This window comes from Sardina pilchardus, chromosome 4 (genome assembly GCF_963854185.1).
Source record: "Sardina pilchardus chromosome 4, fSarPil1.1, whole genome shotgun sequence".
NCBI classification, from domain to species: domain Eukaryota; kingdom Metazoa; phylum Chordata; class Actinopteri; order Clupeiformes; family Clupeidae; genus Sardina; species Sardina pilchardus.
The window spans coordinates 19,066,640-19,138,728 of NC_084997.1; the positions used below are offsets into that span (position 1 = coordinate 19,066,640).

At 44.3% G+C, this 72,089-nt stretch overlaps 2 protein-coding genes and 1 long non-coding RNA gene across 3 annotated transcripts in view; 1 reads left to right on the forward strand and 2 right to left on the reverse strand.

Moving 5' to 3' along the window:
- dnah7 (dynein, axonemal, heavy chain 7) overlaps window positions 1-2,015 on the forward strand; it is a 77,186-nt gene extending 75,171 nt beyond the window's left edge. The window contains exon 63 of the mRNA XM_062533660.1: window positions 1,543-2,015. Within this exon, the coding sequence (XP_062389644.1) occupies window positions 1,543-1,749 (207 nt within the window). The 3' untranslated portion in view covers window positions 1,750-2,015. The remainder of the gene's footprint in view (window positions 1-1,542) is intronic.
- Window positions 2,016-3,106: 1,091 nt separating this feature from the next.
- slc39a10 (solute carrier family 39 member 10) lies at window positions 3,107-25,307 on the reverse strand. Its single transcript, XM_062534440.1, has 12 exons — window positions 24,830-25,307; window positions 24,556-24,660; window positions 24,143-24,171; window positions 18,458-20,122; window positions 17,618-17,780; window positions 13,103-13,278; window positions 11,736-11,909; window positions 11,262-11,382; window positions 10,551-10,883; window positions 8,565-8,645; window positions 7,242-7,432; window positions 3,107-5,878 (listed from the first exon to the last, which is right to left on the reverse strand). Exons 3-12 carry the CDS (start codon window positions 24,143-24,145, stop codon window positions 5,726-5,728), a joined length of 3,060 nt encoding a protein of 1,019 aa, XP_062390424.1. The 5' UTR covers window positions 24,146-24,171; window positions 24,556-24,660; window positions 24,830-25,307; the 3' UTR covers window positions 3,107-5,725.
- A 9,398-nt stretch (window positions 25,308-34,705) lies between these two features.
- On the reverse strand, window positions 34,706-35,676 carry LOC134078479 (uncharacterized). Its single transcript, XR_009938837.1, has 3 exons — window positions 35,557-35,676; window positions 35,146-35,249; window positions 34,706-34,786 (listed from the first exon to the last, which is right to left on the reverse strand). It is a non-coding gene; the product is annotated as an uncharacterized LOC134078479 (long non-coding RNA).
- Between the last annotated feature and the right edge of the window lie 36,413 nt (window positions 35,677-72,089).

Consider the following 72,089-nt stretch of genomic DNA (forward strand, 5'->3'; position numbering starts at 1 on the left):
ACTGTGTGTTCACTGTGTGCTGTGTGTTCACTAATTCGGTTAAATTGGGTTAAATGCAGAGAACTGAATTTCCCTCACGGGATCAAAAAAGTATATATTCTATTCTATTCTATTCTAACTGCAACCCCAAATCAGAAGAAGTTGGGACGTACTTGGATGTAAAATACAAATAAAAACAGAATGTGATAATCAACAGAATGTGATAATCAAGCAAAACTTGTAAAGCCCTTGTTTAGTTGCAAAAAGCTTGAAAAGTTTGTGTGGTGATAAAGACAACAAAAGGAGGAATATTTCACAATTAATTAGGGTAACTTGCACCATGACAAAAAGAGCATCACAGAGAGGCAGTCTCAGCAGTAAAGATGTATTTATCACTCTGGGTAAAACTGTGTGGGCAAATGATGAAACAATATAAGAATATTGCTTCTTAACGTGAAATTGCAAAGAATGTGAGGAATATCAAATATTGAGATAATTCAGAGAAACATTTGCAAACAAGGGACAGAGCTGAAAAACAATGTTGGACGGACGTGGTCTTTTGGACCTCAGATGAGACTGCATTAGAACCAGACCTGTTTCTGTAAAGAAAATCATTGTATGGGCTCAGGAAAACTTTAGATAACCATGGTCTATGAGCACACAGTTTGATACTCAAAAGATAGTGTAAACTTTACCATTGGAAAGAAGAAATTGTATTTAGACATGATACAGACGCTACTGTAGTCTTATCTGGGCCTGAGCTCATTTAAAATAAATGGACTGAGGTAAGGTAGAAAACAACCCTGTTGTTAGACCGATTAAAAAGTGTCATTCTTTTTGGAAATCATGGATTGCTCTGGGCTATAGAGGAGAGGGACTATCCCACTATCCAGCTATAGTGCTCGAAACCCAGCATCTATGGTGGTGTGAAGATGCATTAGTGCCTACAGCATGGACGTCATGCCCATATGGCAAGGCACAATCAATTCTAAATGATGTACACAGTATGGCTCCATGAAGAAGAGTCCAGGTGCTAAAATGAATGAAAAACATGATTAAGAAAACACCAGATTGTTGAGCAGCTGAAATATGTCACATGTTATTCCCAAAACTCTAGCAACTGGTCTCCTCAACTGGTTCCCAAACATTTACAGAATGTTGTTAAATGAAGAGGTGAAGCAGCACAATGGGAAACATGCCAGTCCAAACTTTTTTTTGATACGTGTTGCTGGCATCAAATTCAAAATTAATATACATTTTCCAATTTGTATTTGTAATTGTCAACATTTCATACACTGTCTATTTCCTTTTTGCAGATAAGTATGGGTTTACGGAAATTTGTAGATGATCACATTTAGTTTTTATTTGTATTTTACACAATGTCCCAACTTTTACCGATTTGGTGTTGTATAACTTTATCTGTATTACACCAGTGAAATGGTTTCTAAAGAGGTTTCTAAAGGTTTCAGGTATAGAAATGTTGGAAGTGTGGCTGTGTATCTCCTCCTCTGCCAGTCCCCTGTAGTAACCCCTTTCCTCCCTTCTCCCGTCACACGCCCTCAGATCTGGCTCAAGCCCATAAAGAAGACGGACATCTCGGAGCGCATGAGCTACCTGGCGCCCGTCTACAAGACCAGCGAGCGGCGGGGCACGCTCTCCACCACCGGCCACTCCACCAACTACGTCATCTCCATGACGCTCAACACCAACGTGCCCCCCGAGCACTGGGTCTGCCGCGGGGTGGCGCTGCTGTGCCAGCTCAGCTCCTAGAGGGGGCGCCGCTGCACCCACGTGCGGCCACCCTCAAACCGCAGCCACTTTATTAAAATGCACCTATTTATGCCTGCTGCTGGAGGTCTGTTTACCAGAGGGCTGAGTAACTCTTAAGATGAAAGCTTACTTGAAAGCTTACAAATGGAAAAAATAAAAAATATTTATTAGATTACGTTTGTCTCTGAGTCAAGCAGTTGCGAGAAGCTGCAAAGCATTGCTGATGTTTAAGTTAAGAGAATACACATACTGGAGTAAGCAGTTTATTCCCTGTTATGCTAGTGAATCATTTGTTAAGTCTCGTGGTGGTAAGCGGAAAGGACAACACATGCTGCGGTTTAACTTGCATATTTGCACTTTCCATATACTGAAGATCCATGTTTCACCCGTGACTTACAGCCTGAGTCACAGTGTGTGGTGTGTTGTGTGTGGACCGGGACCCACACATGTTCTTCCAGGAACCCAGTTAGCCAAATATAAACAACAGTATTCATATATGCAAAAGACTGTCATTAAAAATAACTCAACTCCCTAACCGTTCCATTAAGAGTCGTGAATATGAATGAGAAGTAATATTGTTACGAAAGTACACAAATAAAAAACGTGTTGTGAAAGTTGAACATAACAACAAGACACGAGCTGCTTGTTGCAAATCTTTATTTGCTCTTCTTTATGGGGAGGTGCACAAACAATCAGCAAGTATGATGAATGCAGTGAATACATGTACACACCCAGGCTTGTAAACGCTTTACAAACGTAAAACGAGACCAGACAGTGAGGGACTTCTTTTATCTCTTTTTTTTGTTTTGTTTTGTTTTCCTTCGTCTGTAAAGGGGTGAGGTAGTCTTTGGGAACAAAGCAACGCAAATAGGTGTCCTGACAACGTCTTCTCAATTTAGAATTTATCCAACGATTTAAGCTATATCCACAGAGACTTTTTTTTTTTTTTTTTTTTTCAAATCCAATTGGTTGCTTTAGCGCATAAATGTGCAAGCAGTTGCACTGACTGGATTTACATGCTTTGGGAAACACAGGTATCACTAGGTGGGACTGACCTGTGCTTTTTGCACAAAGCGTAAATGCAGAAAAACAGGCATTATAAAGACAGGGGACTCTGAGAATATGGGTTTTCTTATCTTCACTGGCACCATCCATTTCATTGGTAGGATTTTCAGGGGTGGAGGTGCTTACATGACACATTTGAAGATAGTCAATGTCAGAGTTGATCAAGAACAAAACTCTCAACACCACTGGCCCCCAAAGTATACCTCAGAGACTTTACATCCATCTCAAATAAATTACAAATGACACACAAAAGAAATGTAATAGACAAAAAGTAATCCAAAGACACACAGTGTTTCTTTTCATTTCCTCTTCATTTAATAAACAGAAATAAAAAAGCACAGCCAAAAAAAAAAAAAAAAACATTTTGTTTGATCCATTTAAACTCATGCCTCACATGCATGATTTTGATCCAATCAAGTACATCAGCGAATGTGATCCACGATGATTCATAGCCAAGACTAGGAGACAATGGATGTCACACAGTGACAGGATCAATGGAAATCGCACACATATGGTACTCCTGCGTGCAACGCCCACGAAGCATATGAGCAGCGAAGACAGCCAATGGAATGTTTTGAAAGCAGCAACTTTTTTGAGCGCACAATTTCAACCCCCATGGCCTTTTTTTTTTTTCATTTGGCACAGTCAAGGTGGTGTCTGTCACAAATACCCATAGAAATCAGGAAAAAAACGACAACTAGAAAATGACAAATAGTTTCATGGTAACAAAAAAACGTTCATTGTCTAGAGAACATAATTTCAAACAGATACTCCATGGTTTGACAAATCAAACAAATCAAACAAATCAATGTGAATTAATCACTACAAGTGCAAATTAGGCTAGTAAAATCAAAAAACTACACAACATACAGTATACACAATGATAGGAGGGTCCAGCCACGCACAAAGGCTTGAGATTGTCAACATATAAATTTAGATAAATTTCACATTGAGACATGGTCTTGAATTTAGTAAGCTCTAGCACTGACTGCTGATTAACACAATGAACAAAAAGTAACATTTCAAGATGGCAGTTAGCATTAAAACTAAATTTGATTTCCGAAAACATTGTAAGTCCATAATTTATTGACTCTAACGTGGACAGTAACAAGGAGTCAGTGGATGCAGTCACGATTAAAAATCCAGTGTGCTACTAACTGTGGTCATGGACTAAGATCCGCATTTCAAGTCGCCAATTTTTTCTCTCTGAATGTGAAGAATATGCCTCACTGTGCTTTTACAAGTCAATGCAAAAAGCGAAAGGAACGGGAAATAACACACATCAATGTTATCCTTCATGTTCAATGGTCAAAACCTTGCCTTGAAACGATATCTTGCATCCTTCATAAACGCAGTGACTACTTGGCTCCCACAGCTAGAAGTAAAGACTATGTTTTCTTTTTTTAGATTATGCCTTTCAAAAGTAGCTCTGTGCATTACTGATATGATCAACTAAACTACTGTCTGCCGGTCTCTTGAGAGCCCTATCACAGTGCTATTCATCTACACGTTAACTCTTCCAGCAAGGCTCCTTGCTTAAACAGAGGGACCAAAAAAAAGCTATGTCATGTGGCGTCGATGTTGGCTTGTTTGTTTACTTGCTTGCAAGCCTTTGTTGCTGGTGGGGACTTATAAACAACCAAATAGACAATCAAAGCAGTTGATGGATAAGAGAAGAAAACACCTTTTCTTGTCATCACATTAATACTGAACATGTATGTTGAGATGCTATCCTCTTCTAAACATACTTTCACATTATGATCTAAAAAAAAAACCGTGTCTGTCGTGTGCCATCACTGACAGTACTTAAGACTTAGCTTCGCTGTGGAGACTGAAACCTGCTGCCATTTCCAAAAAAGCCTTGGTCACCAGTGGGGTTCTAACGCGCATTTTGGATTGCCTCGACTGGATGAGCTGCCCAGTAATCTGTGCTTGGCACAAGAATGGAAGGACAATAGAGAACATCGCACAATGAGACACACCATGGCTAATCACAAAAATGGCCTATGACGACGACGACGACGACAACAACAACGACGCTGCACTACACACACACACACACATACACGCACGCACGCGTAGACAGCTGACAATACAGATGGTCGCGGGTAGCTGCTGAGAGGACAAAGACTGCAGGTAATGAGGCTGGCAAAGGGCTCTCTGGCCATCATGAGCTGCCTCTGTGGGGGGAAATCATCCTCTGCCAGTCTGAGTGGCATTGCATCGTCACGTCCCTCTCGGCTTAGCAATGGGGTGGAAATTCAAGTCGTTCAGTGGTAGCAAAGGGTTGACTGAAATGAAAAGCACCTATGCCAATTCTAGCATTTTTTTGTTTTGTTTTGTTGTTGTTTTCTTGGATGCAGACGTTATTTAACGAGCAGAAGAACGTTTCCCCCCGCGGTCAGAGGAGCAGCTGCCATGGGCTAAAGTAACACTACTAGCAGTGTGGTGGGAGGCACTGGACAGTGCACGTAGGGGTGACCTTATGAAATCTGCCTCATGACCCGAGTCACAACGCATGCGCCAACTGTGTTTGTCAGGTAGGGTGGGTGGGCGGGGGAGGGGGGTGGGGGTCTGAGACAGACACAACGAGGTTGGGGGAGGGGAGGGGAGGGGGGGGGGGGATGTGAGCAAAATAAAAAGATAGGTAAACTGTAAACAAATGTCCTCATGGTCAGTTACTGCTAGTGCCTCCAGAGATGCAGTTAGCAACTGAGGCATGATGGGTGTGAATAAGAGCTGTTTGTACCATGCTTGCAGAACAGAAACTCCGCACTTTGAAGCCACTTGAAGGTGAAGCCCACGTACTTTAAGCTGTGTCCCCCCCCCCCCTCCCCCTCTCCTCAACCTGTCTCCCCTTGCTACCCAAACCCACCCCACCCACCCGCTATCTCTCTACTATCCCCGCTATCTAGAGGTCAAAATCGAACTTGATGCGATCCTCAAAGATAGCGATGAGCAGCATGAGGGCGAACCCGGTGAGCAGGCCCAGGTTCTGCAGCAGGAAGTGGCCCAGCTGGCAGCGCTTGTGCTCCTCGCTGTCTCCGTGGAGCATCTCCGGCAGCTGCAACACAAACCCACAGGGCAGGCCCCGTTTAGATGGGTCCACATCAACAACAACAACCTTCTGTCGTGATACAGAAAGTCTACATGGGCTACTGACAATCTGGACAACAAAAAAAGCATGTTTTTCAGCCACCTGAGGTAGCTATGCAAGACCACAGAGCAGGCCGGTTAACATCAGATAATTTATCAGCCATCACTTGTAAGTACTGTATGTAGGTTGTAAGTATGTAAGTATGGCAAAGCATTTGTGTGTTGATAGCAAAACCTTTAGGGCTCAGGCCAATTATGGGTTAACAACTCGTTTTTCAGCCACCTGAGGTAACTATGCAAGACCTCAGAGCAGGCCGGTTAACATCAATAGAATAGCTAATCAGATAATCTACCAACTTGTTATGGTGCCTTCATGTGCTATGGTAATAATGGTAAATACCAAAAGCCGAGGTCAAAAATGCACATGAACACCATCTCATGTGGTATTTTCCCCGGGGCAACTCGTAGAATATTTTGATGGACGAGTTGCCGAGATGAGATAACCTTTGACATTTTCAACATGGCGGAGAGCAACGGAAGAGTTGTGAATGATAGCATTGTTTACTACTAAAATATTTTTTGATACTGTTAGCAGATATTTTTTGTAGCCTATACAATGTTGTGTCATTGACAATTGTAATATAATGCTTTGACACTCAGGGTACATTTTTAAAAAGCTGTTATGGTTTGGTATGGTCTGCCCAGAGCGATATGCTAGCTAGTGATGAGTGACAGGTAATTTACTCATTTCCTAACAGTACGGCAACAAAGCACTTGAACACAACACACTGGTAACTACCAGTTCACAAATGGAAAATATCATCTTTTCCATAGCACGTGAATGCAGCATAAGTATTGTATGCAGGTTTTAAGTGTGTAAGTAGATATGTAAGTTTTCACATAATATAATATAGTTTGCAAGTATGGCAAAACATTTGTGTGTTGATAGCAAAACCTTTAGGGCTTTAGGCCAATTATGGGTTCAACACAAACAACTCATCAAATCTTCGTTCATGCTATAGAAATTCTACATTATAATTGACTTGCCGTGGGAAAAGACCCTGACAATGAGTAACTGACAATGAACAGAAGAGTTACTGTCAACATGTTTTTCAGCCACTTGAAACAGCTACCGTATGTAAATTATTATACAATTGTGTTTGCTCTAGTATGGCAGAAACATACAGTATGTGTGAGACAAAAAAAACCCTCCAGGAGGACTCAGAAGGGTTTCTTAAAATAACTCTAAATAACATCCATCCATACTGCCCTCAGCATAACAGGTGTAGCCTATGACTCATACGGAAACAACCTGCGGCCTCTAAACTCACCATGTCCACCAAAGCCACGTAGAGGAACATGCCAGCGGTGACCGCGAAGATCCAGCTGGTGACGTTGTGCGTGTACTGACCGACGGCCGTGCCGATCAGCATGCCCACGTAGGCCATGAGGGCCGAGAGGACGTTGTAGACCAGGGCCTGTTTCACGGACATGCCCGCTTTTAGCAGCACCGCAAAGTCGCCTGCAACAAACAAAAGCGGTAGCCAAACAGTTAGCCGACTGCCAATAACGAAAGACGAAAGACAAACGGACAAATTCAAAAGTTGTGCTTCAAGCACACACTGCAGGATGTCAAGCTCAGAGGACAACTTATGGGAATGTTTTTCACATGTCAGACGAGTAAAGAAAAAAAAAAAAAGCCTTCACTCTTCATCTCTTCCCCCGCCCCCGCCCCCGCCGTTAATGATGAGGGCACGTTGTCGGGCTGCCGGCTCATCCATCACTCGGAGGGTGCGGGCCAGACACCACCCTTTTAATTACACTCCGTCTCTCTCGCCACTCGCGCAGACCTCCCCTTCCCTAACCGAGTCCCCGCTTCCACTCAGTGTCGCGGAGCACAATTAACACACCCGTCAACGGCAATTAGCCGCGCCGCGGGGCGGTAAAGACCCTCCATCATGGCCGCCGCCCCGCAGGCTGCCGCTGTGCGGAGAGAGCTTTGTTGTCGCGGCGTTGAGAGATGCGTCTGTCAGGTGCCAGGGGCACACAGCTGCAAGGCTCCCCCGAGGGCCGAGCAAATTTAGCCACTACATCTTCGCTTCCTGGATGGCGCGCACAGGAGGACTAGGCACTGAGAAACTGTCTTGTTGTTGCGGCTGTTGCTGTTATTGTTGATGTTGTTTACGTCTGGTCCCACCCATTAAGTCATATCGTTGTGTCTGCTGCTTTTACTGTCTGGCTTTTGAGTACATTCTGTTTTTTTTTTTGTCCTCCCCCAACCAGGAATGTTTTACACCAGTAAATCTCAACTTGCTGAAAAGCTTCAGGAGGCACTGAAATGATAAATGGAAAGCTCTCTCCCCTGTGAAGTCCTGTCTGATGGGAGCCCGCTTGATCAATAAGTTATTTTGCCCTGCACCTGGAGAAGAAAAGCTGCTCCACTTACAGCTCAAAATAAACGAGGCAAAGTGTCTTGTAGCAGCACATCGAATAGCAGCGTCCTTCTCGTAGAACACCCAAGAGGCGCATTCTTAAAGTCGCTCTCTCCTTCATTCAAAAGCGTATTTATGAAAAGATGAATGCTTTGACGAACGGTTTGCTAAAATGCTGAGAAAGTCGCCCAAAAGTCACCCAAGCAGCAAGTTTTGACGTACCAAGTTCATGAGGCAGTTCATGGCAGAATACGGCAACGGAGGTACTGATGCCACCCGTGATGTTGGCACTGAAGGCGGCACCTGAGAAGGAAAGACAGAACTGTTAGCAACGTTAGCATTACAATTCGGCACTGCAAATGTTTGCCTGATTTACTCCGTATTAATTTAAAGACTTAAGTCTGACTTTGCTAGTCTAACCCAGTGGTTCCCATCCTGGGGTCTGGGGACCCCAATAGGGGTCGCCAGAGATTGCAGGGGGTCCGCACTGAGGGGTGCCAGGGCTGAGGTTGTGAGGTTGTGAGGTTAGCAAAATTATATTTGTGCATATTAAATGTATAAAATCCCAATAACACACCCAGTTTTATAGTTGAATAAAACAATGTATTGTTTGCTGTTAGGACTCTGGTAGGGATGCAACGGTACAGTTTTGCCACGGTTCGGTTTGTATCACGGTTTTTGGGCCACGGTAACGGTTCGGTTTCAATATATCAATATTATCTTGGCTCTAGCATACAGGAGGTTATATTTGCCTTTTCTATTTCAAATCAACAATGTGCTTCTACTTACACTTGCAGAGAAAATATTAAATGCATAGCCAGACACAGATGAAGCAGAATCACAAAAATGTATTATAAGAAAAGAACACCATCATTGCCTTCTGTCATAAACAGGCAATATTATCCATAGTGAAGTGCAGCATAAAGTAATGTGTAATTATTTATTTATTATACCACTGCTTGGTCAAATTTCCTATTGTGGTGCGCTATTTGAAACGTGCATTATTTTTCTATATACCGCACGGCTATGATGTATTTCCCTTCTTTTGGGCTTATTACACTTTCGCCAATGTGAATGTAACGGTAAAAACAGCAATGTTGCATCTAAGACAGCGGCAATATAAATGAAAATGATAGTAGCAGTGGTATAAGCGGGATAATCAACTCCGCGCCCTGTGCGTTTCTAGGAAAATAATGTAGCCTATTTATCGAAGTGTCCGCCTGCGGCGTCGGGTCCTTATTACCACTTCGAACGTGCATTATTTTCCTATAAACGCACCGCACGGCGCGTCGTTGATTATCCCTTACCTGTTGTCTTACAGAACATACAGCCCTTTTGTAATATTAAGTAGGTTGCATAAAATGTAAACTTTAAAAGTCACTTTTTCAACTTCTCTCTTACACATTTCGTACAGTTCAGGAATCTTACTGCTGAAATGCGTGCCGGAGGGGATATTGAAGCGATGATCGAGAACATTTATCATGTAGCGAAATCCCATACCCAAAACCACCGTATAGGCAGGGCATCATGTCTTTTCCTATGAACACGCCAATCGCATTCGTTATGTCTTTGTGTTTTTGGGAATTATAGGAATATTGTTGCCGAAAGGCTGCAGCAATGGATGGTTGGGTTTTCGGTGGCAAACTAGCTCTCCGTGCTGCTCCACTAAAGGTTACAGCCGGGTGATGATGGCGCAAATGGGCCGACATGTTGGGTGTGTTACCTTTATTAGGTGATCGTTGTGAAGCAGTGCTTGCACACTGTGCTTTGTTTACTGACGGTCTTTTTGACTTGTTCGTAGGCTACTTCGAATGTCGCCATGATCGTGCAGCCGCCGGTAAAGTTTGTTTCTTCTCACATGACTCCTTCATTTGCATTTCAACGTGCTTATTGGGTCTTGGGAAATTCAGTAAAATTCTGATTGGTTGTTGCAAGGTTGACGAGAGGCAAGCTGAACAGTCAGAGAAAACTCATCCCCCGGGTCCTAAGCACTCCTTGCTATCGCTCCCAGGCTACGCGCGTGCAATAACCTTGTATTAAATAAAAAGTTTAATGTCGCGTATACCGAAATATTGCGGTTTAAGTGAGTCTATTGAACCGAACAGGCCAAACCGAACGGTTCAATAAATTATTGAAAACCGTTGCATCCCTAGACTCTGGGTAGGGGGCTTGTCTTAAGGAAAAAAGGTTGGGCAACACTAGTCTAACCTATAGCAAGGCCATCACTGAAGTTGTGCATTCCATCTCCCATGATGACCATCCAGGCGATGCTGGCGACGCCCGCGTCCTTCATCTCCTGCTCGGAGTGGCAGTGCGCGTGCGAGTGGCCGTGGCCGTGCGAGTGCCCGTGCTTCTTGGCCTTGGCCTTCCGGCCGTTCTCCGTGGCCTGGTGCTCCTCGGCCTCCGGCGGCTGGCCGTCGTGGCCGTCGGTGAGGGCCAGCGGGGTGGTGGTGGTGGTGGGGGGCGTGTCCGGCGGCTGGAGCTCGGACAGCTGTGTGTCGTTGTGGCTCACTTCGCCCGGCAACGGCGTGCCCTCTGGACCTACAGGACACAGGGGGGAACGTGAGCATCGACAGACTGGCCGACAGTCAGATGTAAACTGGCGACATGTTCCTAAATACATCCCCCTTTCAATCCCTTTCATTGGTTTTCTTATGCCACATCATTTTAGGGGGAAATGGGAAAATGCCAACAAAACCAGAACCATTTTCAGAAGTCAAGTTTCAAGTGTTGCCAAATGGCCGATACTGTTCACATAAGGATAAATACAGACTGAAATAGTCTCAAATGTGCTTGTAAGGTGAAGCTAGCATGTAGTGTTTTCGTGTCAAGATCCACAAAATGTCTTTTCACTGCCGTGACAAGTAGGCAGGCGAGTGAGAGCGGTGCTATGGCACATGACAGGAACAGGTGCTTTACCCTCCGTAAGTGGCTTCAGGTGCAACCACTCAGCGTCGGAGCGACGGTTCAGCTTGTGGTCCGACAGCTTCCTGCCGATCTTCGCCTCCTCGCTCCTCTTCCTCCTCCGACACAGGGTGCCCTGGAAGCAGCAAGCGCAGGTGCGTGAGACAAGAGTGCTGGAGCCGCCGTGCCCCTTCACGCCTACACCTTAACTGTTGTCTTTAAATGACTCAGTGAGTGCAATAACTCAACATGTCAAGCCTGGACTAATTCAACCTACAGTGTATGTGTCCTCGTGGGTTCTTGTAGTTCATGCTTAAAACTTTGCAGTTCATGTTGAAGTATTTGTAGTACCTAATCTCCAGTTCTCTCTGATCTAGTTTTCGTGCTTTTACGCGCCCCTAACCCCCTCACCCACCCATCCATCACCCCCCCCCCCGCCGTTTGGCCTGTGCAAGGCTGTTAATCCCCCTTTCTTTTGTGGTGCCTTACCCCCTGGTCTTTGTAGTGCTTGAACATGCCGATGCAGTGCTCGATAACGAAGAGGAGGTAGATCCCGCCCAGCGCCATCAGGCCCTTCCACACGGCGTCAAACTCCTCCAGCAGGTCCCTGTTGTCGTCCACGGGCTTGTCATGGCCGTGGTCGTGGTCGTGGCCGCCTTGGGACTAAACGGTCACAAAAGAAATTAAGTTATTTACGACACATCTTATTGCTTGAGCTGGTAATGTCATGTGTGAATGACCGAGGAGAATTTTCTGTGGAAATATCATATCCTTTCATTAGCTTAGTAATCCTGTAGGCTATAGCTGGTAAGCAGCGTTGTTAGGGAGATTATTTTGTCAACAGGTAGAGTTCCATGACAATGACACGACATTCCATTCATTAATGTTGGGAGTGACCTAACTTAAACCAATAAAATCCACGAGTCGACGTCAGAATTAAAGTCAATAAAATGAATTTAAATGGCAATTGCTGAGGTGTCAAAGCAGTGTTTGTGTTGAGTGAGTGCCTGCGTTGTTGGAAGTTGTGTGTGTATGTGTTTAAGTTCAAGGTCAAGTTCACTTTATACGTTATATGTATGTGTGTGTGTGTGTGTGTGTGTGTGTGTGTGTGTGTGTTTAAGTTCAAGGTCAAGTTCACTTTATAAGCTATATGTGTGTGTGTGTGTGTGTGCTCACGTGTTAGTGTGACAGTGTGTTTGTGCGTGTGTGTGTGTGCGGTGTCAGTGTGTGTGTGTGTGTGTGTGTGTGTGCGGTGTCAGTGTGTGTGTGTGTGTGTGCGGTGTCAGTGTGTGTGTGTGTGTGGTGTCAGTGTGTGTGTGTGTGTGTGTGGTGTCAGTGTGTGTGTGTGTGTGTGTGTGTGTGTGTGTGGTGTCAGAGTGTCAGTGTGTGTGTGTGTGTGGTGTCAGTGTGTGTGTGTGTGTGTGTGGTGTCAGTGTGTGTGTGTGTGTGTGTGTGTGTGTGTGTGTGTGTGTGTGTGTGTGTGGTGTCAGAGTGTGTGTGTGTGTGTGTGTGCGGTGTCAGTGTGTGTGTGTGTGTGTGTGGTGTCAGTGTGTGTGTGTGTGTGTGCGGTGTCAGTGTGTGTGTGTGTGTGTGTGTGTGTGTGTGTGTGTGTGTGTGTGTGTGTGTGTGTGTGTGTGTGTGTGTGCGGTGTCAGTGTGTGTGTGTGTGTGTGTGTGTGTGTGCGGTGTCAGTGTGTGTGTGTGTGTGTGTGTGTGTGCGGTGTCAGTGTGTGTGTGTGTGTGTGTGTGTGTGTGCGGTGTCAGTGTGTGTGTGTGTGTGTGTGTGCGGTGTCAGTGTGTGTGTGCGGTGACAGTGTGTGTGTGTGTGTGTGTGTGTGTGTGTGCCACAGGACTCACGTGGGGCAGCAGGTGGAGCAGGGCGTCGCCGCTCAGCGTGCCCACGGCGAGCGCCACCAGGAAGGTGAGCAGGAACTTGAAGCAGGACTGGTTGAGGATGGGCACCAGCACCACGCCCAGCAGCGACAGCAAGCTGATGATGGTGATGGACACGAAGCCCCACAACCACACCATGGCTGCACAGAGAGAGAGAGAGAGAGAGAGAGAGAGAGAGAGAGAGAGAGAGAGAGAGAGAGAGAGAGAGAGAGAGAGAGAGAGAGAGAGAGAGAGAGAGAGAGAGAGAGAGAGAGAGAGGAACGAGAGCCATTACTCAGACGCCTCCATGACATCTAATGGATCTGGGGCCATGGACATGAGTGGAGATTCAACAGAAGTTAAATGGTTTAGCCAAAGATCGTATAGTTACTAAGATGAATCATAAAGGGGTTTTTCAATGGAATGAAATGGCACCCATTTCCGGCTCCTAAAGGGGCGTGATCAGTGACGAGATAATCGGTTTAGAACGGTGTAGAATCAGCAGAAGCAAATATTTATTGTTTGTCTACAGGGACTCCCCCTATGAACGTCTAGTCATCATCCAAAAATAGCCACTAGGTTGTTCTTACACCAGACATATCCTTTTTTAGACTTTGTACTTCAAATTAGGGCCCTATGACTTCACTTCTACAGGAAACCCTGTTCTTGGTACATACAGTTTGGCAATATACTTATATAAGCAAGCAAGTACCATCTGGATCCAACCCAGAATGGGTCTTTCCTGCAAAACAGGAAACCTCAAGCCTATTTGCAAAGAACCGTTGGAAACACATTTGTCAGACAAAGCAATCAGCCAGAAGTTTAGAGTTGTTTTGTCAGGATGTACTGGTAAAACAAGTTACCTATGATACTCATGAAGTTGTATTGAATTACATAAACTTACAAACTGAGGACAGAAGAACTTTAGAGACCATAATTAATTTAAACTAAGTGTTATTGTTGGTTGCGTACGAATCACATTGAACATCCTTTAAAGAGCACAATGACCAGCCAACAACAGACAGTGACAATGACGGTGTCAATCTTCAGTCACAGGCAATTCATTAAGGTAGAGAGGATTACCAGCCATAAATGGCGTGAAACTAAATGGAACTTTTTCCTGGCAATAGAATACTGCCTGTAATTATGAGCCTGGCATCACAAACTGGCAGCTCCTGTCAAATTACCGGGGATGCAGCCATTCCAAGTCGACTTCCTGACTAATGTGCATTCATGTGATAAAAAAAAAAAAAAAAAAAAAAACACTTTTAATTATGCTCTTTACTTTAGATTTTGTTTCCATAATTTGAGTCTATGAAACTCTTAAGTATATGCTTCCATCAAGAAAAAGAACGGAGCTTGGTCAAAGTGAGGTTATTACAAGTAGCATACTTCTAAAATTTGGGGGGAGGGGGGGGGGGGGGGGGGTAATAATCATCATCATGATGACTAAAAGACCGTTTTCTGGTTTCATGAACTGAAAATGATCATTGTATCTCAACGGTCCATCCGAAAACAGACCTTCACAGTTGGGATAAGAAGACTGAAGCCATTAAAAGCTAGTATGGCCATTTTCAACAGCCAAGCCAAGAGGCCCCTCCCAGTGGGGAAAATGCAATCTCAGAGGCCGAGATGGCCACAAAGCACTCATTAACAGGCTATTAGCCCCTGCAGACCTAGGACCTGCTGAGCAACGTGGGCAGAATCTTATCGTTCGTCCGCTCTCTTCAGCTACTGCACTCTGTCCAAATTACTCTTTGAATTACAACAGGAAGTTACTGTAGCTAATTGTTCAGACGGGGAGGTAAATGCTCTTAAACGTGACGGGGAAAGGTTAGCAATCCCTGCACACTTTTAACTGTGAAAGTCGGGAAATCCTGTTTGGTTCTCAGTCAAGAGCATTACATGCACCCTCTACCCTTTTGTAAGTAGCAGCTATGCTTAAGTGACTGACATTAAAGATAGTTGTTAAATATAAACTTTTGATCAAGTCCATTCAATACATTGCATGTGTAATGATGAAGATAAATGCTCTCAAGTTGCTGTTTTTTGTCAGTGGAGCATCCGGGGATATTGGTATGGGCCAGAAAAAAAGCAAAAAAAAAAAAAAAACTTTTTTCAAAAGTAATTTCATTTTATCTTTGCCCATAGATAAACTGCTCATCTGGAACAGCCACTGTTCATCTTGTGGCAGATCTAATACCAAAACAAATTGGTGCCTGCTTGGCCCTACACAGGACCCACACATAAACTCTATGGCCGTGAGGCCCTGTCCCCTTTGGTTTAACACCACTCAAAGTCTCAGGAGTTTACAATTTTATTACCACCGGTTATCACATTGATAACAGCAGTCAGTCAAGGAGGGTGTTCTGTGGATAACATGCCAACCAGGGTGGGAATTATACCGAGGCCATGCGCCGTTGCCCTACACTTTGGCCTAGATGCCCCGTGGAATATAAACCCCATCGTACGGCCACAGTGGCCTTTATGCCCCTGACTTAGGGTTGCCAACCATTCAGTATAATACGGAATCGTCTCGTATTTGACCTATAAAAGTCTTGTTCCGTATTGAACTGATACGGAACGCTCTTTGCTCTTTGAGTGAAATTCCGGTCCGTCACCTGATAATTTGCTGCGCAATTGATCACGCGATCGCGGAGCGACAGAAAAAGCAAGCAAACGTTACTGCAATCAGAAGGAAATGCTAGCTAATTCGATGTGATTAAACATAGAACCATACAATTAAGTGGTGGTATGAGCTTTCATTGAATGCATGCGTGGTGTGCGTGTTTGCGTGACAGAAACTGAAACTACACGATAACGTTAGTGTCAAAGCTTTGCTTCAACCTGTCGGATTAAGGCTATATAATTATTTACATTTAATAGAGCAACGTGGATTCCCGCAACTTCCATACAAACAGGGCAAACATTGTTTAGCATTGAGCATTGTTTACCGGTAGGCAATTTGAATATAACATGGTCAGAAGATTGTAGCCTGTCTTTCATTTAAAGATCTCCAGATTTACGCCTATCTGCACGGCCGTTTACCATTGACAAAAGTTGGTATTGTGTTTTCTTACATTCAGGCATTCAAATGAAATTTCATTATAAACCATCTCATTTTATTTCTCCATTTGCCTACCAGAGTGTAGACGTTTTCAGACAGCGGTGTATTTTCGCAATGTTCACAGACTTTTACTTTCAGCAAATAGCCTGTGTCATGTCTGAATGTCCGCTATCGTCAGAAATGTGGCAGGTAATTATCGCAGAATGTGCAGAAACCTGTCTGAAAATGGCTTATGATGCTTACATGAGGGAAACATCCCAAAACAATGGCACCCATATTTGCTGTTGTTTTCAGAAGTATCTCTCATGCAAACATGCAAAAGAATGAACTATTGTAATTATATAGCCTATCTTACATTAGTAAAGCAGACCACTGATGTCCATAGTTTTCACAAACTTTTTGTAAACAATTTTGGCACAAACATTGACTGCTTTGAAGTGAAAGTGCATGTCTAACAATATAGCATAATACTAATTGTGATATGATAATCATAATGATGATTTGATGGGGGGTGGGGTGAGGTAAGTGTATGTGGGCCCTATGACCCCAAAGTCTGCCATGATTGGGCCTCAACTTAAAGAAGTTTGACGCTGCGTTAGCGTTTCTCAAAGCCTACAGCGGCTAGCGAGTCTATGTATTTGTGTCGAGAAAACCCTGAAATGAAAAACCATCGAATTTTACTCAGTGGCCTTTGTGCCCTATCATGTGGCCTTGGTGCCCCTAAAAAGAAGGTGAAGGCCAAATGGCCTTGCCCCTAAAATGACGAAATTCCCACCCTGATGCCAACAGAAAAAAATGATCTTTTATGGAGGACCTTTAAGTATCGGCACCTACACGTGCAGTTAGTGACCATATTGTCTGGGAAAAGGGTGCAATATCCCAGAGGAATTTATGTTTGAATTAGCTTTGGCAGAACACCGTGACTATCCGTAGTAAATTGTTATCAAGGTTTTGATATGACAAATGGCACCATATCAATGTCAGGACCTCCCATGTCAAAGTAAGAGGCCATGTGCTATTCAATGAAATCACAGGTCTACTTCTCAGAAAAATAGAGTGACCACGTGGTTAATGAAGTTGTAAAATATCATAACTACAACCAATTTTGAGACATTGTGGTCTTTTCCAATGTTTTTTTTGCAGCTCTAGCTGTTTTTGTAAGTCCACAACTGTTCTATTTCACAACGCATTGACAGCACACATTTTCATGGGCCTGATTGAGATCAATGATCTACTGAACATAATTAAGCCCTCACAGCTGTGCTACACTGAGTAAAACCTTCAGCCGACACGGCATGCTTCATACGCTTTATAATTCCCCAGGAATATTAATATTGTGAAATAACTGAATCTGCTCCACGCTCTCCCCACCTCCAGCAACAGCATCAGCAGATCGTTACTCATCAAGATCAAAACACGGGTAGTTCTCCTACCGGTTTGTTCTTGTTGGACGTTCTCATACTCCGTGTGGCGTATGCACAGGCGCCTGTCGATCTGATAGAGCAGGGCAGGACAGATGTAGGTGAACTGGCGGGGGGTGATGGTGGACTGCGGACTCAGCCCGTAGTACTGCAGCAGCTGAGTCAGGTTCAAGCACTGGGGGGTTGAAGAAAGGAGAGGATATTAAAACAAAAACAAACAGCAAAAAAGAAATAGCGTGCCTACAAAACAGAGAAATACATCACTAAATATGTCATGACATGCAATGCTAGGAGCAATCTGCATGCACTATATGAGACTAATGATACGTTTATGATAAGAGGACATTCAAATATACGCTTGTGTTGTTTTTAACACATCTTTATGTCCAGACAGGAACAACACAGTTTTGTGTTGCTTCCAACAAACTCGTTTTAAGAGTATACCATGACATGAATTCAACAAAAACATACCCTTAGCGAAACAAAGTGTTCAGTTTTACTTACTTTAAACTAAACATACATAGCTTACTTTTTATGTACTGATGAGAATTACACTAAGTTGAATTATACTTGACTTGTAATGATAAGTATACACTATACTTATCCTGATGGAAAAGTCTAATATTTTCTTGTACTTGTCGCAAGAGGCTGATCTTTGAGATGCTGCATGAAAAATTCTCATCTCATCTCACTGTATTTTACCCTTCCAGCAAACTTATATTTTATCAAGGATATACTTTAACTATATCTATATATTTTTTTGGTAAGGGTAACTTTGGTAGAGGTATCACGATCAGTGTTTGGATCTCCATGTTAAGAAGCACCTTGAGTCGAGGAACTCAAAAGGCCTACCGTGTCATGTTGGTGGAAGTGGTTGTCAGAATGAGGCTGTGCAAGCGATCTCTTTTCCTTGTTTGGCACTTCTCGCTTCTTTTTCTGCGAGCGCCTATGTCTGTGGTCATGGTTGTGGTCGTGATGGTCATGGCTGTGGTCGTGGTGATCGTGACCGTGATCATGGTCGTGGTCGTGATCGTGATCGTGATCGTGATCGTGATCTTGAGCATGATCTTGAGCGTGTCCGTGCTCCTGTTCCGTCGCTGTGGGTGGCACAGCGGTGGTCGTCGTCCTGTTTCTGTTGCGCTGGCCGCCCCTCTGTCTCGGCGGCTTCCGGGCCCTCCTGGTCACTGGGGCCGGGGTCGGAGCTTGCGTCGGGCCGGCCTCCTGGAGGCTCGGGTCCGCCACGTTAGCGTCGGAGTCCAAAGTGGGCCTCTGCCGTGCCCGCGTGGGCTGGGCGGGGACCTGCGTGGGCCTCGGTGCCCGGGGAGCGGGCGTCCGACCGTCTGTGCTATTGCCCGGGGTGCGGTGCTCGTGGTTGTGGTTGTGGGGGTGTGGGTGCGGATGCTTGTGATGGTGGTCGTGGTGGTGGTGGGGGGGCGGCGACTGCTCGCTGTGGACGTGGTCGCCGCTCTCCTCCTGCGCCCGCGCGCGCACCTGGACGGACCCGTTGCTGTCGGCCGCGCGGTCCATGGCCGCGGCGGTGTGATTGCGATCGCCGTGCTCGTCGTGGCTGTGCTTGTGGTCATTGTCCTGGTCGTGATCGTGATCGTGATCGTGATCGTGACCCTGCGCCTTAACGCGCCCACTGTCCTGAGCGTGATCGTGATCATGGCCGTGATCGTGGCCGTGATCGTGGCCGTGATCGTGATCGTCCCGGTCCACGGGACCACTGTCCGCGGTCGGCCCCGAGCTGTTCCGACTACAGGGGAACGTGTCCTGCCCGGCGGTGGTGTGCCCCCCTCCTGCCTCTGCGTTGTTGTTGTCGGGGTGCTGCTGCGGGTGGTGGTGGTGCGAGTGTGAGGTGTGGCGCTCTCCGTGAGCGTTGTGGTCATGGCCGTGGTGGTGGTGGTCATGGTCGTGGTCATGGTCGTGGTGATGGTCGTGGTCGTGGTCGTGGTCGCGCGCGTGGTCGTGGTCGTGGTCGTGGTCGCGCGCGTGGTCCAGCAGGTCCAGGTGAGCCACGTGGTCGTGCTCGTCGTGCTTGACGTCGAGCACCTTGACCTCGCCCAGGCCCAGGTTCAGCAGGAGGTTCTGGAAGGCGTGGAAGCTGAGCTGGTCGCCCTGGCTGTAGCGGTGGAACAGCTTCTGGATGTAGTAGTGCTGCTCCTTCTCCGCCTCGCTGATGCCGCCGCCGCCGCCGTCGTCGCCCGCCTCGCCCGCCGGACGACCGGACGGCCCCACGTACGGCGCCTGGGATATCTGCAGGTCGTTGTGGACGTGGTCGTGGTCGTGGTCGTGATCGCGCTCGTGCTCGTGCTCGTGGTCGCTCTGCTCGTGCCCGTGCCCGTGGTCCAGGTCGCCGCCGCTGCCGCCGTGTCCGTGCCCGTGTCCATGCCCGTGTCCGTGTCCGTGCCCATCGCTGTGGCAATGGCTGCACTGGTTGAACAGGAAGGTGAGCACGCAGATGAAGCAGAACTTGGTGTGCGCGTGGACCCTCATCTTCTCCTCACTTCGAGACGCCTTCGTTTAGAAAAAAAAAAAGCAGGAAAGCAAGAAAGAATGAAGGAAAGAAAGAAAGAAAAATAGACATTTAGATTACACATCCGCTGCTACTTAAAAGTCACCAGCACAAACAAGAAAGAGAGCAAAAAAGAAAAGAAAAACCTCTTATCTAATAGTTAATCACACTAACAACAACAATGTGCCCTTACACTGCTTTCTCCTGCACATACTGCCAGCATTATACAGTGCGGGGTAGGCATATAAAAAAAAAGGTTTCTCATGTGGCTAGCCAGGAGCAAAAGTAATTCCAGTCAAGTGATCTCCATGCGACTGTGTGGAGAGGCCTACAGGCTTGGGGAGGTGCAGGGTGGTGAGGTGCAGGGTGGGGGGGGGGGGGGTCGGGGTCCCTGAGGGGGCACTGGGCAGGAGCGGACGAGAGGAGAGCACATGGCCCACACAGCTGGGATGAAACAGCCCCGGGGGCAGAAACGCCGCATGACACTACTCCCGAGCGCCAGGGCACTTGCAGCAGCTCAGCTCATCAACGGTGAATAGCCGAGGCGGAGCGAGTTGGCATTCCTGCACGTAAATGTGAGGCTTGCCAGGGGAGGGGGGGGGTTTAATGCCATACAATAAAGCGCCTTCAGATTAAGGACCAGAGTTCTGTAATATCCAAAAACCCATTCATAGACCTCACGAAACGTTTAGATGCCTAATAATGTCCATAATTCCGGTTCAGACACAGCACCTTCCATGAGGGCAGTCACATATTTCACCTTGAATGACCTCAGGTATGTGTGTGTGCAACACCCTTTGACACTGCAGACTTGCAGACTTGTTCAAATTTAACTGTTCAAAGAAAACATGTTCACCACGAACGTTCACCACTGTTTGCCAAATTTGAACGCACCTCAGTTGTCACTGAGCAGCTAGAGATGGCTGGGCGGAGACCACAGCATGTGAGGAGATCAGCCTATGGTCTGACCATGAGATACTGGCTATCTGCAATGAACCTGCCGATTTCCCACTGACTGGAGAATGTACAGATATGCATTACACATGTGCACACACATGCATAAAAACACCACACTGTGGCAGTGGCAGTGGTATCTATCTTGTATACATCGGAAAACAGCTGACTGTTGGGAAAAAAAAACATTCCTGAGCTCAGACTGGTTTTGGGTGGGTGCGTCTGGATCTCTCCTCCACCAACAAACCAGAGTCAAATGAGAGCCCTGATACATTGTCCTGAGGGGACATACAAATAATGCAACAACGAACCCGAGGTTCTCAACCTTTTTGGGACTAAGGCACACCAAAGATCAAACCAAAACACCAAGGCACATCGACTACTGGGTTACTGATTGGAACGTTTGTCGCACACATTATTATCTAGATCAGTGGTTCCCAACCTGGGGTCCAGGGACCCCAATAGGGGTCGCCAGAGATTACAAGGGTCCGCACAATGTTGCCTGGGCTGAGGTTGTGAGCTTACCAAAATTATATTTGTGCACATTAAATGTATAAAATCCCAGTAACACACCCAGTTGGATAATTTAAACTCTGTATAATCCAACTCAAAACATATTTTTGTTCCACATTTAAATTCACGTAGCTATGTATTACCTGTGACCTCTGAACATGCATAAGCAACCTTCAGGTCGGGCTAGGCTAGGCATTGGTAATTCATCCCCGGACCCTGATGGTTGAATAAAACAATGTCTTGTGTGTGTGTATGCGGGTTGGAGTTTGGGTAACGGGCCCTGGCTTGTCTTAGACACAGGCAAGGGGGCCCTCAAAGAACAAAGGTTGGGAAAACACTGAGCTAGATAACAGGAGTGTCCATTCTCACGCCCTTTTGTTTCCCTACACAGTGTGGTCTTGGGCTAAGACCACAGTGATAGGCATATGCTCACATGGCTTTGATTGAGCTATTTAAACAGAGAAGCTGTGTTACTGACGCATTTAAAAAAAACAGCTCTAGAGCCTATTTCATGAACCTGTTTAAAAGCCTCTCGGTACACCGGTTGAGAACCACTGCTCTACACAACGCAACCACACAGTCTCCTGAGAGTGGAAATGGAGACTACTGATGAGAGTAAATTAGGAGCAGACAAATAAAACATGAACACAGACAAAACAAAGTGGAAAACATCAAAACGCTAAAAGCTTAAAACAGACATGAAAGAGAAATGAGTACAAAGGATATCCTTCTCTTGGTTCCCCTAAAGTTAACACACTAACATTTATATTCAGTACTGATCCCTGGCTTAGACTACGGCACCTTGGACCATTTTTTTATGGTTAAGTGTTTAGTTTTTACACTTCAAACTTTGGTTTGCATTGAATTGTGCTTACCTTGCCATCATGGGTTATAAAGCCTCTAAGCCAGCCTTTAGTAACTTATTTTTCTCTCTACATAGTAGGTGAGCGGAGTCCAATTAATTAGCCACGTGCAGAGCACGCAAACCCAAACCAGAGTTTAATCAGCCAATTCCACTGCAATATCCTATTGTATCAATGGCAGTTTATAAAGTCCCTTAATTTGAAATCAAAACAGGCTATTAAAGGAACTTACTACACTCACAGCTTAAATATAAACTTAATCTAGAAATGAATGCAGTTCTGCAAGGAAGCAATAGTGGTCAATGTAGTGATGGTACTACCGGTGTTTTCTGTCGTGATACTTAAAAGTAGAGACAAAATATATCAGAAGATGGTGAGACAGTAACTTAGCATCTCAATCTTGAATTTCCCCTTGGGGATCAATAAAGTATCTATCTATCTATCTATCAACTAAACCTTGAAACCAAGTATCGATTCTAATCGACCGCATACGAGACTGACCTTTCACATGAGTATTTAAAGGCAGGATATACGCAACACCACATCCTCAAAACACTGCCATGTGTTTCACTACCCATTAGCTAAATGCATGCACAAATGCTAAGCGTCCTCACATTAGAATACAAACATCGGATTCGCCACTGAAGCGACAACAGAGACTTCATACACAGAATACTGTCTAACCAATTTCACACACTTCAGCCTGGCAATACTCCTATTTAAAACACTGCAGACAGACAACAAAAGCAGACTCTGTGCCCAGTGACTAAATCAGTACAACAATTCCAGAGTGGCTCTAGACCCACCACGCAAGCATGGAGTACTTACGGCTCGGCCTTGCAGCAGTCCGTCCCCGAGAGTGTGTGAAAACTGAATTAAGCGGCCGTGTGTGTGTGTGTGTGTGTGCGTGAGAGTTTGTGTGTGAGACAATGGCCAAGGTTTTGGTTTCAAACATTAACGTGATTACAACCCTTCTTCAGAGAGCTGCCCGACAACACACACTGTTTATAAACATGAGACCGTGTTGACCTCTGAACCTTCGGGCGAAGATAGGATGAGGCAAGACCGGAACTTATTTTAAGATCCTGCAGATGTGACAAACAAGCCCCAGTATGGCTCCTCAATGAGTTCTTTGTTGCCCCGTATGACATTTCCGTGAGCCGTCTTGTGAAAGACTTTTGAAGGGGGCAAAGAGAATCATGAGTTACAAAAGCTATCATCAGATAAGACTAAACGGGGGTTCTGGAATCCACGGAGGAAAACAAATAACATTAAACAGCAAACAGCTGGTTAGTCTACCGTGCTCTTGTACAGTATAACCATGACCACCACGAAAGGACTATACCTGAATCCCAATGCATTCAATTGGCTGTGTTTAATGGCAGCAGCTACGATGCCAAACACTTTTGAGGCAAGCACAGTGCTAGGAGGGCAATGGATACATGTCTAATGTTACAACTGACTGAAATCTGAGGGGGGAAGTGTGCGTATCCATCGTTAGGTAAAGCTGTTAGACTTAAATGACCCTTCACTTGGCACCAAGCTTTGCTTATACATGAGATTATAGGTTATGGTGTGTGTTTTTGTGTGTGTGTGTGTGTCTAGGCATATGCAATAGGATTAACACCACTGTATGGGGTTTGTTTTAAAGGGCAGGTCCTACGAGGGAAGGGTACATGACAGCTTACTCACCATATCTGAGGGCTTCTTCTTCAACACCACTGCAAACGAAAAGACCGGTTTAGTGTTTGTCAGGGGAGTAGAGTTAATTGGCCATGCCTCTCTGACGGTATGCCACTCATAACGAAACACACACAAACATGCAAAGCACTGTTTATCTTGGAGGCCTGCAGGCCGAGTATCTAAACATACACAGTTCACAGCCACACACATCCTACACAATCCCAAGAAGTAGTTTATGCATCCAAAGCTAAAACGATAGACCCCTGCCCTAGCTGTTAGTTGACACACAGCCTACAGTCTTGAAGACAACAAGCCCTATTAATCGATGAAATAGCTCACTGTACAACATTACAAAAGGCAATCATATGACAAAACAAGGTAAGGAGGACAAAGATGGGAGTTCACCCTACAGACTAGCATACCGTAATGACAAGATGCGCCACTTTGGCCCTCGATTCAGATCCACTGGCCTTTATATTTCCAGATTTTTTATCCAGATTTCCTGTTTTTCTTTCCTTTTTTTTTAGCTGAGAACAGAAAAAACAATGGATTAACAATGTGTAAACTGGCACCATTACTTAGACTTCCTGGTCAAAACAAATACCAGGACCAGGCTATTCTTTATTGACAGTTGGGACATTTACTAGGTAAGACACGTGACAGAACCTTATCTTCCAATGCAATAATCTTAATTACCTGTATCACGGCGGTGTGAGTTTAAAAGTTTAAACGTTTTTAATATCAGGATAATTGAGAAACTCCATAACTGTAAAAATAGTTTTGCGTGCACAACACTGTGCTTAGCCATCAAGGCTGACACAGAGAGATGCTGGAGCATATCGAATATCTTGAATCGACAGCCTTCATTCGCCAGTAGACCTGCAGCCACGTTTGCACGATTGCAAAGCAAGAGAGGAGGACCGGGTGGGGCCGGGGGGGGGGGGGGGGGGGAGAAGAAGTGAACAGCGGGCGGCAAGAGAGCAGGCTCGCCCGGCGGGCACGGAGCAGGGGGCACATTCCTGGCGCGTAGCGGAGCGAGGTGAGGTGAAGCAGGGGGCTGCAGACTCGGTGTGCTGCTCATCTTCCGCCTCAGACAGAGGAAGAGAGACAAGAGAGAGAGAGAGAGAAGAGAAGAGAGGAGAGGAAGAGAGAAAGAGAGGATGAATGAGGGAGCCCTTAAGCCGCCTCATATGACTCTCACAAGGCCCCCTATCGACCCCCCCTTCCCCGGCCCCCTATCGACCCCCCCTTCCCCAGCCCCATCTCATCTCCGGCAGTCATGCGTGAGTCCCTGCCGTTGCGAGGCAAGTGCTTCGGCCTGCGATTCCGCGGGAGCCCTTACTGTATGCGGCGGTGCTCGCACGGTGGGGGGGGGAGAGGCCGCGGATTAACTCGTACAGGCCTGCAGGGAGACATTGTTCCCCCCTCTAGTACGCTCGCATTCCAGCGGAAATTACACTCCCTTTTGTTTCTCCTCTCTCCCTTCAATCCACTGCCAAGCCATCAGCCAACGAGATGATGTACACTAATGGACAGATCACATGTGCTAGATGTGCACTGATCGAGAAGTTGACGTCTTGCAGGAAGTTGAGTGTCATGCAGGAAATGATGCACAATGAAGTCTTTCACCTTATATGGCAGATACTATACTGTACATGGGTCACAAGCCTTTTACAACCCAAACACACAACAAGGGTTGTCTGTGTCTGACTTCCATTGTCCAAGACTTTTAAGGATATTAGTCAAACCAGGAGGGAACACACAGGACGTGGTCAAACATCACAGCCAGACATATTAGGCAACATTACACAAAACCTATGAGCAACAACTAAGCTAACCCCCCTACAATATAATTTGTCAGCATCTATCAAAAATTCCAGACAGCGCCACACCTTCAAGCAACGCTGGAATGGAGCCGCTTTCACCGTCAAAAGTGCCAATCCCAACTAACAGGCAGCCTGTCAAGGATGAGAAAGGCGCAGCCAGCCACTCGATTGGCGCATGTGAATAAAAAAGATCTCTTTCCTCATGTGAATGCGTTTTCCTAAATATGTCAGCGGAAGACCCGAAGGCAGACAGAGACGACGAGCAGATGCATGAGAACACATGGGGCCCCGCGCAGCAGATGGCACGATGGGGACGGCAGGCGTTTGCTGAGGACTTGGGCGAACGGGGAAAACACGCCACAGCGATCTCAGCTGAAGGCGCAGCAAGTGGAACTGACTGTTCGAATGACCAGCGCCGCAAAAAAAAACAAAAAACAAAAAAAACGACGGGCCGACCCAACTGCAAAACGGACGGAACACTGGGCCGAACTGCACAGAAATGTCCACGCCCACAACTTGGGTTTGTCATCACTCACAATAGCAGGGAGTACCGGCAAAGATCCTTAATTATTGACAAGATAGAGCAACGTAATGCATCTCTATGGAAGCACAATTCGAACAGTTCCGGTCTGCTTAAAGAGGCGTGTTGCAAAGACGTCATAGTGGGATATCGATCTCTGTCAGATCGGCAAGCAGTTCAGTTTGAATGTTAGCAGGTCTGCTTAAAGGGGGATTTAGCCCCCCTCCCCCTTGTGAAGACAGAACGCGGAAATGATAGAACGTTTGTGCCTCTCGCTCCGCTTTACCCTCTCTGGTACCGGGGCAAGCCAACAACAACCATTCTGTCGGCAACAGCCATGAATTCAGACAAATCCACTGAGTGGAAAAAATAAATAAAAAGACGTAATTTTCCATTGGTGTCTATTGTGTCATAGGGCTTGATTCTTAGCATCAGTTCAGTACAGTGGTAAGCAATATCCTTGGTTTATGAAGACACAGAATGAGGTTAAGCATGAATGCACCATATGGCAGCAAGGAAAGAGGTTAAGGCCCCTAAAGTTTACAAAGTGCTGACACCTCTGAGGTAGCCTACCGATTTAAAAGGGCACTAAATCCGTATTCAGCGTTATAAAACACAACACAAGTTGCCTCATAATGCATCATTTCAACAGCTAATTTCTCTGGTACATACTAACGACCAACTAGGCAAAAACAAAAAATCCCATTTCCATTAAGAATTCTACCCCAGCTTTAGACACCCAAAGACTGGAAGATGGTCCAAAACCCATCAGCTCCAACACAAATCACATTACAACTAATCACACTTACGCTGATTATTCACAGAGAAGACCCACAATGCATCTCACCAACAGCACATTCAGATTCATGCTTCAAATACACTGCTGGTCTGGTATCAAAAAAAACGCTGGAATGCCTCAATATGTTTTGCCACCAACCGCTTCTGCCAAGTCCAGGCATATGATCAAAAGACTTTCAGCTTTGCCTTGCAGGTGTGCTGCACTGTACGCATGGAAAAGTGTCCACGGTGATTGCTAAGTTATCTCAGCTGGTAAACAGTGGGTCACCACAGCTAAGACTGAGAGAGCTCCAACACAGGCCTTCCTTAAAATGATGACTTACCTCTACTTTCTGACCAAAAAAACAGACCCCACTCTATTCCTCTCTGGCACTGGTGTTCCTCTGGAAAAGCATGCTACTAGGTCTAGATGTTTTGAGCCCTTCAGGTCAGGTGACTTACGTTACGACCATTTAGTAGGTGGGTGGAGGGTGTGCGTGTGTGAGTGTGTGTGTGTTGGTGGGTGGGTGGGTGTGGGTGTGTTGGTGGGTGGGTGGGTGGGTGTTGGCTGTGTGGAGGATCAGTTAATCAGCTACTAAAGTAGCCACTTACAGCAGGGGGGAAAAAGTCCAGGAGATTTTGTGTGTGAGTGAGCATCTGGACAGGCCAACCAGAGGGTCAAAGCCATGCTGCGCTACATTGCGCAACACTGACATCTTTCCTGTGTCTAGGTGATGACGAAGACGCAAGGAAGGAGAAGAACTGAGACAGAGTGGACACTACAGGTTGTGGCAAATAAACGGTGACCAGTAGGTCGCTAACAGCAGGAATGACAAGGTATCCTCATTAGCCACTTTTTTGTCACAGAGCCCAGGAATGCACTGCAGTTTGGGAGGGAGAGTATCAAAGCAGGAGAAGAGCGCTAATCCGGGAGATTTTCAACGCCTGTCGGACCCATTATCGCGTTACGTCTCCAAAAAGCATGCTGAAGGACCAGAGACACTGTTCATTCACTCGCATGCACGCACACACACACACACACATACACACGAACAAGCTCAAAGATAATTGAACTCCTTTCTTTAAAATAATACAACCATCCCAACTGGAAAAGCCTTTGTGGCATTAAGAGGCTGAATGTTATGGCAGCTTGGCTTTGACTGCGCCCAACTGAGATGCAACACTGCAACGTGTTCAAGGATAGTGTGAGTGTGTGAGTGTGTGAGTGTGTGTGTGTGTGTGTGTGTGTGTGTGTGTGTGTGTATGTGTATGTGTATGTGTGTGTGTGTGTGTGTGTGTGTGTGTGTGTGTGTGTGTGTGTGTGTGTGTGTATGTGTGTGTGTGTGTCTACTGATTATCATTGGAACACAACATCAGCACAGTTTTGCTGTTAAGACACCCTTATCCAAATTCAATAGCCGACATCATTCCACACCCCTCTGTGCCCTGTGGAGTGGTCATCAGTGTGACCGGGTGACCCCTGATAATGACACATCGCACACATCTTGCCCCATGTGACACGTAGCATTAAAAGGTTTTAAAAGAGGATCAATAACACTATCTGAGTGTTTCCTTCCTTCCATCAGGTCCATCAGTTTTATCAAAGCATTCAGTATATTTTTTTCAGAATCATGGAAATGAATACTATGTTAAGACATTAAGTTGATTAATCAGAGTATTGACTTGCATCAATTTAACAAGCATTAAGATTCTGTATTTATTTCTGCCAGTCAAGCGATGCCATTCAGGAAACAACAGCATTCTTGTTCATTTTATACACACTTTTTTCACACACCCTCCCCCAATGCACAAATTTGGACTACTAACATAAAAAGTGATTTCAGGAAATTAAAGTGCAATGAAGCTTTGCTATTCCATTCCCAATTTTATTTTGAGTTTCCTTTCTTTTATTGAGAACTGCTGCTTAGACAAAGTTAATGGAGTAGTAGTTCAAGGGGAAATCCAACCAGTTTTCACATACTGTAGATCTCTGTTTCTCTGTATCACGAAACCAAAACAATCAGTTTTACCTTGTTACAACCTCGAAAAATGGAGGTCTGCATGATTACTCGCTGGATTTCTCCTTTGAGGGAATCCCTTTTTCTTAAAAGAAAAATACCTTTATTGGTCCACGTGATATGGGTCTTAAGAATCATTTGTTTACCAAATGAGAACACGGGCCCCTTTATGGTGCAGTATAAGATGGCACATGTCTAGTGTCTGACTCAATTTATCACCCCAGGCTTTCTTCTTCCATAGCAGAGAGATACTGTTTTTGATATCAAGCAAAGCCAGGTGTTCCCTTTGTTCTATCCAAACAGAAGATTTAGCCTCCAACTTAACGTGTAATGTAATACATTCGCTAATGAAATCAGTCAGTAGCCCTACATTTTATTGCATCCTTTAGAGAATATGTGATTAGTTTGCCGATGAGGTCCAGAGATGCACGTAATAACGTTATCCTGTCTTATCTCGACAAACTAATGACGGAACAAAAACAAATACACCAGCTTGTAATTTTTGCCAATTAATTTGCAATTCATCTGAAAACGCTCGCTTATCGCTGACCACCATGACTTCAGAAACGCCCTGGACGACTGGTGACGACATCGGAACACTTCATGGATCAGTGATAATGACGCAGTACTGGCGCGAAACCCTCTTGGCACCGAATAAAAGGCGTCTAATATTAGAGTCTAGACACCGCAAACCCCCTACACTCAAGAGTCATTATTACTCGTGATAGTCGCATAATTTATTCGCTGCAAAACAATCCAGCCGACTGTATTGCAAGGAATAGTAACGCGACTTCGCATCTGACATCAACAAATTGGTGTGTGATCTTGATACAGGACTGCAGCTGATTTGGTCCTTCAACATTATGTTGACAGATAAAAAATTGCAGGCAGCCCACATACACTCGTTTATTCAGGCGCTACGGTGGGATGTAGGGGCATACGTGACTCTATAACGCTAACGAAAATCATGTTCTTGCTGCTAGTTGCACAGATGGGATAGCTTGCTTGAGACCTGTAGTTGCTCACTCATGAGCAGCGATAGCTTGCTGCCGTCCCAAGGCTCACGACTCGCCGCACTGCCCACCCCTTCCACGAACAAGGTTTACCTAGCAAGCCGTACCATAGGCTACGAGAAATGCAATAGTTGCATTCACAACACACTGCTAGTTGCCATAACCGGTTTCCGGCAAAAAAAGGCCAAGTTACAGTAACAGCTTTCCACACGTGGTGTGCATAATTAAGGTGTCGGATGGACGAAATATTTCGTGTGCAGCACTTGTAGGTAACTAGCAGAAAACACTCTGAGCAAAGCCAAGAACTGGCAAGAACAAACAACGTTATATAGCATGTACTGCGATTCCGATCCAACTCTGAACACACTAAAGACAGAACTCAAACGGCAGCCAATAGCTAGCTAACCTGAATCGGACAGCTAATATTAGCTGATGTTTCCATAGAAAGAGCTGCAGTTCTCGCTAGCTAGCTAGCGTTACACTAGCCAAGCATGCAAAAGGATCCTCAAAGCCCATACATCGTTTCAACACAACACATTAGCCAGACGAATTAAGAGATAATTGTCATCAGCTAACAGAAAACTACAACAAAAAACAGACAACGGACCTCCTATCTATCCCCGGAGACTACCTACACATGCTAAAAACGTTAATCCCGTGTCGCTAGCTGGCTAAAGTTAGCCTCGCGTTTCATATTCCAAACCCCAGACACTTCACACTCACAGGAAATAGTCTGATTAGCTGAGAAGCTAAGACACAACGCCGTAAAAACACAAAACTATACTTTTATTAAATTCGCCCTGACTTCTGATTGCCGTCTGAACTAGCGACACGTTGTTAACACTGCTCGGGTCCATGTTGTGGGAGTGTATGAAAACAAATCGGGTTTTTTATATAGTTACCTCACTCGAGTGCCGTGTGCATCTCCTCTCCGCTCGGTACCAAAAAAATCCACTCCGTAAGACAACCACGCTCAAAAGGCCAACGGGTATGCGGAAGTTGGAATTCACTAATTGATGGTACGTGTACTGCGTAGGCAGAGAAACTGACTCTGCGTAGGCTTGTCTGTACGCAATATAATGGGCTATTTACAAAAGAAACTGCAGAGGGGACTTTTTTTCGTAATATGTAGGCGAAAGTTAACTCAAATATGTTTCATTAGCAATATATGTGCCCAGGTACACGTGTCGGTTAGGCCAAAGATCCGCTTTAACCCTCTCTGGGTAGGCCTTTCTGAGTCTTTCTACATTTTAGTTCAGGCTACAGTTTGGCATTGGCCTAGACAAAATAGACGATTACGCAAAAGTGTTAATCGCCTATGTTAATCACTTAATGGTGCAAGTCAAACACAGCCTATCATTCGGTAGTTTTCCAACCTCTCCAAGACTATGAGAAACAACATCATGTTGCCACTGCATGTATGCAACATATAGGTATGGACAAGGTTCGTAGACTTAGGACTTCTAGCAAGGGCGTAGTGAAATTAAACTGGTGCATTGATTCAACCAACTACGTAGAAGTGCAGCAACTTTGATTATAAATGAAGTTGTTTATTCAGTTCTAAAGGAATACACGTCCATGCCGTATTAGGGATTGTATTTGTCTTCCCGTGTTCTAGGACATTGAAAATGGGCTTCATGGCCTCTTGGCCAGACGGATCTGCAGAGCCAATTCCAAATTTCCCCAAAGGTTTGCATTTAGCCTATTCCCAGGACAGACTACTGTCCTTATGATAGGGTAGGCTATGGTGTATTAATCCCCTTTACCAAGGCTATTTCATAGTTTTGTCACAAATCTTCTACAATATTATAGGCTACTTAAAATATGTTGAAAGCGCAGAAAGTGTCATTAACACAACCAAATTGAACACCAGCTGCCATGAACCAACTTTACATTTTCCCCATATTGAATTGGGCGCACACAATTTTCCGCGCCTGTTCAGTTCAGTTGTTTCACTCAAGGTTACCTGTTTTTGTAGGCCCATGACATTTTTCATTGTGTTTCATCAGACATAATGGCACCTTAAAGTTTTTTTTTTTTTAAATTTAATTCCTGGATGAGATTGTTTTTGTCACTTGAATGCTTACTCGGTCATCAAATAGCCTACAAAGGTTCTTTACTTTAAGTATTGCATGCACCATTGGTTTGGCTACACCAAAATGCAAGACTTAAAAAGGTTGTGTGTTGTGGAATAAGTTGAATTCAATCACAAGCATAACATGCAAATGAAAACAAATACAGAGATTACTAATGTGTTTTCAATGTCGCATTACTCCAATGTTTGCAGCCTATATAAACTAGAGTGTCTATGGCAGCTCAGCAAACAGCTCGTTGTGTTGTGTGTTTTCCTGCTAGCATATTCTGTGAGTCTGTGCTGAGCAGACGCCAGGAGAGTCACTCTCTGCCCATGTCCTTCTGCTTTCATGGAGATTAAAGGAGAAATCTGGCAGCACCACAGCCCCATAATGCTACACTCATGGAGCCTAGGTGTCTAAGCTAGCAGGCATATAAAGCATGGGCAGCTGTACTATTCTGGGTCTCTGTGTCATTTAGCTTGAATCCAGGGGATGAGAGAAGCCAAACGACGACCTAAGCTTATATGGGGCTCAACCCTCACAACCCTTTCTCATTTGCAGCAGGACCCCATCCTAGTGTGTAGTCTTTATGTCTTCCCTGCCATACTGACATGTGCAGTATGTTGTAGTTGATCAAATTAAAATGTCTATGTTTCAATTGATTTAAAAGAAAGTGTCGGAACTGTCTCTGTATAGGTTCACGCAGCTAGGACAACATGCATTTTAACCATATTAGTAATATAGCCTAGGCCTATATGCTAATATGAGTAGTAGAGTTGAAATGAAGAGAAAAGGAGAAAGGCTCCTGATTTCCTCTTTCTGGTGCACTAGTATAATGGAAATCTTGACATTTTGTAGCCAAATGATTTATTCCCTTTTCTTCAGCCACAAATCACAAGACATAAAAATGGGGTTAGCATGCCTGGAATGGCCATCATTATTGACTATTGATTCGAAGAGACCATTCTAAAATCTAAAATACAATGAAATTGTATATATATATATATATATATATATATATATATATATGTAACCTGCGTTGTGTGGAACCACCGCGGTCCAGCCCTGCACACGCCCGGACTCGAACCCGCGCGACAGCAGCACCTCGGATCGGGAGTCGAGCGCGCCAGCAATCCAGCTAAAAGCCCAGGCTACTAGCTTTCATGCCAGCAGCGCTCTTGAAGTGTCGGGGAGTGAGGTTTACTAACGTTCTACAGCATAGCTAACCAGCTAGCACCCGTTACATATATATATATATATATATATACACATCATATTAGTTCACCTTGTTTATGATTATGCAAAGGTCCTTCTATGTGAATTCAAGGGGAGAGATATTCAGAAGATACATTTTTATATAATGTGTTGCGAGCCATGTGATGTGTGTGTGCAAGGGTCTTGACTTACAAGCATTCCAAAAAAGACTTGCAGGCATGTGATCAGCTGAGTTAGGTTGTGAAAGTGGACAGTGTCCTTCTCTGTACTCTCACTTCTTCTGTTAAACTTTCTGCTTGAAAGACTGAACCTTCAAAATATGCCTCCATCAGCAAACAATTTGTTTCTACTCTATTACCTTGGTCAGCATCTATTAAAGTTCCCCTGTCACAGTTTCAGCCAAAACCATTCTACTATATTGGCTTTTTGTAGCCCTTTGAAATTGATTTAATATCTGAAACTTTCATATACAGTGAAACAGTGTTCACAAAGATGCACAAGTTAGCAATGCAATTTCAGAGTTCTGACACTCTGAAGCTGTTGCTCAGCCCAAACACTATTGGCTTAATGGCTGTATATCTTCAGTTGGAGCAAAGCCAGATAGAGGTAATGCAGGAGAAGGGAGACACAGTGAAACATTTTAAATATCAGATCATTAGCCACGCGTAAACTGTCTAATGAGGGGCAATGGATTTTTCATTCTTTTTAATTGTATTGAGGATGTCGAAAACAGGACACTGGTGCCTTGTATTCTCAGAGAGCAGTGTTTTCAGCCAAACTCCAATCTCTCAGATCAATACTTGCAGGAAGAGCGAGACAAAATGATTCTTCTGAAATGGCCATCTCTCCAGTGGTGTTGACAAGATTCTTGCACGCCTCATACATTATGCCTTCATGTATTGGCAGTTCCATCTCCGTATTTAACTTATTCATTTTGGAGCACTGATTGTTACTATCCTCGAGTACGTGAAAGGCCACCTTTGGCAATTTATTTTCAAATATGAACTGAGCAAAATCAATTGTTTAAAACAAATGGGACACGTACACCATATGGGGTGTGACAAACAATCAAAAAATAACAGGTACATGGCTCCGGGTACATTTATTGTCCTGCTGGTGGAGGAAAATGGGCAGTATTTTTCGTCAGCAGCATGTGGAGATATAGCTCAGTGCCTCGATGCTTTCTGGGATCTGACAGCTCATTGTGATCTACAAGGGACATGTCAATGATCAATCACAGAGTGGTAATGCCTATCAGCATGCTATTCCATAATTATGGGCCTTATCAGCATTTACTTGAAAGCACTAATATGTGTAACTAAACCACTGATAAGTTCCCAAATTATATGGATCTATTGAAAAGATATGTATGGAGAGAGATAGCCTATGTCGGTACTTTAAGGTTGCATACGCATGTCTGTAGAGCCCCCTAGGAGCAAAGGGTGACATTACACCGTTTGAAGTTGTTTGCAAATGACACTGCATTTTCAAGCCCTATCTACATGCAGTTTAACCCAGTGCACATTGCCAAAATAAATATTTACTAAGAACTACTGTTACCATCAGACCTTGAATCTAATTTGTGAAGATATTCTTTGGAGTGAAGGTGGCAGCCTGATCACCCGAGAAAACTTCAGAATTCTTGTCCATGTTGGAAATAGTTGATGGCAGACTGCTGAGAACAGACATTTGAACAATGTCACATTACTGAAATAGCAAGGTAGTGATGTCTGCCATTCGTTGAGAAGAAAACAGAATGGGACTTTTATATGATCAATGACTCAGTGGCAAAGAGAATCATGATGCATATCAACAATGCAGAGACTCCTGTGCAGGTTGAGAAGGCAAAGATTATGCGAGCAACTCTAACAACTCCACCAGAATACGGTCAGAATATAATGTGATGATGTGTAGTGTGATCCACTTTTTCCGCTGTGCAACTGTTGTAGAGGAATTGTATGGCGGCTGCTTATACTTACAGAATTGACTTTATTCTCAGTGCTGAATTTAATGTTGCTCTATCATGCTGTTTTCCAATCTGAATAGTCCTTTGTTCTTGTTTTGACATGAGAAACAGAGAAGTTGGCCCGGTCACCTGATTTGTGGAGGTCTTTTCAGGTCACTTGACATGCAGCTTGCGTGTATGGGAATATGGAAGTGTGTAAGTTCATGTCAGTATGTCTCAATCTCTGCATCCAATGTGTTTACGTAATGGGCAACCTATACGGTTGTAGGTTATATTAAGGATATATCACACCATGTTAAGCATGCCTATTGGTGACTTGTTATGCGGCCCATGACTGTCTGATGCTTGTGCGTGCTCCTGGGCTGGATAACCTGTGCCATGCTGCCGGTGTCCACTTTCTGTGTGCCCTCACGTAAACAAGATGTGCCACAGCTATTGAATACACCTGCCTGTTTATTTGAATGGCAGAGAGCCAATCAGCATCCTGAGCGTATTGTTTTGGCGCCCACATCACAATACTTTAATCCTATCAGAGCATGCATAGAGACCCCCCCCCCCTCCTCCAACACACACACACACACACCCTCCTCTAACACACTCACACACACACACACACACACACACACACACAAAACACACACACACACACACACACACACACACACACACACAATCTCTATGGACAACATAGACTGTAGGATTTCACATCTCCTTGGTTTTCACATCGCTCGCATGTCCACATCACTGCACTGAGGTTTGCATAGTGCTGGGCGGTATGGGCAAAAATGTATATCACGGTATTTTTCAAAATTCTGACGGTTTCACGGTATATGACGGTATTTTTTCCTCCATGCATAATCAGGTGTTCACAACATTTTCTACTGGTTGAGAGAGGAATTACTGCAGTAGATTGACTTAGGATGGTCTATTTTACTGTCATGAGTGAATATTATACAATAATTCCACACTAGTAGGCCTAGTAATACAGGTTTGCATGGCCCCAATGATGATTGCTGTTTACAAACAGGCACTCATGATTCTAATGGGCAATTGCAGTCAACAGAACTTGTATTATGCAAATTTCACAAACATCTAGGCTACTTTAAACCTACACAAAAAGTAGTGCAACTTGCAATAATTATACTTTTGCTTCAAGTTCAAGCCCAGGTAGCCTACATTAGTTTTCAAGTAAATATAAAAAGGAAATATAAAATAAGTGTGACTTAGTGAAGAGATTACTCAGCTTCCTGTCAAATAGGCCCATCAGAATCATGCCGTATTGTTATTGCGTGGTCAGTCACCGTTAGGTAAATAACGTCAACAGAATTCACGTGGATGTCTGGTTATCCTACCAAGCTAGGCAAAACGTTAGCTAAAAAGTTCGTTTCAGTGCACTGATGACAGTCAAGATCATGACTAACTAGCCAGCTAGTATTGTTCAGTTCATGTCTGTAACATGTTACATGGATAATTTCAGCGAATATTATTAAGGTAGGATGAATGATAAGATCATTAAGCTCCCTGTGTTCGGTGGGTTCGCCTACTAGCCAGCTAGCTAGTTACAGCTGTTGAATAATCTTTTTTAGGCTACTGGAAAATCCCTTCCAATGTAGGCTATTAAGTCGTAATGCTTTTCTTTAACTAGGGACACAATTTAAGGTATTTTGTTTAACACCCGTAAATAAATCCCTTATCAAAGCCAAGGAAAAAATGAAGCCTTAAGCAGGGAAAAACGTGAGGTGTCTTGTGCCACAGCCTCCACTGTTTACTTTTACCATGCGTGTTTAGAGGCGCAACCATAGACTGTAAAGGGCGCAACATTGAAAAGGGTCCCTTCTGAAACAATGTCGCGCGACGCAGCATTCCACCCACAGTGCAATCAAATACACCGGTATGGCGGTATATTAAAAATTCATATCATAACGAAAATATACACCGGTATTCGGTGTGAACCGGTATACCGCCCAGCACTAGGTTTGCACACACAGTCCATAGGTTGTTTACCCGGATCGACCCCAGCAGCACTTTTTCTTCCAGCAACAGCTCAGAAAGTCTTTAATGCAGGCACCGGCCACCCCCCAAATCTGATTATCTTAAGCAGATTTCCAGCTGTGCAAAACAGCTTGGTGTGGCTACTGGATCAACATTTGTCCTGAAAGGGTATAGTGGTTCTTTTTACTTCTGCCAAGGTGTGTGTGTGTGTGTGTGTGTGTGTGTATGTGCGCGCGCGCACTGAATTACACACAAAAACATGACATTTTTCATAAAGTTTTCGATGAATTTTAGTGTAACTCTTGCTATTGTGAGATATGGCATTTGATCTTGGCAGAGGTACATTCTAAAAAAATAATGGGGCCAATACTGGCGTTTCTTCAGAGAGATGCCACAGAAGAACCTTTTTCAGTGCTTCAAAGAACCATCGAGGCAACCTTTCGCCTGATGAAATGGTTCAACTCAGAGTTTTGACTCTCCCTGGAAGAAATTCAAAGAACTATTTCACCTTTATTTTTTAGAGTGCATGCACTCTCCGAATGCCTTCGTTAATACTAGTAAAAGCTGTTTTAGAGCATATGTTATATATTATATTATTTTATACTTTTTTGATCCCGTGAGGGAAATCCAGTTCTCTGCATTTAACCCAATTTAACCAAATTAGTGAACACACAGCACACAGTGAACACACAGTGAGGTGAATCACACAACCCAGAGCAGTGAGCTGCTTGCCCAACCAGCGGCGCTCGGGGAGCAGTGAGGGGTTAGGTGCCTTGCTCAAGGGCACTTCAGACATGGACTGGTCGGGGATCGAACCGGCAACCCTAACGTTACAAGCTCGAAGCCCTAACCAGTAGGCCACGGCTGCATATAGAAGAAGTGTATAGAGGAAGATTTAAAAAAGCGACAGCCAAGGCGTGGGGGTGGCGAGAGTCCTAGCTAAAGTACAGCGGGGGCCGGGTTCTTGTCCGAGTGCGAAATCTACAGCCACACCCAGTCCTTCTGCATCGCCATCACAAGCTTGCCCAGGTCACCGCAATTGATGTCTCAGCGGTGAGAGATGGTCCAGACGTCCACTTCACTGAGGTGAGCCCGGGGCTAGTGGAAGTGGGGATGGTCCAGTTGGGTCCTAAGTCTGAAGACCGGGAGCAAGGGGTGCCTAAACATCTGGTATGTGAGTCTCTGCAGGGTAGTGGCCTGGATACTGAACAACAGTGCCAGCTGCAGCAGTTCCTGACTCGATGGAGCCACGTCTTCTCTAGCCTGATTACCATCGACTTTCAAAGGCTCTGCGAGACTTTAGTCTGACCAACAGCCTGTACTAACACGGTTTCTTGCAAGCGCTGTTTGACCCGCCTCCTTTAAGTGCCTCGATTTGCTACTGGTAGATGTCAGAAAGCGGTTTGCCGAGTTTAAACCAATAACAACACTCTTTCCTCTGCCTTGAACACGCCTCTACCCAGAGCCGTTGGAGCTGCTCAAAGTTGATTGGTTCTCGACCAAAGGGGGCAGTTCTGCAGATTTCGGGAACTCAGAAATCGTTCTCAATGAGCAGTTGGCCAGACCAGCAGCAAAAGCCTGAAGGCGTTGCGTCACTGGGAGGGCGTGCCAGGCTACGTCTTCTCGGCCCATGATGAGGACTATGGGTGCACCAACGTGGTGACCCACGCCATTCCCACGGGTGATGCTGCCCCTATTCGGGAGAGATACAGGCCAGTGCCGCCAACACTCTACAAGGAGGTGCGGACTCTCCTTCAAGGTATGCTAAAGAGTGGGGTCATCCGTGAGAGTAGCAGCCCTTGGGCCGCACCCATAGTCTTAGTTCAAAAGAAGGATGGCTCTCTACGATTCTGCGTCGACTATAGGAAACTGAATAACGTGACCCGGAAGGATGCCTTCCCCCTGCCTCGAATCGAGGACTCGCTGACCAGCTTAACACAGGCAACATGGTACTCCACCCTGGACCTGGCCAGTGGCTACTGGCAGGTCAGAGTTGATGCCCAAGATCGCGAGAAGACGGCATTCACCACTCCATTCGGCTTATTTGAGTGGGACAGAATGCCTTTCGGCCTTTGTAACGCTAGAGCACTACAGGCTCAAGCTACGTCCGGGAGAATGTCACCTGTTTCAGACGGAAGTCAAGTTCCTGGGACATCGAGTAAGCAGTGAGGGTGTGTCACCCGACCCAGAGAAAGTGTCTGCTGTACAGGAGTGGATCCCGCCAAAAACAGTGAGGCAAGTCAGATCCTTCTTGGGGTTTGTCCGGTATTATAGGCGCTTCATCAAAAATTTCTCTAAAATAGCTAAACCTTTAAATGAACTTTTGCAAGGTACATCGCGCCCTCGTGGACGGGGGTCCCCTTCAGTTCAGTGGAGTTCTGAGTGTGAAGCTGCCTTTCAGCAAATAAAGCAGGAACTAGTACAAGCCCCTATATTGGCCTATGCAGACTTTACTCAGCCTTTTGTAGTCTATACGGATGCCAGTAATAGTGGCCTGGGGGCAGTATTGGCACAGTGCCAAAGGGGGGTGGAACGGTTAATTGTCTATGCCAGTAAGAGCCTGCACCCGGCAGAAAGGAATGACTCCAACTATAGTTCATTTAAGTTGGAACTCTTGGCTATGAAGTGGGCAGTTAGTGACAAATTTAAAGATTATCTCTGGGGTGCAAAAGTGACTGTAATTACAGATAATAGTCCTCTGGTCCACTTGCAGACAGCCAAACTGGGGTCAGTAGAACAGAGGTGGGTGGCACAGCTCGCCAGTTTTGACTATCACATCGAACATAGACCAGGCAAAGACCATACTAACGCAGATGTACTTTCTAGACTCCCGTCCTCGGGGGATCCAACCCCAACCCAGGCCCCACCCTCACAAGGAGAGGACGAGCTCCTGGTGGGGATTGTTGACGCCCCTGGCACAGGGAGTGATCCCTGTCCTGCTAGTTGGGGATGGGACCCGGGCCATTGGCATGAAGTGCAAGGTAATGACCCGGATTTGATTACTCTCAGGGCACAGTTGAACTCAGGAGCTCTCCCCCCAGCAGCTGATAGGAAGGCCCTACCTCAGCGAGGTCGACAACTGTTCAGCCAATGGAAACGCCTTAGTTTAAAAGAGGGTGTTATCTGCAGGACACCCCTCACTCAAGAGCCAATCTCCCAGATTGTTGTCCCCCACAATCAGATTAGCCCCTTGCTAGAGGCATACCATAACCAGGCAGGTCACCAGGGCCAGGAACGGACTTTATCCCTATTAAGGAAAAGGTTTTATTGGCCACAGATGGAGCTGACAGTGGAGAAATTTATTCAGAGTTGCCCTCGTTGTATCTTACGCAAGGCCAAGCCAGACCAGAAAGCCCTGCTAGTACCTATTGTGCCCCAGGCGCCCCTACACATAGTTATATGGACTTTCTTACACTGAGCAAACCAACTGATCGCTATCAGAACATTTTAGTCATCACTGACCTGTTCACCAAATTTGCATGGTGCCAACGGTCGATCAGACAGCCCTGACCACAGCCAAAGCCCTATGAGCAGCTGTGTTACAGCCATTTGGCTGTCCTGAAGTGATGCATTCGGACCAGGGTCCAAACTTTGAGTCTGCTCTTATTCGCGAACTATGTCTGATGTATGGGTGTAACAAGACTCGTACCACCCCCTATCATCCCCAAGGGAATGGGGGGTGTGAAAGGTTCAATCAAACACTTCTGAACTTATTGGACTTAGAGATTGACCAACAAGTTAGGTGGGTGGATTATCTACAGACACTGATTCATGCTTACAACAACAGTGTTCATAGTAGTCCAGGCTATGCCCCCTCCTATTTAATGTTTGGGCGTCATGTGCGCCTCCCCATGGACTTATTGTTGGGGACGGACCGGGGTAGAGGGACAAATAACCTTCCTGAGTGGGTGGGGCAGCATCAGGAGCGACTTCAGTATGCTTACAACAAAGAACAAAGAACATTTAGGTGCTGCAGCGAGTCGAAACAAACACTTCTACGACAAGACAGCCCAAGAGGCCCCGTTACTGCCCGGGGAAAGGGTGTTGGTTTGGGACAACCGCACACAAGGCAAAGGAAAACTGAGCGACCGATGGGAACCCCAGCCATACGTGGTTCTTCGTCGCCACCAGGGGAACACTCCAGTCTACACGGTGAGACCAGAAGGGGGACCAGGGCCTGGGCGAGTGCTGCATCGGAACCTGCTGCGTCCATGCCCCCACTTTCCGGTAGCAAATACCCAGTTGGGTTACATAAGCACAGGCATAAGAAAGAGAGGTGTTGTTTCCAGGTGAACAGAAAGTTGACCCACCTTTTTAGATGCCACTTTAGCCACAGAGAATGGATCAAAGTGGTGAACAGTATATCAAAGATGGCATGTCAGTTATTGAGAATGGTCATAATAAGTGACTCGATCCTGGGAGTCATGGTCTTATGAGGAAAATGAGTTAAGGAAGGTGTACACTCTAACTTCTCCTCCTTCTCTGAACTTGGCTTATGTTCACGAGTCTTCATTTGGCTCAAGCTGTGTTTGCTAGTATAACAATCAAAGAAGGCCACTCCATGCTATTTTCATTTTCTTTGCAATATTTTCTTAAAGCAACACTTTAGGCCTACATCAGTGTCTGCTTGTATCATAGACAACTGTCTTTGTGATGGTGCTCCTGTAGGGTGCCATGGTGTTGATTTATTGATGCTGTTGCTGGTTATGATCTGTTGTCATGTATTTGATTATCATGTTTATCACCATGTATTGGGGTCAGTGGGGTTTCAACCATGACAGTTGTCAGACTACACAGCACAAATGAGTGCTGTATGGTATTCTGTGTAGCATTAAATATTATGCCCACCTTATGGCGGGTTGATCAGCCGCTAATTTAATATACAGTTTATACTGCATATCAAATGATACTGTGATTGTGGTTTATTATGTGTCAATATGGTTGCTGGATGCTAGAGAATGGTGCAGAGAGAGAAGACATGAGACTAAGCCTCAAGAGAAACAATTTAGTGGTTCATTATTGTGTATCGTATATACTGTAGAGTAGATAATGCAGTGTTGGGGTAACATCTGTTAACTAATAAGGTGCACAAGTTAAATAAGAATACATTATTATATTCAGTGGTAATAAGAAAGCTGGTGTAAAGCCAAGCTTGCTTGACAATCCCTTGGATGCCATCCATAAATGGACCCACATATTGTACCACAAAAAGCAAAGAGCTGCCAATTTTTAGCTGGCAGTCAGAATGTTATGCATCTATTAAGATTTATGGCATGTATCTGGAACGAATGTGTGTTGATCCTCTGGTTGCAAAAAAAAAGATCCAAAACAGAGGAATCTCATGTACTGAGCACCAGCTAATTCTCTTATCATTTCTCTGGAAGGTACAAAGGCGGTTCTAGGCAGTTTGAAACCAACATGAACAGAGGTGTGTGTATGTGTGTGTGTGTGTGTGTGTGTGTGTGTGTGTGTGTGTGTGTCACGGTGATGAAAAGAGAATCTATTCTTACCCATCGAATCCCTGGCTTCTGACTTCAACAATGGCAGCAGCACAGCGAGCCTTTTGATTTTTCGACAGCCCTGTCAGTGGTTATATTCTGTAAATGGGCTCTGTGTTATATATGAGAGCCATGTCAAAGGCAGCCATGTCACAGCTTCTGTGTCTTTTGTATTGTTAAAAGGAGAAAGTCACAAGTTTAAAGACACCCTGCAGACTTTGGCAATGTCAAAGAAAGGGGGGGGGGGGGAGAGGCCGATCTTTTGGCACCGGAGAGGATCAAGCGGGTAATAAGTGCCGCAAAAAGTTTCGAAGGCTGTTGCACGCGGGGCGGGTTTCCGCGGTCTCTGGCTCTGGCAGCGCTTTTTCCTCGGAGACCAGGGATCAGTGGTTGTCTTCTTCTTGTTTCGAGGAGAGGGCACTCGATGCCAACTGGCATCAATCCTGGGCAGCCCCACGCGCGTGCGCATCAAGCCGCAGCTCGCGCAGCCAGGCAGACAACGTCAGGGTCGCATCCTTCACGGATTAATCACCTGTCAATCTCCCGGAGTCCCTGACTCCCCGAGACAAGTGCAAGTCATTTAAACAAATGCAAAATGGCTGCCTTTTTCCCCCCCACTTATTTTGCTGTAAGACACCTGCAAAGCCGCTCTGTACCCAGGAGATGGCACAGAATTATTTATGAGGGCCGTCACTCAGCGTTGGCATCCGACCCAGTGTCATTCTTCATCCCGTCTCCGTTTGCATCATACACACACACGTACACACTTTCATCTATACCCTCTTCCTCTGTGTTTGCCCTCTGTGACACCAACGCAAGAAAAAACGTAAATACATTTTGCGCCCACGCAATCGTTACAGCCACTTAACGTATATTAACGCCTAAACACCTTTGCTCGGCTCACATTTGTTTATCTTTTCTCTCTCTCGAGGGCCCTCCTTTCCTAACTAAATGTTTTCCCGCAGCCGGTCGGGTCTTATCCGTCACGGCTGCGCCATGCTTCGCGGATGTTTTCTTTCCCCAGGTTAATGGGAAAGCAATATGGAAAGAGTGATAGGCCATTCGGAGGTCATCTTCAGTAGCACGGCCCACCCCGGGCTACCTTGGGGGGGAAACGGAGACACTGCAGACAGCACCACAGCCTGCACGCGTGCACCGGGCCTGATTTGATAGATGCTGATTTCATTACCCCACAATCATTACCATAACTTTTTGGCACCCACAGTGACATTTGTTATCAAAACCACATTTCAGGCGGCCCCGGCGCATTCTTCACGCCGGGCGAAATCTGTTTTGCCACGTGCAGTCGCGATCCATCAGCCTAATTTAAAAGAGCTCAAGTGCGCCTTTGCCACCAGCGACATCCTGTTATTGAATGAGAGGACGATGCCTCATCTCCACCTGTCATGGGCGCCGCTAATGGCCTTGAGAGCACAGGGGAGGAAGCGCTGCCACGGCAACCGCTCAGACAGCAGCGGCTCAAAGACGAGCGACAGGCTGAGCATGTGTGTGTCTGTGTGTGTGTGTGTGTGTGTGTGTGCATGGGTGTGTGTCTGTGTGTGTGTGTGTGTGTGTGTGTCTGTGTGTGTGTGCATGGGTGTGTGTGTGTGTGTGCATGGGTGTGTGTGTGTGTGTGTGTGTGTGCGCGTGTGTGTGTGCGTGTGTGTGTGTGTGTGTGTGTGTGAACTCAACTTCGATGTTTCCAAATTATCGGGCTCTGTAATGGCTGAAGGAGTGGCAGACTGATTTGCGATGGCTACTCATTAGGGGGAGAGCACACTGCAGAGATCATCTCCACTTGGAGCTGACACTGTGTGGCTTCTGAGTCACCAATCCTATCACCTCCACCAGTAAGCACGGCTGTGGGCCCCCCAGACAATACCTGTGACACACCGCCACAGTAACACAGCCGCTGCTGCAGCCGCACAGATTTGGCAGCAGGTTGTCAGACAGCCCACGAGATATTACTCTAATAAGTGTTTAGATTTTTCCACATCATTTGGCAGAATCCTTCTCTTTTCCTAACTCTGGCTCGCATAAGAACACACGCACACACACACACACGCACAGACACACACATACACACACACACACACACTGATGCACACACTGAGTTGCAGGCGAGTGAAAGCGGCAGAAGCGGTTATCTCTCTTTATTCCCAGGGCTCCCGAGGCTTTTGTTCGTACTCTCCCCGGTGGCTCGAGCGAGGCCGGAACTTGTCAGGCGGCGTGTCGGGCAGATTTTGTAAGACAGGATAAGTGGTCGGTCAGTCAGCACGCCGCTCTGCCCGCATCCAGTGGGAGTCCCCGAACAGCTCTGGGTCAGTGCATCCTGTTCTGCCAACATCTGCTCTCCCACACACACACACACACACACACACACACACACACTCACGGTAGAGTTCATGTACATCAGTGACTCATTTCACTTTAAGTGGTGACTTCCCCACAACTTGAGTATGCTTACTTGCAATAGGCTTTCAACAGAACAACTCATAGCCTGCTCAAGAAAGTAATTAAATGGAAACTTGGTTAATGTAAAATTGTGTGTGTGTGTGTGTGTGTGTGTGTGTGTGTGTGTGTGTGTGTGGTAATTATACATCAGTTAATAAAAGCCCCCAAATGGCCTCACACTTAAACTGGCAATGTAAACATCTTTGCACTTGGAGACTATTTTGGTGACAAACTTACAACTTACAGAAAGTGATAAATGCTTGGAGACAAGCTTTTTTCGCAAGCACATATGCACACACACACACACACACGCGCGCGCACACACACACACACACACACACACACACACAAAAACACACACACACACACACACACACACACACACACACACACACACACACACACACACACACACACACAAAAACACACACACACACACACACACACACACACACACACACACACACACACACACACACACAATAATGTACCAACTGGCTTAGAAAGCGTGGCTCTTGTGGGCCCCCTGTGGCTATTCAGGATACAGCTCCAGTTCTTCAGAAGTCTGTGGGTGTTTGTGTGTTTGTCTTGGAAGAGTATTCATAAGAGGCCATGGTGCAGTCAGGAATCTGTTTTTAAAAGAGCTGAAAATCTATAAGCATGAAAAAGATTATTCACAGACATTTCACAGGCCAGTGTCTTGTTATTTAAAAATAACTCATGCTGAGGGGCTTGAAAATAAAAGTACTTGGTCCCATGAATAATGTTTTATCGCATGCTTTCCCTCACTTGAATTGAGATTACGTTTCTCCTGGCATGTTTTATGGACAACTTTTGTATTTTGTTTTTGATAACTTTCACTCATTAAATAAATGTTGGGATCACTGGTGAAGATTTGTATCTCCCTTGGCATGCCTTTAGGACTAACAATATGCAATTATTCCACCTATGGGACTCAATGAATCTTTAAAGATTGTTATTTTGCTTACCAAATTATGCGGCCACCACAATGACAACAATAGGGCTGATAATTGCACTTAAAAGTATTTGATTCATTTTCTCTGGTGGCTAAATTGCGTGCCATAAGTTGCAAGGGTACTAGCCATGAGATTGTAAGAAAATTACCGGCATAATGGCACATTTATTCACAAACCTCATTAATAGTCAAAAGCAAAGGACTCCATACAATTATGAAGCTCTTCCATCAACCATAATAAGGGCTGTCATCAATATTTAGCTGGGAAAAGCCACTGTTTTATATGCTAAGCATGGCACCACGATGAATTTGCAAGTTCCCTAGCCTGACTCTAATGGCTCTCAGTAATTTAATGAATGATGCATTAAGCAATGGCACAACCTCAGAGACACCACAACAGAGGGAGGGAGAGCCAAACAAAAGTCGCAGTAAGTGATTTATCTCCAAAAGTCCTCCTCCAGACTTGGGGTGTGGGGAGGAGAGAGAGAGAGAGAGTGCCATGACCTCAGTGATATTAAGAGGGGTACAGATCTCACTCGACTGTTTGTGGAGGCGAATGTGGTGCCCTCATGAAGTCAGATTTCTAAAAGAGCTTCCGGTCTGGTGAGCCATGCTCGATGTGTAATGAAATCAATTTGAAAATGCAGCCACGGTTGGCACAATCAATAGAGGTGGCACTAAAACGATTCCAACCATTTTGGTTGCCAACGCTGTGGTGGTGTTGGATGATGATTATCTTTCATACAGCCCTAGGTATTGTTTCATTTTATTTACTACTATTTTCTTGAAACTATCTGGATCTAGCCTATATTGTACAATCTTTAAAAGTGTTAACATGATGTTACATTAGCTTTGTCATTATGTGTAGTATCAAATTAGTAATTGGTCATCAAGAAACCATTAATTCACAATAGGTTGTTATGAGAGTGTAATTTAGACAGGGCCTCATCTGGTTCCTCTTCTTCCACTGGCTTCCCACCTGAAAGATGTTAATCACTGCCACCAACACACAGTCAACTTTATAAATAGCATGGCAGAATCATTGGCTGCAATAAAAGCGCTGAATGTTGTTAGCCCAAGCTAATCTGTTTGTCGTAATTTAATATTTTCCATGGCGTAAATGGCAAATGATGACATATTGAGACAGGCTGGCACTGCAGTTTACACAGCCCAGGGTGGCGATTTGTTGCCTAATGAAGCCATTAACCTTATGACTCTAAACTTGATGCAGGCTCGAATTAGGTGTGGAGGAGAGAGAGTGCGGAGTTATGAGAGCAGAATCATTCTTTGACGCTCTGAGAATATTGATTCCATCCACAAGGGACAAATTGAAAAGAGGTTTGTGTAACAACAGCTGCTTTAGAGAGAGAGAGAGAGAGAGAGAGAGAGAAAAAAGGCAAATCCATTTATCAAATTTAATATGTTTTGCGTGGTTGTTAATGCATACCCTCCTGACCCCTCAAAAATGGTGAATGTGTCTGCTTTTAAGATTTTTCTCTTTTTTTTCACCTGTCAGGAACTGATATAAAAATACCGCTATATTTATACTGCAAACCAATGTTCCTTTGTATAACAATGCATGCGTCACATGTAGGACTTACTTGTAGGGCGCTCATGAGGATGTTGTTGGTGAGTTGATATTTCCATCATCGCCACACAAGATACATTTGAAGCATCTCTTCGCACTCGAGATGGGATTGAACTGTGAAGACGGCTCTGCAGAGCTCTGCAAACTTCATCAATAATTGACTGGCGTGCCCACGTTGACAGCGTCAACTACAGTTTATCTCCAAAGGTTAACGAATGAGAAGCTCATTCTTTTGGGTGTCACCTTTTCGGTTCCTTAAAATATACTTTAAGTATACTTTCCCCACAGAGTGTCTCTCTCACCTCTCTCCCAACTGGATATTGTGAGAAGTTGCCCCAAGTAAGGTGTGACGTGATTCAACATGCCAGCGGTAAATTAGGATCGTCAGTCCTTTATCTCGGTACATGATGTGTGCAGCAGAGCGCTGTGAGAATATTTTTGGCAAACATCTCCCTGCCACCGCCTGCTCTGTCCCCATCCCCATGTTTAATTCATGCCTGCAATGTACTCGCTTGATGGAAGGCAAGCCTGGCTGATCACGAGCGTCAGAGTGCTGCTGATGAAATTTTGTGGTCTCCCAAACCATAAAGCGAGGTGAAAATGTTTTGAGTGATAGGCAAGGGAGAGTTGTGCGAGCGCCTAATGGTCTCTTGAAGTTTTCAGTGTGTTCCTTCATACCATGTTTGACATGCGATCAAACATGTAATATCCGTAATAGCGAAATGATAAGGCTTGTGTAATGCGAATGCTACTGCTCCCGGGCAAGGGTTGCCTGAAAAGAGACAGCCAGGCAAATTGTTAGATGATGATTTCCTTTCCTTATTGGAAGTTTTCTGATTTGTTTGGCTGACTAGTCTGATTCTGAGCCCCAACGCAGGCTTATTATATCTTGACATTTTTAGTAAGAGCTGAGACTTGAGCTTTTATAGCTCCATGATTGCTGAGCGGTTTGCAGTTCACCCTCTACCAGTCAACGCGCAAGCTCTTGACGTGGGCACCAACAACTACCACTCGAGAAACACAGAGGCATACTTCAGCTTTAGCTATTGGGTGGCTCAGATAACTGGAAACAAATGAAGAGTGTCATCTGGAATTATAAAACGACTACACTTAAGCACTCTTCACAAAGGAATGCTAACAATATCAATCTGAATGTCTTACATGTAAAAGAGAGATTTGACACACATGTCTAACATCCAGGTCACTCACCTGGTTCATGACATCTACTCAGTTAAAACTTTTTTGCGGGGGATGACCCTAATAGGCCTACCCTTCGCTAAAATATCCCAACCATATTTGAAATGTTTTCTACCCATGGCTGTTACTATTTTTTAACTTAAAATTTAAGACTTCATTTTAATTAATCTCCGGTCCATTCATTTGCCACCCTCACCGATTTTTACAGCCACTCTAGAAAGAGAAGTCCAATGATAGAGCAGGTCAGAGAATATGTGTGAGGGTCTCTGTATTGTACAACTGTGGAAATTGTCCTAAGTCCGAGTCTGGGCTTTGAGCCTCAATCACAGTTGGCGGTCTCCCTCAGCAGACATTCACATCACAGTTTAAAATTATATGAGTCTGAGTCTAAGGCCGCAATTTTACTTTGATAAGTACAGTAATTCCCTCTTCATCATCTAAAGTTTCACAAACCCTTTTATGGTGGACGGCTCTCTCCTCATAGTCAATGCTGTTTGGTCAGTTTATACTTTGAGCTAAGCCAAAGGCATACATAATGCGCGAAAGGTCAACACCCGAACACTGTTGGGGAAAAAAAACACCTCAGCAATCCTCTGAGGCACAAAATTAGTTTAGCACTGTTTCAGGGAAGAACACTTTTATCATCCGAGCCTAAATCGTTGAATATAAAATTATTGAAATCACAAACATGCATCTTCATAATTGGCCTTTATTGCCGCTTCTTTCTCCTCTGAAAACTGCACTGGGGTGCAATAGGGTAACAGGCATTGTGGGTAATGGCTGGCATCAATATGGCCCTAATGTGATTGGGTGACGCATCCCAGTCGTTGGAGGGCTGGCGGAGAGCGGTCCCCTCTCTCTCAGTAATGGCTAAGACGTCAAGGAAACAAACATTATTGCCACCACATTAAATATGGCAGTCAATTTGTGGCAGAAAGTGGCCAAATGTGCTCAGTGCGCCCTCGTGAATGAGGGCAAAGGGACAGTGGAGGGCACTGTGTGCTGGGATGGATTTTAGGAAACGACAAGGCCGACATGTTTGCTGATAGTCTCTCTTGTTGCTGTATCTTATAGTTCATCTGACATGATTAGAAAAAGTATTCAGACGGATTTCTTTTATCTTTTATCTTGATAACTCGGTATCAAAAATCAATGATCTACGTTTTAACATGGACAATGTGTACATTTGTTTGTGGCTGAGCTGAAGAAGCTATGGCTAAGCTGAAGAAGTGCCTTCGCATCATGTGAGTGGCCATGTTGATTTATGCAGAACAATTAGCGACTCCTCCACACTCATTCCACTCAATCATATTTCTGATTCCACAACCATGTGCTTTGTTGCAGATTTTTTTCAATGTCTATTCGGTTACACTTTACTTGAAGGTATTGACATAAGAGTGACATCAAACTGTAATGAATGTGTCATAAACATTATAAACAAGTCATAAACATTTATGGCATAATGCTTCTGTCATTCGTTTTTGTCATGACAAGTCAGGGTTAGGGCTAGGGTTTAGGGTTAGGTTTAGGCTTAAAGGGATAATCCGGAGTAAAATGCAGTTTAGATCAATTTTTCGGACTATTGGGAGTACATACGTTGAGTTGACACCAAAATCATGTCATTCGGATATATATTGAGAATGTTCGAGTTCACCGTTTTTAGCCAAAACTCGTTAGCCTGGAAGTGACCGGGGCAAGTCCTTTCGCCGCTACAAAACGCTATTTTTATACCTCTTCTACTGTTCCAATGAACACTACACTTAGCCTACGTGGTAGTGAGTAGAGGGTCCCTAAAGCCAAACCGAAGTATCCCCACGTCTTTATGTGGTCGGATAGAGAGTCCAGAATGAATTTAATCGAGTCAGTACCTTTCCGGAAATGTCACTGCTGCAGCTAGCAACGCGTTAACAACATTTTAATAACATTTCCGGAAAGGTACGGACTCGATTAAATTCATTCTGGACTCTCTATCCGACCACATAAAGACGTGGGGATACTTCGGTTTGGCTTTAGGGACCCTCTACTCACTACCACATAAGTGTAGTGTTGGTTGGAACAGTAGAAGAGGTATAAAAATAGCGTTTTGTAGCGGCGAAAGGACTTGCCTCGGTCACTTCCAGGCTAACGAGTTTTGGCTAAAAACGGTGAACTCGAACATTCTCAAAATACATCCGAATGACATGATTTTGGTGTCAACTCAACGTATGTACTCCCAATAGTCCGAAAAATTGATCTAAAGTGCATTTCACTCCGGATTATCCCTTTAAGGTTAGGGTTCATGTGTCAGTGTCACTCTTATGTAGATACCCTCAAGTTGTCTTTTCAATATCATGTGATTAGACTGTGTGTGTGCGTGAGAGCACACGTGCGTGTGTGTGTGTGTGTGTGTGTGTGTGTGTGTGTGTGTGTGTGTGTGTCTGTGTAGTGACACTACATCATCATTACATATAAAGTTGGCATGTTCCTGACGTATTTGACACCCACACTACCCATGCTCTTGGTCTGGGCAGAGCCTTTGATGCGTGTTGACATCAGTGACAGCTTCCCCACTTCCAAGAGAGCTCCAGCACACTTCTCTGGGTCCTCCTCTCTTGTTCAATCTTCTGGAAAAAGCGTTTGCTACATCTCCGTCTTTCCTCAAGTCTGTGTTTTTCTCAGTGTGTGGCCAACACAAGCATATCTGCATGAAAGGTTTCGTCCAGCTGTTTTCTCTCGGAGGAGTCCGAGCCAATCAGTTTGGCCCTAGCAGTGTATTCCAGTTTACAGGCAATCAAAAATCTACTTTCACACGCCACCCTTAGGGAATTTAGATAAAAGCTGTGTCTTATCATCTCTCCCATATCAAGACTGGGTGAAACTCTGTTTCACTCAATTAATTAGAATTATAGAAACATTTGGGAAAATAGGGGGCTGCACGGTAGCTTACATCTCACATTGACCCCTTACCCCTCACGTCGCTGTATCCATGGTAACAACCTCCCAAGGAAGGACTGGAGTACAGATGCATCATTAGGGTTTGTGTGTGCGCGAGAGGCTCCTTCAAAACATCCTGTCTAGCACAGTTCCGCGGTCGCCTGACTGTGTGTTCACTAATGAGCCACCTGTCAGTATGGAGCCATTCTAATGTACAATTATGCCATCAGCCTTGACAGAAACCGGAGGCTTGTGGAGCAAAAAAAGAGGAAACACACTTCAAGAAACAAACCAACGAGAGTCATGGCGGTGGGGGAAATAAATAATAAACCTTACACTGATAAAGAAACGTAAATAAACAAATAATTGCATTGGCCAAAAACACAACTCGCTTCTTGTCTAATCTAATCTGACTGCCTTCAAAACCTGTGTGCGTTGTGGGGAAAAAAAGTTCTATACCTTTCCAAACTATTCGTACACACTACACATGCACTCACACACACACACATATACTTGCTCAGAAAGATGGAAGAGGAATAAGCAGTGTCTTGCCCGTGATGCAAATGTGTCTCTATAAGTCTCTTTAGTGAGCCAGCAGAGAGGCGATCAACAGATTGCCTTCCATCTAATGAGACACTTATCTCCATCCAGCAGCCTGATAATTAGACTACGTCTAGCCTACCTATGGGGCTGCTGCGGCCGCTTCTTTAACAAACACCCAGGTGAGAGCGGTGCAGACTGTTCGACGGCAGCGGCGAGAACAGATATCACCCTCTTTTTTCACCCACGCTCTACTGTCTGACCTGACCTAGCTGTCCTGTAAGATAATGTGTTGCCGAAGGCAGGCAGTGATATGAGATACTATCGGCTGAAAAAGCTTCGGCGTCAGAGCGTAAACATATTGAATGACATCTGGAAAAAAAAGTCTGAACACAGCTTAGTCCTCAGTATTGCTAACAAGGGAGGTCATTTATTTTTGGCTTCTGATTTCACTGCAGTATTTCTCTCAAGCACCAACAACACTGTTTAATTGTTTTTTAACACACACTATGTATTATTTTGGTTTTATGGTGATGCATTGATTTTTGCAGCACAGACTGTTTCGACGTCATGCCAATATAAATGTTACACTTTAGTTTAATGGTGGTACTAAATGCAATTTTAGCATTTAATGCAGGCATTTTGGTTAAACCTGTCTCTGTCTCTGTCGGTGTGCCAGTGTCCTCTCCTATACTTCAGAAGATAACTGACAGCACCTTAGGCTCTCAGCACTGACTTAATTAAATAGTTTCAGGAAACACCGGGCATATTGGAGAGCATGTCACATGTCAAGGCAGCACTTTAAGGAGCAGTTTAAGACGGCTAGGGCTCTGGTCTTTCCCGCAGAAATGCACTAGCCAAATGAAATCTGACCTCTTATTTCACAACAATCACCCTGTTACAACGAGCTGCCTTCCGCTGACATTTCCATTAGTGTCTGGGCAATGGGCGGGTGCATCTAGGGTGTTGAAGTGCCTCTCTCTCTCTCTCTCTCTCTCTCTCTCTCTCTCTCTCTCTCTCTCTCTCTCTCCAGAGGCGCACATTGCTCTCCAGTCTAATGCAAGCTGTTTACGTGTGGGGTTCACTGTGCTCACTCACACGGGCCAAAGAAGAGCATGAAGCACAATGTCAACATAATAAGTCAGGTGATTGTTGTTTTTCTTCCTGCGTGTGCTGTCTGGTGTGTCTGCATTTTTATTTATTGGCGATACCAACCATAAAATGCCCACTTGAATGCGCTTTTTATTCTTGCTCTTGGTTCTTGTTTACACCGATTCAGAGACTTCACCGAGTTATTTTGTTAGTTGTTTATTTGTCAGCAGCAATGAGCCAGGCCCAGCATAATCAGTGAGGCCACAAACGCTGTGTTGATCCACAGCTGTCTGGTGACATAGTTGCACTGTTCAAACACACTGGCCTTAAAAGAGACATGAAAACAACTGGTGAGATGGTTTGACATGAACGCAAATAATTCTAAGTTACATCTATCTTTTTTTTTACTACGGTGATGAGAGAATAGCTAAACATTTAGAATTCAGGGTTGTTTTACACATACAGTTTTGAGGGTGGCAAAAATGTGTGGATAAATATTTGCATATCTTTTTTTATCATCTTTCTACCATAGCAGACATTCAGTCTCAGTGCGTTGATAGGAATGAAAATATGATGATAGATCATATCGGATTATATTTCTGTTTAAATGCCTCCTCAGGAACTGATTTTTATATCAGTTGAAATCTGTAAATAAAGTGGAGTCCCTCTTTGCTTTTCCTTGAGGTGAAAGAAAATAAACAAGCTCCCCTCATTCATGGCCACAACCTGTGAAAACATCAGAGCTTCTTCAGCGTGTCGTCCCCGTCGCAACACAGAAAGCTGTTTGCCGTCGCCCCTCTCTTCAAGTTAGGCAAATACTTCACACATGCACACACACACACACACACATGCACACACACACAGACACACACACACACACACACACACACACACTCGCACACACATGCACACACACACACACACACACACTCACTCACTCAGACTTTCTCTCTCTCTCACATACACTCACACACACACACACACACACACACACACACAAACACTCGTACACACATGCACGCACGCACACACACACACACATGCACACACACACACACACACACACACACACACACACACACACACACACACACACACACAGACACACACACACACACACACACACACACACACACACACATACACACAATGGCCCTGTTCACACAGGTGGGAGATAGGCTAACCATCTAACAGGATTAATCCGCGCAGCTCAGCTGGTGAGGAGGAGGCTGCAGATAAAAATTCAATTAGATTGCTCGGCTCTTCCCCGTCCAAAAAAAAGAGCAGAAATCCTTTCCTCACTCTCATCAGTGAGAGGGTTTGATTTATCTGTCAGTGGAAACCTTGCACAAAAGGGAACACCTTGTCGAGGTAGCAGCGTATACTTGTGTGAATACTTTCACTGGTTAGCATATAATTGACTGAGTTTTTAAGTTTGAATGTATGTGTAATTAATTAAAAGGAATGACTTTCTGAGATGTAATCAGAAACTCCAGGCAGTTTCCCCATAAAAGCTACAAAGAAACAATCATCGTTGCCATAGCTGCGGATGAATTGGGGGAATTTTCCTTCTCGTACTGATGGGGAAATTGTGTAATTCTGCCTTTGATGAAATTTGCATGCTTTGAGACATAATTAACACTGGTTATGATCAAATCTTTGAAATCAATAGTAGAAAGTAAACAGACCATTTAGCTTGGGGCAGCAGTTAAAATGTGCTAATTTCCCATCGTGATTACATTTGAATATCAATACCTAATTACTGCAATTCTGTCTGTAGATTCACATGGGCCTCTCTCAACATTCCTCTGTGACTTGATAACACGTACAGCTGGCATGGTGGCACTAGAAACCCAATTCAAACGTCTGGTCTGCTTCTATTTGGAGCTCACGCTACATCGAATTAGATATCACTTTAGCATTTTTTGAAGTTTCTATTCCATACTAAACGCATCATCAGTGAGATTGGAATCTCTCTTGGCCACAGTTAGCGGGACTTGATAACACTACACATGTGATATCGGCAGAGTGTTGCTCGGTGTTGAGGAGTGCTTTAGCACAGTGCAGACTTCACCATACCCTGCAGTAGAGCAGATATTGTCTGTATATGTCAGAGAGAGAGAGAGAGAGAGAGGAAGAAAGAAAGAAAAAACAAGAAAGAAAGAGAGAAAGAAAGAAAGAACAAGCGAGAGATAGAGAAAGAAAGAAAGAAATAATGATAGAAAGAGAGAGAGAGTGCATATTAGACATAGCCCCAGCGTGCTGTTATCCATCAGTATGTGTCATCTTCAGGGGGGAAGGGATGGAGGCAGGCCCCCACCTCTCTTTCATATGAGAGATAAAACACCAGACTGTCGGGCAGGGACCTCCATCTAGCCCCCTCATCGATCAGACGGACACATCAGCTGAGAGCAGCCAAAGCATTCCCACCGGTAGGCTAGCTAGGGTCAGAAATTGCTAGTGACCATAAATAGTAAAAAGAAGTCTCTCTACACCTCTCTCTCTCTCTCTCTCTCTCTCTCTCTCACTCTTTGAGTGTCAAATCATGTAGAAATCTTCAGTTAACCTCATTCTCTCCTCTCTGACTTTGACAATACACCAAATATATATTTAATGTAATAAGACATCTCCATCTTCCATCTCATCTCATATAGCCTAGCAAGTGGTGACTTCAAACTTCTGTTTTTTCCTTCGTAGGCTACTGTTTCAGTGGCTGGCTTTCATCCCCACCCCTACCCCTTATAACCAGAAAGGAGACAGTGCCCGGTTGTGTGTACAGTTCATTATCTTTCGCCTCCCCGCTTTGAAGCCATCACCATCTCTTCGCTCTCGACTCTCGAGCGCCGACGACGCCAGTGGATGTATCTCCTGCTGCTCCCATCCAGCAACTCCAGCTAAACCCTTCACCCGCCTCATCCTCAAGAAGGAAAGAAAAAAAACACAACACTGACAGACTGTAAACATCTCACATTCCAGTGTTCTTCAAAGTCGAGGATGCGTGGCGCTCTCTCTCTCTCTCTCTCTCTCTCTCTCTCTCTCTCTCTCTCTCTCTCTCTCTCTCTCTCATCTCCTCAGATCAAAATAACCTCGTTCCCGCGGTGCTGCGTGCAGTCGGCGGTGGCGTAAAACAGCAGAAAAGTTATCGACTCTGACGTGTGACCAGCGCTCTGTTCCGAACCGCGTATACTTCCGTCAGTTCACTTTCATGCAGCGCGCCGCGTGCACTATGTACTTGCCCGCGTAACGTGTGACTTTCAGTAGGGTGGTGTCGTCTCAAACCGAACACCAACTCTGTGCACTTTGCGGATATGACGATCGCAACATTTAACACTTGTGTCTTCTTCTATTCGACAGCAGCACACTTGTACTAAATCAGAACATGAACAGTTTAATGGGTAACTTGAAGGTATCTACAACCCTAACCCTAACCCTAACCCTAACCCTAACCCTAGTGACATGACACTGTCATGAGTCATGACACATGAACCCTAACCCTAACCCTAACCCTAATCCTAACTCTAACCCTAACCCTATTTCTAATTTATCATGACAAAAACCGAATGACACTTAATGTCATGCCATAAACGTTTGTGACTTGTTTAGAACACGTTCATGACAGTGTCATGTTACTCTTAAGTGAGGTGTAACAGTTTACATGTTTGTTGTTTATGTTATTGCGTGTACATCTGTAAGATGTGTTTTCCATCTCTGCTGCTTCAGCTTCTACCACCGCAAGTATCACGAGTTTGAAAATGGTTCTTCCCCTTCCACTTTGTAGCCAAAGATAGCGACCGGTGATGGCGAAAAGTGTCCAGCATTTCACACACTCAACTTTACCATTATGAATGCAACACCTGGGAACTTACAGTGCACTTTATATTGTAAGTTCAGCAGTACATTGATTGTTACAGAGTGCCTTGAGCCTGTGTGGAGGAACTCTGCCCTTGTGGCAGCCATGACTCATAACTGAACATGAAATGATTTCATGTGTTAGATGTACTGCCAGCATTGATCATAGCTGTGCCCCCAGAAATCCAATTCAGATCCAAAACCATGTGTAAACAAAATGTGCCACCTTAGTAGATGTACATTGGTTTTGAGAATTGACCGCCGGATAAGTAGGCCTACTACATTATTAATAGCATATAATTATGATGCAACACAGACCTGTCATAATGAACAATCTGAAGTAGGGAGCGTGCTGTTAGCGGTTTTGAATCAACAGTTTCAAACGAAGATTACACATCAGAAGGGGGATTCTGTTTACTGTCATGCTTCTGTGCTTCACGACACTGTCTCAGGATTGTTTCAAGATTGTCTCAGGATTGTCTCAGGATTGTATATCTTGAAGCAGATGAGGTAAAGCCTGTATCATCCAGCCAGAATGGCCAAAAGTGTGTGTACAGTAACCTACCACCAAATGCAGATAGCCTACTGTATGCATATTAGTCTTAGACACTGATCCTCCATTGTAAGTCATCAAGACACACCTTGATGCATTCAGTCTAAAAACATCAGCTTCACCCTCAGAGAATGTCAAATCCATCATCGGAGCTTCTCAGATGAAACTGCAGTGGCGAGGGGGATTGAGGTAGCTCTCGGCTGATTGTTTTCCAGCACACCATCTTTCTTTTTCCCACCTTTCATTTTTTTTTGCCACAACTTTTGCATAGCAACATAGTCAAAATTGATAGTATCATAATACTCGCCAGCTGGCCACCATCAGACAACATCAGTCAAGGGTTGAAGTCACATCGTAAATCAAGCTTTGATTTAAAGAAACCTTGTGTTGTGACGGAAATATTTACAGCCATTATTTACAGTCCTAAGAATATGATTTTGCATTATTTCAAATATGCTTTAATGCAATTTGTGATATCTATTACAGTTCACACAGGAAGGTATAGGCTGTCAAAAAACATATTTGATGCTATATAAATATGTCTACCAAAAAAAAGCATCCATCCATGCGTCTCAATTTAATCCATGGAGAGAGGATTATGTATTTCCTATCATACTGTATATCATATAATTTTCATGGTTCAACAAAACACCCATATCCTTCCACCATTCTAAATATATTGACTATAGAAAATATAAATAAAACAAGTACTGTTTTATGATCTCAGTTTTATAAACCTTGCACAAATATGCAGTGAATTAGTTTTATGGCCAGATGGGAAGAAACGTGGATGAAGTTAGTTACAGCTCAAGATAAGTCACACCACAAATATAACGATTGCACTGCATTTAGGCTGTCTACTACTCAGGCTGTTTATACAAATACTTTTCCTTATTTATGGTCAAAATGACGTATCTCAGCATGAATCAAAGACCATGACCAGCTGGAAATCGAGCTGCTTAGCAGAAGGTTTATAAAGGCTGTTTTTTTTTTTTCTCACAGCGAACACTGGGCCACTTATCTGCTTGCCAGTGTTGTGCTGCCAGACCCAACTTAGGCAATACATCCAGCTGTTGTAGCCTCCCCTGGCCCTCTTTCTCCATAAACCCCCTCAGCCTTCCTCTGCCAAAGTCAGACGGCTAATGGTGCATAAAGTCCGCCTGCAGAGGGCGCTGTGGTACTTTTCAGCATTCTTCCTGTCGTTGTTGCTCTCTCTCTCTCTCTCTCTCTCTCTCTCTCTCTCTCTCTCTCTCTCTCTCCCACATACACACACACACACACACACACACGCATCAACATTTCATGTCTGCAGTGACAATTACATTGGGCGGTCTCTGGCTCTGACAGTGAAATGGTGTTGAAAGGGCACATCTGGGCACAAAAGGTGCGCGAGGGACAGCACTTTGGATCAAATAATGAGATTACGCCGGCCATAGATTAAAAGCATATTTGTCACGCCAGCTTGTGATTGGGAGGGTAATTCACTTTCCTTACAGGCCAGTGATATGAGCGCGGTGGATTGCTCTGACAGATTCATAAGCAATATGCCTGCATGGCACTCACAGTATTTAACAAAGTGTTTTGTCACATGGATAAACCAGAGGAGTAGCGCGCAGGGGCTTTTGAGGCTAACGTGATTATTTCACAGCAGGTCCCAAGGGTCAGAGCAGCTGTGGTGACCACTACATACTCATTTTGTTGGTGTACTCGTGTTCCCTTTGTTTGGAAATGACCAGGAGAATTCCACTGCAGCTTCCTCTGATGGCTCTAGGTGCTGACTGGTGGTCTATAATGAGTAACAGGTCACTGAGCTGGATGCTCCTCAGGAGTTGAGGTCCATCACTCCACTCCCCGTTCTGTCTGTGAAGCACAAAAAGTGACTTTTTAATGATAAGAAGCATCATAGTAAAGCAGATTTGGATATTTTTTAGTAGGCCTAATTGTAACAGAGATACGATACAATTTCTCTATCTCTCTATCTTTCTCTGCCCCTCTCTCTCTCTCTCTCTGTGTGTGTGTGTGTGTGTGTATGCGATGTGTGTGCCCGTTTCTGTGTGTGCCCATTTATATGCATGTGTGTGTGTGTGCTCGTGTGTGTGTGTGTGTGTGTGAGACAGAGAGAAAGAGAGAGAAAGATCATGAATCGTTGATTAAGCATTCCCTTCTACGTATGCAACTCTATTAATCACTCCGAGACGCTGAAGTGCTCTCTCATTCAGAAATCTTAGACACCTGGAGTGAGGCCGCCTCTCTTGTTCTTAATCAGAGATTCTATGCTGAATCGATAAAGGACAACTTAATCCCGCTCGTGTGTTTGAGCCAACATTGTCTGCTCGACAAATGTTCCCACTATTTATCTGATTGATATCTTTTGCAGGGGTCCAGTGTGAGTGCTTCTCCGTGATACTTACAGGCCTACTCTCACGGCTCGCTTGTGACTGCCAGCTTTATGGTGAGTTCTCAAGAAGTGTTCGCAGCACATTTCACAAGCCAAACAGCTTGTGGTCATTACCAGGACTCCAGCCAAAAAAAAAAACCCCTCAGTAAATATTTGTGGGAAATTACTTTTCATTAAACTCCAAATGAATCTCTTTAATTTACCATATTTCAGTCTTATACCGAGGGGAGAAATATTTCACATAGTAAACACTTGCGAAAGGAAACCCACAGAAAAAGCTGAAGCTAATTATCGGTGGTTACGGCTGCTGATGCTTAAGTGGCTACCGCGATCAATAGGCTGTTGTCATTCCGCACAAGTTTTCTCTCTAGTAGTCGTGTGGCAAGGCTCGTCGTCTTTGTCTCTCTCGGCCGCCGCTCCTTCTCGTCCGTCTCCTTTGATGATGGAAGGTCAGGTGAAGGTAGCTGAACGGGATTATGGGAGCTCAGTGGTGGGCCGCCCCACGCCCGGCAATAAAGAGGAGTTAATGGCTCGAGTGGAGTGGGAGGTCTCCACTGTCGCCAGGGCCGTGAAAACGGATGCCTTTTATTGGCCATTGACCTCCCTTGGCCATAGCCCACGAAGTCGCTCGCTCGCTGCGCTGCGCTCCTTCCGAGCCCGGCTGGGGTGCGGTCGCCGCGGTCCCTCCTCGGGAGCGGACGGTTAATGTACCGGCTGTAATGAAGCCGCCATGGTCCAGCTAGCGCCCTGCTGACCGCCGGAGAAGTGGCCGCCTCCTTCCCTTTGCCGTGTCCGTCTCGTGTCTCTCTCTCTCTCTCTCTCTCTCTCTCTCTCTCTCTCTCTCTTCCTCTCTTCCTCTCTCTCTCTCCCTCTCTCTCTCTATCCCCCTCTCTCTTTCTCTCTCTCTCTCTCGTGCTCTCCGTGTGGCCGTAAAACAACAGTCTCGACGGGAGTGGCGATCCACTCGGTGATGAGGAATGGCCGACGCCTGGATGCTAAGTACACTCAGCGGGCAAGGATGAGCGCGGCTGGGTTACTGCTCAATGTCACTCTGACAATGGGGGAGTGAGGGATGGAGAGGAGGAGAGGTGTGAGTCCAGACTCACACACACACACACACACACACACACACACACACACACCCGCACCCACACCCACACACACACACACACACACACACACACACGCACACACACACACACACACCCGCACCCACACCCACACCCACACCCACACCCACACACACACACACCCACACTCACACACACACACACACTCTCTCTCTGCCAGCCTGGAGGTCATTGAGAAGACAGGGGGCACTGGGTCTGCTGGAGTCTACAATTAAGGAGGACAGAAAAACCCTAATTGTCCCAGAGAGGTAGTTTACTGTAGGAGCACACGGTTGTGATTTTGAGCGCCGCTGTGCCCTGTTGGTACGTCAAATCTGATTTGGCTGTTCTCCTGATGCCCCAGAATGTGGGCTATTACGTTGATGGATGAGGAAATACATAGGCAAGAGTGAATCAGTGCAGATAATTCACCTGCGATTCACCTTTCCAGACTGACGGCATGCTGTAAGACGAAGCTGTAACGGGTAAGAGTTGAGCGGAAGTTTTTTTCTTTTGTTTCGGATGTTGGGAAAAGGTCACTCGTGGCAGCCTGTGAGAAGCCTGTGAGGGCTTATTTGAAATTTCATTTCCACACAAACATCGGCACGACAGCATCAGCTACAGTTACCACGTATTGGGATGCTAGTAGGCAGTGTCTGCATTATGTAAACGCAAGACAGCAGTGTGACATACAGTACATACAAGGCAGAGCACCCAGAATCATGATGACCTTGAACATGCCCCAAACCATGGTTGTCCAGAGACAGGTGTGTACATTCTTAAACAAACAAGAGGAGTCAGAGGTGGTAGTTCTCAGGCATACCATAAATGGAACAGTTACCCCCCCCCCCCCCCCCCCAAGTCATATTTGTATGTAGCATAGTTATATTATACAACATTTAAAAGCTTGGACTCATCAATATGTTGAAATAAATGACATATTTCATGTAAAATGTGTGTAGCACTTTACATGATCAAATGTATCTCACTATGTCACGAGGGATACCGGAGCAACACGGATGTTTTCTAAGAATGAATTTTTAATGCAACGGTGCACAGCAAAAGACTAACGTTTTGATGTACTCACTATGTCTCCCTACTAAGCCCTTGTGTATATCCTTAGGATTATGTAGATGTAGCAAATTGGGTCTTGAAATGTCCACAAGAATCAATAGCAATGGAATATCCATGTGGTCTCATACCATAGAAGTTATGTAGATGTATATTCCATCTGAGTCACACCAATTGTACAAATGGATACTCTTGGTTAATAGTCATTCCATATCAGAATCCCTGACATACAATCCAAATACAAGAATGAGACTGTGTGTGTTACCTGTGTGATGATACAAGATTATGCCATACAAAGGGGTTCATATGCATTAAGTCTTTTATTGCCAGTATGCATTTTCGGTAAACAAAGGTTCTATTTTGAATGTCCGTAGGGCATTTTGCAAAACGCATGGGCATACTTTTGCAAATAACTGTTTGAAATACTCACCTTCATTCTATACTGATTTACTTTTGCACACAGCTTCACAGGACCTGGTGCTATGGCTCAGTTATTCAGAGATGCTTTTAATTCTAATTGTTTTCTAAGAAATTACAGGGTCTCAGCTTTCCAAAGAGGTCAACCATTTGATTATATGCCAAACTAAGTGGAAACAGTGGTCTCTGAAGTAGGCACTGTGCAATTTTAAGGCAAAAAACTTGAAATTGGTTTTGAGAATGAAAGCGTCAAGAACTTCATGGTCTGATATGCTGTTGCCACTTAACCTGTGCAGCGCTTGGAAGCCTGGGTATTATCATAATAACAGTACATTACGGTACTTTTATATTTCACAAGACATAAATTATATCGCAAATGTTGTATCCAAACAAACAGAGGTTAGGTCTACTTTGCATGAGCTGCCTTTGGATGCAGTAATTACACATTAAATGTTGCCCATTCAGTTACCTGAGTGCTGATTATGGCGTTTGAAGTTTGAAGTTGCATATTATGTTGCACACCATCAGCATAATGTCCCAAACCCACTTGGCCTGATGGGCTGGGTTTAACACCAGATTATTAATCCAACCTTCTTAATCCCCTCTCTCTCCCCCTCTGATACTCACATCTGCAAATGGATCCTGGAGTGTGTCCATTGCTTGAGAAATTACAGATTACAGCCCCCCTAACACTTTCCCTGATCCGAGATGGCACTGCCTGCAGTAGCCACTGACTGCTGGAAGGGCCTTAGATTATACAGAGTCAACCCTTGTCATATCTCCTGTCATGCATGGTCGCACATGAAATATGGAGGGCCCTATACTTCAGTGGTTTAAAAGGGTGACAGAGAGTGGGGACTCCTTTGAGAGCCTACTGTCTGGGGCGCCGCGAGAGGACAGAACAGAGCTCGCGGAGCAGAGCACACAGATGCATTATTGACCAGTTTGTCCATAATAATGAATAAGCTTCCTGAGCACGTGCGGAGGGTGCTGGAGGGGGAGAGTGAGGCTCTTCACTGCCCTTCTCACCAAAAAACAAGTGTCCAGGTTTAGGAGACTGCCATGCCCCTGAACCTCTGCATGAAGCCCCTGGAAATTCCACCATTCCATCATTCTTTTTTGGGGGTTTTATGCCAGGTGAGGAGACTGGCAGGAAGCAAGTGAATTGCCTCCATGGATGGGCACATGGATCTGAATGTGCTATGGGCACTCTTGCCAGTTGTGCCACTTTATGCCTGCTGCTCCGGTCTGTAGTTAAATGCAATGCAACACTTCATGATTGGGTGGGATGATATCCTCCAACTACAGCTCCTTATGTTGTTCAAATCTGCAATGATGAAATTGTGCACAACCATCAAAGTTTTGCCATTGGAAGCCATTCGGGAGGGTACCAATATTAATTTAAAACAGTCAATAAAATTGTTCATGTATCATATGTCCCTTTCATGGCACATAACATTTAATTGTTGTCATAAAATCATATATGCATTACATAAATGGCAATGGGTTCATGCCATTAAACATATATATATATATATCCAGCATGCGCTGGTTATGCATTTTACATGCGTTGCATAGTGGATCATATTGGTTCATACATTTTGTGTAGTTGTTCGTTTACATGCATGTATACAATGTGAGTATTTCCAAATATATGTTACTCAATGTAGAAACTTCCAGTTTACTGAAAAATGAGTATGATTAGACAAGATCTATTACAAAAAAACATCCAAGGTTGTGGTGATGACAGACAAGAAAACAAACTGCATGGCTACACCCCAATCTCATTTTTTTTGGGAAAAAAAGATAATATTGAAAGATATCAAAAGTTATCATAACTTTTAATAACCGCAGGAAAGTGGTGACGGCTTTATCTGACTAATGTCTTATCTAAGCCAGTGAAATGACATTTTTGCATGGGTGGCCACAAGTCTGCGTTTCCCTTTGAGTCCTCCCGCACATGCATATTTAATATCACCGATACGCATCAGCTTTAAGATCTCGCAGACGGCAGAGCAACCCTCTTGTCAAATAACCCACCCTGGTCTGATAACAGAAACAAATGAAGACAGAGCCAGTCAAAATGACTCAACCTTTTGCTCGCACAGTGGAATTACCCTTTTGAGACACAAGCATATAAACATCTTGAGACGAGGAGTCGGAGGGGAGGAAATGACTTTCTACTTTGCATGTCAGAGAGGGAAAGGATAGTGCTCTCGGACTGAATGCTAAAGTGTATAGTGGTCCAATGAACAGCGTATGCTTGGCGCCTGTTGAGCAGAGTGAAGTAGATTCTGGCTGATTTATCTAAAGTGTGTAAAATGTGAAATGCTTGTTTATTACTGTTCTGGGTTATCTATTGTGTTTTGTGGTTTAAACATGCAGTTCAGCCAATTTTCTCTGACTGGTTGCATTTGTTATGTGAAGGAGAACTCCTCACAACAATATGTAGCCTACTTGCCCATGCATGATAGTAGAATATGTATAGTATAACAAGCATTGTGAGTTAAAGGCGGGCCACTTTAACACATGGGTCATGACCTGATGGATGCATTGGATTGCATGCTAATTATGTATTTCATAAAATGGACAATTCATAATATTTTACATGACGATTGATCTACTTTTGTCCAGTTTGCTGTCACATTTTCAAAACTCTCAATACAATTAGTACTAGCATCCATATTTTTTGGACTATACCATTAACACATACAGTACAGTATGTTGATTTCACACAATATACAGGGAATGAACACATTTCTAGAATACACAAAGTTTGCCCAATACCAAAATGATGAATGTTTATTTTCAAATGCTTACACACAGCATGCCAAAATTGAAAAGTCAGTAACAAATGATTTGAAGGGGTGTGCATAAGATGGACATTACACCATCTTAATAACCATAACATGACACTGGCCGAGAACATTAAGGAGCCTTTAGGAATGTTTATGACTGTTGTCATTAAGTGTCATTTATTTATTTAATGACATTTAAAGGTGAAGTTGACATGCTTAGAATGTCTTTATTATGACAACTTGGCATTAACCAAGACAATATAACCTGCTGACGGCTTTATCAGACAACTTGACATTTACAAAGAGAGTAGTTTTGAAATATACTTTGCTGTGTAATTTTAAAAGTTAGTGTAAAGTTGTAAAGTGTATGTACATGTAGAGAGTTTTGTGTTGTGTTTGTGTTGACTAAGATATCTATAAGGCTTGCTCTATCTGTTCCAAATAAACTTTTTGTTTAGTTTTTTGCGATGTTATTTAGTGATATTGGTAAACCATTTTAATTGGACAGAATCCCGCGGTCTAGAACTCCACTAGAACTCCAGTGCAATTCCAACTCCGGTGCTCTATCTAGCTTATTTGGTAAATAGAGGCATAAAGGCATAAACAGACCCGGGTCTGCAAACAAAAATTAAACGTGATCAGAGACCAGCTGAGTCAGGGCTAGTGGGGAGTAATCGCACTTGGGTTCGGCCCAGTGAAACGGAAGGCAATCAAATCCTTGAAATCTACAAGATGAACAAAATGTAGTTTTGAGCAGAAAAATGGGCAATGTACGGCAGATGTGTGCGGCTGTGTTAAGTTTGGAGAAGTGGTTAACATCTACTATCAAACTGTTATGTTAACAAATCATAAAAAAAAAAAAGTTTTATCTGTGATTTTTCTGAAATATAATGTACTTTGCAAATGATAACAAATCAAATATGGGATACATAGTTTCGAATTTGAGTTGATATCTCCTCTTGTTTGCCAAGTACAGTGCTTTGACTCAGCAATTGGGCACAGTTTGGTCTATGCTGCCCTACCTTTTGTGCAAGCATGTAATCTGAAGGACTGTAAAGGTTGAAAAATAATTGCCTTTTACAAGCTTTTCAGCTGGGGAAAAGAGAGTATATAGCCAGCCATGAGTGCAGTGGCTTCTCTACTCTCAGCTGACTCAGCAGAAATCACTCCCCCCCCCCCCCCCCCCCCCCACACACACCCCACTCCAACCGCCACCAAGCCCCCAAATGTGTTTGTGCCTCGGCAACCTTAGGGGATCACAATTAATTCAGCATTGATCAGGAGTTTTTCTCGTGACGGTAGGCTAGTTTGCAATAACCACACATCACATGGTCTCTCCACTAGCGCTCTCAATTCATATTTAATCGATATCCCATTAAAAGAAGGGTTGTCTAAAGCAGGCGCCGTGGGAAGGGGCTGTTTACCCTTTTTTGTTTTCCAGAAGAAAAAAATGACCCTAAGAGGTGTGACCGAGGCACTATAGGGTAATTGAGGCGTTCTGGATGGATAAGAGCTCCTGAATTGTTGGGGAGGTTCCCGTCGTGCTAGGATAGCTGAAATAAATGCATCGCTTGGACACCTCAAGGGCCATTGATTAGGATTACGCCTGTCTCCTAAGTGGCCCTTCTGACCGTCAGTGTGGCGACGCGATTAGTGTCTCTTGGGCAATCGCGATGCCCCTGTTTGAAGGGTGTTGGCTCTGTTTACCGAGCGGGACGTTTTTTGTATCCCTCTCTCTCATTATCATTCCACCGCGTTGGCTGGAATGCAACGCAGTCTCCCTGATGTTAGAGTGCTCCATGCAGGGATCACAACTCTCCACTCACCCCTAAAGGCCCACTACCACCTCTCAGTCTCTCTGGCAGGCCACACTCTCTACTCTGTTCACTAGTCAGATGTTTGTAAAATCCCATGATGTCCATAGTGTTATCTGTTATTATGACACTGTTGATTGCATCTCTCAGTGCTGGTCCATCATGAATGCATATTCGTATACACTACTGTTCCAGGAGCAGACTAATTCTTGTTGAGCAAATTCTCATACTAGTATGTATGTCATCATTCTTGCTCAATGCATAATGCATTCTTTAATTTTTTTATGTAGCAATTTCTGAAACTACCAAATCATATAGTAAATAATTAATAGTTTATCCACATCTTATTTTACCACTACATCCCTGATAGTAATGGAGGGGTTTGAGCTTTGAAGTCTACATGAGTTAACATTCGCTACAGATGACACAACAATCTCACATGGTTGCCTTTAGTGTAATGTACAGTATATTTATGTCTTTCAATAGAAATACTGTGTTAATATTTGTAGTATTGTTCGAGACTTTTCAAACTTGTGAAACTATATATTCTCTATCTGAATCTCCACACATAATTTTCCCTAGTTACAGCTGAATGCAAAGTTTTAAAAACCAGGCATAAGATTTAGTGTAGTTCCGACAAGCCATTTCAACTTTTCAAATTTAGTATTACAATACTAATGAATTAGTTATAGATAATCTATCAACCGTTTTGCAGTGTGTTAGATCAATTATTCAAGTTCAATGAATAAGCCATGAATAAGGTCTTGCAATGGTTCTGGGTAGCTCAATACCATTGTGTTTAAATTTAGCAAAAGGAAAGACTTCCGGCAAAACCACATCATTCAAAGGAGAGAAGGTAGTGCAACCGTACGCTCTTAAAATAAGTTTTTTTTTGGGCTGCTATTAGAACCATGCAGGCTTGAAAAAACTATTAGGGGTTCCTTTGATTTAACCCTTCAAAATGTTTTAAAGAACCATGTAGGGGTGCCATACGGCATGCAATAGAACAGTTTTTGGTTCTATGTAGCAACTTTTTTTTCTAAGAGTGTATAACTATTATTACCTCATATAGTTTGTTTAGCCGTATTTAGTGTAAGTACAGGTTGGAGAAAAATAATTGTGCTGGAACAAGTTGTAAGTTAACTTGCAAGTATGCTAGTGTGTTTAGATTTTTTTCCGCTTTGTTAGATGTTATTTGTTGAGGAGCACACACATCCTCTCAATGATTCAATGATACTTTCTAGAAGTTTTCCAAACTTTTTACTAAGAATAATAATAAAACCAAAACCACAGTGTCCAAATGTCTTAACTGCTATAGCCATTCCCTGCCACATTTTTGAGAAACACTCAACTCTAAATTAAAGAGGAAATCCCCTGAGGCCTTATTTTCACCTCCATGTTTTTTTTTTTTTTGTGCTTTCCCTGAGACACAGACATGATGGCAGGTAAAGAAATAAGGTCTAGAGGTTTTTTCTTCTGAAAAAAAAAAAAAAATCTGTGGAGAGTTTCTGTCACAGACACAGAACGTTGCATGTGACAGTGACTGGACGACACACCTCACTCCCAGCAATTTTTTGTGTAAGCCTCCAACATCCTATTCTTCCATGAGCAGGATTGTCTCTTCATTTCTGAGATCAGGGCTGGCATTCCGTGGTGGATTTCTGTCCGCTCGCCCTCGGGGGAGTTTGTCTGGGTGTGATTGAGGTGTCAGAGGATGGCATCTTTTGGTTATCATTGACAAGTCTGCCGCAAGAGGCACGACAGGCAGTAATGAAAGTCTTACTTTGGGAGATAAGACTGAACCTTGAGTCACATGGCCTTCAGGAAAATGTGTGTGTGTGTGTGTGTGTGTGTGTGTGTGTGTGTGTGTGTTAGGTTACTGAGTGAGGCACAGACGTGTGAGAGAGCTGCTGATGGTAGATAATTGGTATCAGTACAGACAGGAGGCTCACCCCACATTTACTCTGTACTTACATGTGTTTAATCACCTCCCAACTGAAAAATAAAAAATGACAAAGTCTTCCTACCTGACACATTTAACTGCAGACTAAATAATTTCAGGTGGCAGTGAGTTCTTTATTCAGAAGGGCTTTTATACACAAACTTACAAGATTCACTACCAGTTGTTTGGTCCATACCAGACCGCTCTTCAGATGCTCTTCATGTATGTGAGATATACTGTATGTGTGTATGTCTTATGGTTGTATAAGCTACTGGATGCCTACTTGGAATGAATAAATTATCTATCTATCTATCTATCTATCTATCTATTTATCTATCTATCTATCTATTTATTTTCGGCTGATGTTGATCATTCATATTTATCATATTCATCATGGCTAGTCATTGTCAGTAATCATCAAATACCGTATACAAACCTCTAGTCATAGAAATTTTATTTGGAGTCTGGGCAATGTGTGTTTTGGAATATGTTTCTAATTGGGTTTATCAAGTGGGATTTGGAACTCGCAATACACTCCACTCTGTTAGTCTCCCCATGTTGGGAAATTCAGGTTATCTAAGTACAGGGAGAATAAGGACACAGATATAGTAGCTAACAAATCAAAACACACACACACACACACACACACACACACACACACACACACACACACACACACACACACACACACACACACACACACACACACACACACACACACACACACACACACTCACACACACTCACACACACACACTTTTTATGTCTTCTGTACATTAGAGAACTGAACTTTTGTAGCCAAAAGCATCCCTATTGGCCCCTAAAAGGGAAGCCAAAACGCATGCATACATTTATTGGAGTGCTGCCTGCAGTGGTGTGCTAAGCAGACAGTGTCTAGTGAATGTTTTTCCTCCTGATTCACCCATGTTTACGCCATCGCAGCTAAAAAGAAATTAGTTAAGTATTAGCAGAATCCAGTAGATTGGTCAATATCTGCGATAAAATGGAATAATTACAAACAATACTGTTGTAAAGATCCTGTTGCTTCACTTAGAGGTAATGAGAAAAAAAGGTTGAAGCTGGCCAATTGCATTCGCACGCCTATTGCCTTGTACTTTTGATCCTTGCGATTTAGATTACTAGACTATTTTGGGTTCATATGATGAGTCTATTCATTCATTGTAAAATCACTGTATAGTGATGTAAATGATGCCCAATCAAGTGATATTACCACAAGGGGAGTGCAATCCAGCCACAGTGATATGTAATGGTAGATCAAAGACCTAGGACACATCTGTGTTTAGTTTGGCAGAGTCGAATTAAAGCATCTGATTACCGCAAATCAAATTTCAATATTTTTGTCATTAGTTTGCATTTTATAAATTCTGATCACAACAAATCTCCCGAAAGCATTTGAATGGGTTTGAATATCAAAGGTGTTTTGTATTTGATGTCTATGAGACACACTTTCAAAGTTGGATCCAATAGGTTTTTTTGCGTTGCAGATTGTCTTTGACGTTTTCACGTTGTCTGTCTCTGTTTCTATCGTAACACATACTGGCTCAAGCACAGAAACATGCAGTATTCATATTATTAGCAAATGTATCAAAGAGAGGGTAAAAAGTACCTTGTACAGTACCTACAGCCAAATTACAGCCGAGGCGATATCCTTTCCCATCCCCACTCCCACTCATGTCCTATTGCTAAGTATTTATTGTAATAAAGTAGGTAAAAAGTGTAGTGAAAGCTGAAATTATAAAAGTGGCACAAATCAACGCGTTAAAGTATGTCATGCAAAATAAGCGCCTGCTGAGAAACATAAACATAACCTCTGTAATGTCTGTAATGGGCACGTTGCCTGAAATGGTCGTCCACTTGAAAAGAAAACCAGAGTGCAAGTCACACATTGTTATTCTGATGCTTTTAACCTTCCCACATGTAACCAAGAAGTGAGACCAAAAGTTGGGTTATTTTTGTATGTTTGCTTCCTTGTTTCCTCTAATCTTCCTAGCATTTTGGGGTTAGTCTCTATTTATATAGCCGAGTGTGGCTTTCATCCAGTGTCCCGGGGGGGGGGGGGGGGGGGGGGGGGGGGGGCACTCTCAGTCTGCCTGAAGGTGCTCAAGACAAGCTATCAAACCTACAGCGGAAACAACAAAAAAAAAACAAGACAAAGCCTTATGCTCGCAGGTAGCTGTCCCAAACGCCCAGGGAGGCTTTCATCTACAATTTGCAGCTAAATTAAGCATCCTGTGATCTTTCTCTATGTGCCTGAGATACACATGCAAGAGCACACACACACACACACACACACACACACACACACACACGGGCACATAAGTAGC

Coding starts and splice junctions, on each gene's coding strand:
- slc39a10 (XM_062534440.1), bottom strand. Junction 13,279..17,617: donor CGTCCAACAAGAACAAACCG/GTAGGAGAACTA, acceptor CTCTCTGTGCAG/CCATGGTGTGGTTGTGGGGC. Junction 11,383..11,735: donor AGCACTACAAAGACCAGGGG/GTAAGGCACCAC, acceptor TGCTGCTTCCAG/GGCACCCTGTGTCGGAGGAG.